This window comes from Vicia villosa, linkage group LG5 (assembly GCF_029867415.1).
Source record: "Vicia villosa cultivar HV-30 ecotype Madison, WI linkage group LG5, Vvil1.0, whole genome shotgun sequence".
NCBI classification, from domain to species: Eukaryota; Viridiplantae; Streptophyta; class Magnoliopsida; order Fabales; family Fabaceae; genus Vicia; species Vicia villosa.
The window spans coordinates 14261203-14333291 of NC_081184.1; the positions used below are offsets into that span (position 1 = coordinate 14261203).

The window sequence follows — 72089 nt, forward strand, 5'->3', positions numbered from 1 at the left end:
CAGGTGCTCAGCTAGAATGCTTCCTTTCACGGCTTTCTGTGCGTGATACTCAATGTCATATTCTGATAACAATATCTGCCAACGGGCAATTCTCCCGTTTAAGGCAGGCTTCTCAAAGATGTACTTGATTGGATCGATATGAGAGATCAAACAAGTAGTATGTCGAATCATGTACTGGCGGAGACGCTTGGCAGCCCAGGCCAAAGCACAACACGTCTTCTCGAGCATGGAGTAGCGGGATTCACAGTCAGTGAATTTCTTGCTTAGGTAGTAAATGGCATGCTCTTTTCTTCTCGTCTCGTCTTGCTGTCCAAGGACACAACCCATGGAATCTTCTAAGACGGTTAAGTACATTATCAAAGGTCTTCCTTCCACTGGAGGAGAAAAAATAGGTGGTTCGAGCAGATATTCCTTAATGCTGTCGAACGCTTTCTGACAATCGTCTGTCCAGACGCAACTTTGATTTTTCTGTAGAAGTTTGAAAATAGGAGCGCAAGTTGCAGTCATGAGATATATGAATCTCGAGATGTAATTCAGACGTCCAAGAAATCCTCTAACTTGTTTCTCGGTTCTGGGTGAAGGCATTTCTTGAATTGCCTTGACTTTGTCTGGATCTACTTCAATTCCTCGTTTGCTGACGATGAAACCAAGGAATTTTGCTGAGTAGACACCAAAGGTACACTTGTTGGGGTTCAGGCGAAGCTGAAACTTCCGTAAGCGTTGAAATAACTTTGTCAGATTCTGTATGTGATCTTCTTCATTTTCTGATTTGGCAATCATGTCATCCACATAGACTTCCACTTCTTTATGCATCATGTCGTGGAAAAGCGTAGTCATGGCCCTTTGATAAGTTGCCCCTGCGTTCTTTAGTCCAAAAGGCATAACACGATAGCAGAACGTGCCCCAGGGGGTGATGAAAGCTGTTTTCTCCATGTCTTCAGGTGCCATTTTGATTTGGTTGTATCCTGAAAATCCGTCCATGAATGAGAAAACTTTGGATTTTGCTGTACTGTCTACCAACATATCAATATGTGGTAAAGGAAAATCATCCTTAGGGCTAGCTTTGTTCAAGTCTCTGTAGTCGACGCACATGCGGACTTTTCCGTCTTTCTTAGGAACGGGAACAATGTTAGCTAACCACTGAGGGTATTCTGAAGTGACGAGGAAACCTGCGTTGATCTGCTTTTGAACTTCCTCTTTGATTTTCATGGCCATCTCCGGATGAGTTCTTCTTAATTTTTGCTTGACCGGAGGGTATTATGCTTTTAATGGCAAGTGATGCTCCACTATACTGGTATCCAACCCTGGCATATCTTGATAAGACCAAGCAAAGACATCTGAGAATTCTTTGAGCAGTTGTATCAAACTCTCTCTGATCTCTGAACTGAGTGAAGCTCCAATCTTAACCTCTTTTCTGTTTCCATCGGAACCAAGGTTAATGATCTCTAGAGGCTCATTGTATGGCTGAATGGCCTCTTCCTTTTGTTGAAGTAATCGTGAAATTTCCTTTGATATTTCTTCGTCTTCTTCTTCCTCTGCCTCGAATACAGGAAACTCAAAGCTTGGAGAAGTCATACGATCGCACGTTTCAACGGGGTATTTTATGATTAATCTGCATATGTGTGATAAGTTTTATTTAGACAACGAGGGAAGACTCGGTGTATGCAGTTAATGGAATTTTTTGATGTTTTTTAGGGGTGTTTTTTTAGGATTACCAAATTCCGAAAAAAAAGAAAAGGGAAAACTAAACGAAGGAACAGAATGACATTTTTATTTATTGACAGTCATTTCTTGAAACAAAGACCCTATAAAACAAAACTTTATTGCTTTGGGCGAAGCAAAGAGGGACATTTTCCTAAGAAATAGTAAAATGCAAAGCCCTATGAAACATCTCTTCACCCTGGGCTATGGTGAGAGGACAAAATAACGGTGAAAGTTCCTACTTAGGAGTGCGAACAACAGTTGTAACTTCAACAGCTGTCCAATAGTGGCGAACCCCATTATGCACTAGGTAATCTGGAACCTTAGGCTTAAGCTGGCCTGTGGTAGGTCTTGATTTACCAACCACTGTCTTTGCAACACTCAGACGATCTTCTTCTACTTCAGCAGACTGAGCGGTGTGAGCATACCCATTTCCAAGTGGAGTATGTCGGTTTTTCTTTTGAGGAAACTTCCAATCTTCTGAATGGAGAGACTCGTTGTCGGAGACACTTTCGAGATCATCCTCTTCTGTATTTTGGTCTTGCTCTTCTCCCAAGATGGCATTGACTAGATATGTGAACTCTAAATCAGTAGCCTCGGAAGGTGACTTGGGGATATAATCCTCAATGATGATTTCACCAGTCGATGATGATGAATAGCAAGGGTTATACATCTCTTTTGGCTGAGAGAGGTACTCAAAATCACTGTTCCATCCAGTTGGAACAATATCTTCAAGAGAGGTTTTTGAACTTTCAGGAGCGGGGTATTTCACCATGTAGTCGAATTTTCCGCTTGGTTCTCCTAATGTATCCTAGGTTTCTTCGGGGATAGGAGGAACTTCTTCTGACGAACCATGACTTCTGGTGGTGAAGCTATTTGTAACTTCGTCATTGCTTGGTCGAGTCTTACTTTCAGATCCTTTAGTCGGATAAGAGCAAAGTGGTTCAGACTCTGATAAGGAGATGTATCCTGCCTTGTTAAGATAGGATAGCCATTCCTCTTCATCGGTGTTTTCCGTACCGATGGTATTGACTGTTTGTTGAACAGGTTGAAGAAAACCTCCGCTGCGGAAAGTTTCTTGAATTGGAAGAACTACCTCAATTCCTGGAATAGTCTTTGATGATGTTGGAAAGAATCCAACTCCTGTTCTGTTCTTGTTGTTGGTAGGAATATTAATGTGCCCCCAACCTCTGGTAGTGCCATCCTTTACAACTTGGATCGCATCTCTGTAGGAAGAAATAGACGCTGCTTTCTCCTTTCCTTTGTCCAAGGAAAGTGCTTGGAATTTAGTTCCAACAACTTCTTTTGGTTCTATGTCGTAGAATGACGATAGGTTGCTGACAATCAAAGCTCGTTCTCCACATACGGTTACCAATTTGTCATTTCTTATGAATTTCAGTTTCTGATGAAGTGTTGATGTAATTGCCCCAGCCTCATGAATCCACGGGTGACCTAGCAAACAACTGTATTGTGCTGGGATATCCATAACTTGGAAAGTGATTTTGAACGTCTGAGGTCCAATAGTTATGGGAAGATCTACCTCTCCAAAAACTGACTTCCTTGATCCATCAAATGCTTTGACGATGACATAACTTTTTCTTAGAGGGTAATCTTCGAAAGATAATCTTGACAATGTTGATTTCGGCATGACGTTGAGAGAGGACCCATTGTTTATTAGGACTCCTGTGAGTGTATCACCCATGCAGCCAACTGAGATGTGAAGTGGAAGATTATGGTCCACTCCTTCTTCAGGAAGATCTTCGTCACAGAAACTTAGGCTAGTTCCCGCGGAGATGTTGGCAACAATGTTGTTGAATTGGCTTATTGTGACGCTAGGTTCTACAAAAGCTTGTTCCAAAACTTTCTGTAGAGCTTCCCTATGAGCTTCAGAACTCAATAGCAGGGAAAGAACAGAAATCCTAGACGGAGTATGTAGTAATTGATCTACAATGTTGTATTCACTCCTCTGGATTAACTTCAAGATCTCATCATTTTCTTTCGCTTGAACAGCATTGGTCGGATGATTGTCTTGCCTATGTGGTACTTCCTCCGAAGGTTTCTCCACATTTTCTGTTGTTCTGTTGAAGACTCGTCCACTTCTGGTGACTCGACTAACATCAGCAATGTTGACAACAGACGGTAATGGTATTTCCTTACCATTTTCAATGAATGTAGCATTGTACTTGTATGGTATAGCCTTGATGGACTCATACGGTACAGGACCTGGTAAGAAGATGACTAGCGTAGCAACTGTCGTCTTCCTGCTATCATACTTAACTTGCATTGGTTCAACTTGATTAATTTGAGGAGATACGGTAAAGACTTCGTCATCCTCTCTGTTGGCAAGAACAGTAATGGTATTGTCATCCATCAGCTTTTGAATGTCGTTGCGAACACGCAAACATCCTTATGAATTTCTTCGACAAATTCTGCATCTACTGTAAGCGTGGAAATCTGTTCCAAAGTAGGCAAGTCCATTTAAAGTTTTATGGAACCTGACTACCGATCCTTCAAGATCTTCAACTTTGTAGATTTTGTATTCTCCTGGACATCCTTGAACCATGTTGATGTCATGTTCAGTTCTGAATTGAATATGTTGATTCCATCCTAAGTCCATTTGTTCTTGTAATGCAGCTTGAACTACGGCACATCCCTGATTATTCTTTGGACAAATATCGCATGTGAAGTAGTTGTGAGGTGGTACATGGCCGTACCCAGCTTGTTTAGCGTGCATCTTGACAAGATTTTCCCCTATCTGACAAATGTCGTAGATTTGAATGAATTTATGGTGTTGATCTATCAGATTTACTGAAGCTCCTTTATGCTGCGGCAAAGGATTTGCTTGGACGTTTGGACTAGTATCTTTGAAGGATAGCATTCCGCTCTTCACTAATCGTTGGACGTCAATCTTGAAAGAGAAACAGTTCTCAATATTGTGACCTGGTGCCCCCTGATGATAGGGACAAGATTGGTCAGCCTTATACCATGGTGAGGAACTGTTTGTAGGATTTGGAGGATTCCTTGTCTGAATGAGTCCTTTTGCCAGTAATGTTGGAAATAATTCCGCATACGGCATTGGTACGGGATCAAAGGCAGGATACCTTGGAACCCGATTGTTGTTGAAATTTGGAGGTCGAACCTGCTGCTGAGGTTGCTGCGACCTTTGTTGAATTTGTTGTTGCGAGACCTGAGGTTGATAAGCTGGCGCTGAGTTAACAACCGAAGTTATTGTTGCAACTTGAGGTTGAAATTTCTTCTTGGTTTTGTGCAAGACATTGTTGACATCTTGATCCTTTTTCTTCTGGAAAGAACTTCCATACTTCCTTGGACCAATAGAAGATTCAGGTTCTTTGTTCAAGCGTCCTTCCCGAACTGCTTCCTCTAAACGTACACCCATGTTTACCATCTCGATAAAGTCACTTGGTGCACTTGCAACCATTCGTCCGTAGTAAAATGGACTCAAAGATTTGAGATAGATTTTGGTCATTTCTTTCTCTACAAGTGGTGGACAAATTTGAGCAGCAACTTCACGCCATCTCTGAGCGTATTCCTTGAAGCTTTCTTTATCCTTTTGAGTCATGGCCCGGAGTTGATCTCTGTCGGGAGACATATCCAGATTGTACTTATACTATTTGACGAAGGCCTCTCCGAGGTCTCGAAAAGTACGAATCTCTGAACTGTCCAAGTTCATGTACCATTTGAGTGCAACACCTGTCAGGCTGTCTTGAAAATAATGAATGAGTAATTGTTGATTATCAGTCTGAGTTGACATTCTTCGAGCGTACATTACGAGATGACTTTGTGGGCATGAATTCCCTTTGTACTTCTCGAAATCTGGTACTTTGAATTTGTGAGGAATCTTAACATTTGGAACCAGACAGAGGTCTGCAGCATTCTTTCCAAATAGATCTTGTCCTCGAAGAGTCTTGAGTTCCTTCTGCATTTGCAGATACTGTTCCTGGAACTCGTCCAATCTTTCATACACGCTAGCGTCCTCACTGGGAGCGTGATGATATACTTGTCCGCCCTGTGGAGGAAAAGTATGCATAATGGGCTGTGGAGAAGCCATGACAGCAGATCTTGGAATCTCAGCATTCTGTTGTGTGAAACCCATTGCCGTTGCTCTTGGAACTTCAATTTCCAGAGGTTTGTAACCCTCCGGCGGTTGCATCTCCATTGTAGCTCTTGGAACTTCAGAAACTGGGGGTATGTACCCTTCTGGAATAAAGTTATACGGCATGCCCCAAGGTCGGTTGGGTGGCATGGTATACTGAGGAATACGAGTAGAAACAATCTCGGAAACCACAGTCCTTTGTGGTTCTTCTGGCGTTGGTCGATTCTGTGCAAGTACCAGGGCTTCTGCCATACTATTGAGTCTTTCAACAGTACCCTTGAGAGTATTAATCTCTTCTCTGAGTTCTCCATTCTCTTGCTCAAAGTCTTCCATTCTTTTCTTGCGACTCGAACGAGTGTTGTATGGATGAGACAGCTTGAAAGTCTTGGTTCACCTCCTTCTCCTCCTCTCTTTCTGGAGAAAGGAAAGTGACTATTAGATCCGCGACAATTCTCGTGTCAGTGCGTACGACTAAAGCGATGTATGATATGCAATTAAGTTATTATTTTTCAAGGAAACACCATAATTACGTTATGAAACATCAAACTTTTATTAATTAAGCGAAAACGCCGTTTTTTACACACTTTGAAAATGGAAATACAGAGAAACTGAGAGAAAGGACTCTAAAACTTTGACGAAGAGCTGACTTCACGTTCTAACATCTTCTTCTGTTTCTTGAGCTGAGCGTTCTCTGACGTGAGCTGATCGATGATCCAGGAAGCAGGAGGGATATGATGAGAAAGTGACGTTTGTGACACTTGTCGATCGAGCACTTCAAGTAACTCATCCTTCCTTCTTAGGATGTTTTGAATCTCAACATTTTCCGTGTTGACGATTCGATACTTGTTCCTCCAAGCATTCCTTTCTTGGCATACCTTGTTTAATGCCGCTTGTAGTTTTTCAACATCGGTGGAGAAAAGGTATATTGGTTCCCTTAGGGGAATGGGTTCTTGATGCTGATATGGCATCCTGAGCTTGAATGCTCTGATGCGTACCCATTGAAGGTAAGGATCTAGGGAGATGCAAAGATGTTTTCCTAACAATCTTCTCCCCTTGCTGTGAACAAGACGCCAGGCTTGGACAATTTCCTTCTTCAGCATGTTGCCATGATCGTCGATGTTCTTGAAGAACAGACCCTCCAATTGGATGTTACTTGGTATATTTTTCATGGGATAGCCGCATTGACGACGGGCTAAAGCTGGATTGTAACTGATTCCTCCCTTAGTTCCAATAAGGGGTATGTTGGGAAAATTTCCGCAACTGAAGATGATCTTGGTTTCGTCGTTGTCAGGACTACACCAATCAATGTCCGTATGAGTGAGGGACATGATTTTCTATGACCAGTAAAGGCCATCCCTCATGTTCCAGAAAGTGCTAGACTTTGGCAGGTGCGAAACGAACCATTCGTATAACAACGGTACGCAGCATGTGATTAATCCTCCTCGCTGTAGGTTTCTTGAATGCACAGAGTGATAAGCATCCGCAAGCAAGGTTGGAACTGGATTTCCAATTAAGAAGATCTTAATTGCGTTGATGTCGACGAAATCGTTAATGTTAGGGAACAAAAACAATCCGTAGATAAGCAATGCCAAGATTTCCTCAAAAGCGCTCATATCTTGGATGCTGGCGAAGTACCGAGCTTGATCAAACAGGAATTTGGAGGGCAATCCTTGAATTCCTCATCTACTCACCATATGAGTTCTGATGTCGACTACGTTCAAAGGAGTAGTTGCAGCAATGATAATGTCGTCAGGATTCTTTTCCAAACCGGAGTACGGATCTTGCGCGTACACGGGTATTCCAATCAGACGAGAGTACTCCTCCAATGTAGGCATGAGCTGATAATCTGGAAAGGTGAAGCAGTGATACGTTGGATCCTAAAATTGTACCAAGGTGGGAAGGATCCCATCCACAATGTTGGTATTGAGCAAAGGCAGAAGTTTTCCATACTTCTCCTTGAAAGCCTGGGGGTTGACCACCAGTTTTCCGAGCTTTCCCAGCTCCTCGACCTGGGGAATCTTGAAGGTGTATTTCCTAGCTCTCTTTCTCCCATAATCCATGGTATAGATCCTTAAGTCCTTTCTCCGTTTCTCTCTTTCTCTGAAGTTCAAAACGTTCGTTATTTAGTTTCCTTGAAAAACGACTCGAAAAATACTCTTTTTGTTTTTAGTTGTTATTAATGAATGATGCATGAATGCATGAATGCACACACAAGAGTTTTTAAACAAACATGGCGTAGAAGGGTATAGTGGTCATGAAGTCAAAACGCAAACCTCGCCCCAATGGTAAACTAAGGATAAGGATTTTTGTACCTGTAGAACGGGTTCTAGGGGTCTCAGAGTTTTTGCTCAACCTTAAAGATACGTTGATTGGTATCTATAAGAGAGTTTTCTCTGAGTGTAGTATCTGCATGACAATTACTTTCGTAATCACCGCTCTACGTCCTAAAAAGGCTTTAAGTGGGGTTAATGTGTTTCTAGGTCCTCATGGTACAAATCAGTCTCGGAATGCAGTGGCGCAGTTAATCACAACCAGCCAGGCAAATCCCAAGAGTAGAATTGTGAACCAAGATTAGAGGGTCTTCACCGGGAAGACATCCTCCATCCTATCTTATGTTGCACTCAAATCCGGGTATAGGATTTCTCACCACAAGGGGGAATCAAGCCCTTTCCCGATACAGAATAAACAAAATAAACAAATATAAATGCAGCAAACACATGAAATGACACAGAGGTTAGGCAGGACCTCTCTTATTTGAGGGGGAATTTGGCATCCCTAATTCATCATTGGGGCTGGACCAGCAACAGGTCAACCATTGGTTTGGATGAAAAACCAAGGTTTTTAACACTTATATCCCCAGCAGAGTCTCCATTTTTACTGTGGTGTCATTTTTTTACCTCCCCGTTTCACTTGGGAGGACGGCACGCTAGACCCTTCACGCGAAATTTGGAAGGAGAATGCGCCCGTGGTGGGATGAATTTTATTTCAGTTCTTCCTACGATATCACACGAACTTTCTTATTTGTCCTACGAGTAGGAAAGGGGAAAAAAGATCTCAACTAAACCCTAGGAGTTTGCTAAGTGTGGGGATTCACCTAGACTAGAAATTCTGGAGTCCGGGAGGTCGGTTATACATAGGGAAGTGTTTAAACACCCTACATATCTGTAGTACTCTACAGGAAACTTCTCTGTGTCTAAATGTGTTTGTGCTGCTAATGATTATTGGGAAAGTTTCTCCTTTGTGTTAGGAGAAGGAATTGAATTGAATAGAAGAAAGACAGACAGACTGACTGACTATTTTTGGTATTTTATTAGCTCGCTGAGGTTCCTTGTGAACCTCATGCCTACATATCCCTAATGGAAGTCAGAGCTTAATGTAGTTCGGGGAACTAATTGATTATTAATTATTTTTGGGTGCCTTGCTTGAAGCTCAAGGTGGAAGCTTGAATTAAATCTCTGTTTACAGTAAAGAGACATGAAGTCATCTTTATAGAGAGGTATTTCTACTATTCCACCACAAACATTTTGAAAGAGTGATAGAATACCTGGATTCATTTCATTAAGAGAGTGACCTTACTTGTGTGTTTGCAAGTATGCTAGTATCTCTTGAATGAAAGAAAGATGCTCGTCCAAATTAGGGAAAGTGTACAAGTTTGGGGATGTGCCAGAGCATGTCTTTCAGAGTCCTAAATGGGAGACTTTGATTGAAATTGAAATGTGTAATGTTTGTTTGTTTGAATGTGGTGAGATAGAGGAAAGATCTCTCTATAGAGATAAGCTATGTCTATCTACTGTATAAAAGATTTGATTTTTTTTTAAACTGGCTTGTATGAGGCCCAAGCTTGAGGCTTTTTGATTGATTGATTGTTTATTGACTCTGGGAGAAAACTCCATTGGGGATTAATTACAAGGAATTTTGGTGTTCTGTACAAAGCCCAGAATTGAGGCTGACTCTACTTGGGGAGAATCTATTTTGATGGGTTTTATTTGGTGTTCTGTACAAAGCCCAGAATTGAGGCTGACTATAGCTAGGGAAAACATTATTTTCTGCCTTGTACAAAGCCCAAGGTTGTGGCGGACTCTTAAATAAACTGAGTATGGATGACTCTATGGGAAAAGATCCTAGATGTTAGGAATCTTTGACACATGAAATATGGTTTATCTGCCTTGTACAAAGCCCAAGGTTGTGGCTACTGAATAATGAATGACTCACTAGGGGAGACTCTATTATCTGCCTTGTACAATGCCCAAGGTTGAGGCTGACTATTTTTGTTGGATTTTTGACTCTATTGAAGGATTTATTTATTAAAAGACTGATTTTTGGAAGCTAACCCTTTCAAGGGATTTTGACTCAGCTGGTAGAATTGTCTGTTAAAAGACTGATTTTTGTCATGTTTTTGGAGGCTGACCCTTTCCAGGGGTTTTGACTCTTTTTGGGGAAATTATCTCCTAAGAGAATGAATCTTTGGTTTTTGAAGATGTGATTTTGGAGGCTAACCCTTTCCAGGGGTTTTTGTTAAGATGAAAGAATGATTTGGAGGCTAACCCTTTCCAGGGGTTTTTGTTAAAAATGAAAGAATGTGTGGAGGCTAACCCTTTCTAGGGGTTTTTGTTAAGATGAAAGAATGATTTGGAGGCTAACCCTTTCTAGGGGTTTTGGTTAAAATGAATGGCAGAAAGATTATCTAGTGGAGACTTCTTGTTTAAAGCCCAAGATGAAGGCTGACACTTGCTGAGGATAAGCAAAATATGGATCCTAGACTCTGCTAAGGAAGATTGATGAGGATAAGGGTGACAGAGACTGTCCATGTCTCTCATTCCAAAAGGTGTACTCAATGTAAAATTGAGACAAACTTAGCTTGTTTAAAGTCTGGTTTAAATTGGAAGAAACTCACCAGGGTATGTTAAAAGGTGACTAAAGACCTGTTCCTATGTTTATAAGAAACCTGATGGGTCCTTGTATACAAGCTCAAGAGGAAGCTGGAAATGCTTTTAAGAAGCCTGTGGGTCCTTGTACAAAGCCCAAGAGGAGGCTAATCGAGGGTCATCGAGGGTCCTTGTTATAGCACAAGAGAAAGCTATGTAGTTTTGAACTTATTTTGGCTCTAAGCAAATGGGTAAGAGGTTTCACCGGGAATAATTCCTCTTTGGGTGGATGTGTCCTATTTTTTTGGATTCTAAGGTTTTTGCCAAGATGTTTCACCGGGAATAATTCATCTTGGGGGTTTGAACTACAGATCTCTAATTAGGAAAGAGCCTTCACCGGGAAGACATTCTCAATCCTAGGTCATATTCCTATAATATATATATATAGTTTAACTGTCCTAGGGTTTACACTCAAACGTAGTTCTAAACTAATATATATAAGCACAGTTTATATTTGACAGTAATTTAAATAAAGACTGTAAATTGAAAGCTTGTAAAGCCTAACCTGGATGGAGTGGAGGCCTTTGAAGAAGTATGTACAAAACCTTACCAGTAATTGATGGATAACAGTTGAATATATATATGATAAACAGTTAAAGGTTTTTTTGAAAACAGAAGAAGTGAAGATGGACAAAGGTCACATAGGTATCTGAAGAGTTTCACCGGGAATAATGCCCTTCAAATACCAGAAGAATGTTTTGAAAACAGAAAGAAGATTTTGAAAATACAGTTTTGAAAACAAGCTAAGAAGAGAAGAAGGTGTTGGGACTTACACTCTATTAGAGGCCCACTTGAAAAATGATTTACTGTTTATGAGAAACAGTTGAAAATGATTGAAATGATATAAGGTTTTGTTGTTTGAAAACCTTAATCATCTGTTTGATCGGAGATTGAAAACAGTTTTGTAAATTGACAAAAGTCAACTTAATTAAGGCAAAGATGAAATCTATACCTAATTAAGACCTAAATAAATAAGGTTTTATCATAAAATTATTCACAAAGTAATTAGGTTAAAATAAAATGAAAATATATATTTTAAAGTGTTTAAGAAAACATTTAAAACATACTATTTTAAACCTAATTAAAATACATGAAATAAATAATATTTTTTATGATTTTTTTGGTTATTCATAAAATAGGTATATTAAATAACAAGTGTGTGAAAAATGAAGTGAAAATGAATTAATTTGATAGGTGAATTAATTGTGTGAAGTTTTCTGAGAAAAATGAAAGAAAATGGGTGTTAAAAAAATAGTTTGGCCCTTGGAGGATTTGAACCCACGCCCTCTAGGTCACACACTCAAAACAAACACCACTGAGCCAACGCGCGTGTGGTGATAGCAAACTGGCTTCAAGGCAATTCATATATTGCTCAAGTGTATAGGAGCAAAAAGAAAATAAAATCAAAAGGTCTGAGGCGAGGGGGATTCGAACCCCAGACCTTGGGCATGAGGAGACTAAGAGCGCATGTGAGGCCACTAGGGCAAACGATGAATTCGTTTGTAAAACACAAACCATTCAAAATAAAATAAACTTGGCCCTTAGATTTGAAATTTGCGCGCCACCACCATTGTCATCTTCTTCCTCAAGCTCCAACAATTTGAATTTCTGAACTCTCTCAATTCTCAACCATTTGCAACGATATAAAGACCAAACTTGCTCTAAATTCACTCACGATTCTAGATATGTAACTATTATGAATTTATATTAACTATATCTACTGAATTATCTAAAATACGTGAAGAACCCTAAAATTTGGAATTCAAATTAAATGACTATACTAAAGCATAAATGACTGATGATAGAGGGTTTTTAATCCTCTTATGATGCTGAATAGAATGGTGTTGAGTTTTAGCCAGAAAGATACACGGATCAAAGAGATGGAGTTGAGAAACTTACCTCTGAAAATGAAGGTCGTGAGGATATTAGAGAGCACCTGGGCTTATATGAATGATCCCAAAAGCTTCCTTGTGACTCAGTGATGCTAACTGGATGTTTATTGTAACTTCAATTCTCCTGAATTGCTCTATGGACCTCCCTCGATTTGAGCTTCAAGTTGTCATACCCCAAAATTTGCCTTCCATACTCCAGTTACAATAATTCAAAGTTCAAGATTCAATCCCAAAGCTTTGCTCAAACAATCCCAAGATCCACAGTCAACTGATCCAATCCTAAAGGCCAACTACAATCAAAGCATGATTCAAACCTATGATCATTGGTCAAACATCAAGTATAGAGGTGCATAATCATCATTTGATCAAAGAATGATCATGATTCCATTAATAGAAACTCAGAGATGAACAAATACAAAAAGGTTCAAATTAGGGTTTCTTAGGAGAAAGTCAACCCAACTTTGACTGGGCATAACTTTCACATGGAACATCAAAAATGCCCCACTCAAAGCCTATTTTGAAGGAAATTGGATTTCCTACAACTTTATCTCTCATAAGCCAGGGCTAGAAATGATTCATTTGAGAGATACAGTGCAAAAGATTACAGGTCATTTTCAGGCATCCTTCAGAAGCAGTTTTTTGTCAGAGAGGATATGATCAAGATAAAAGCTCCAAATGAAAAATATGTTCCAAAGTGGCTTGTAGAGGACACTTTGAGGTTTCTAAAAAGTATTAGAACTCCCTCATAGCTTAAAAATTGAGTGAGATATGCTTGATCAAAGTTAGGTGATTTTGGAAGGCCAAATATGAAAAAGGAGGGTTCAAATTGAGAAATCTTGCAAATGGGCCTATGTTTTTATGGTACAAACTTGATCCACAAGCCATTAGCTTGTTCAAAACAAAAGGGCACGAAATTTAGGGTTTTAGGGTTTTAGGGTTTGAAAAGAGGGCTTTCTGATTTAGAAGGAATTAGGGCTAATTATAGGGATAGAAGGATTTGTGACAATGAGATGGTCTGGTATGTGTTCTTACCTTTAGTTTTGGGGTTGTGGTTTAGTTTTGGTAATGTACAGGACCTGTAGCAATGGAGGACTGAGACCGTCGGTAAAGACTAGGCTAAAACGACGGTTGGAGGTCAGGGACGAAGGCGTGTCATTACGCCATTGCCTCGTTCAAATTTCGCGCTTTTTTTTCAGATAGCTGCGTTAGTTTTGTATTTGTTCATTTAGAAGCGTGTATTAAACAAAAGCGCTTCGTAGCTGGGTTGGTGGAGAGATGCGTATGGGAGTGGAGGGTCACAGGTTCGAACCCTCCCTCCAACATATTATTTTTCTGAGAATTACTTCTTGATCTGGTGCGCCTTAGCCTCAAACCTTCACCATGTACCCTCATGATCTAGCCCTTTGGCTCTTCCCCCAATCAGATCTGACGCCTCTAATCAAGTCTCTATACCATATACCCTATTAACAATCACATAGAATCAAAACCCTTATAAAACTTAATTAATTTTAATTATTTATCTGGTTTTAATTGAAATATCTTTTTTAATATATATTAATTATATAATTATTTTTTTAATAAAATAAATATATAATAATTATATTAAGAATTTTAATTTGTTGTTCGTGCCGATTAAATCGATTAATCGCTATGGTCAACAATGATTTTAATTAAAATACTATAAAATACAAATCAAATTATATTCGATTAAATGGTTGCAATTATCTTATTGATTGTGATGATTAATCCTCCCTTATTCTAAATCTAATTTGTTATTATTTGTAATCGTATTAATCGGTTATGAGGGGTAACAATACAAAATAAAATTCACAAAAATAATAAAACACATTAATTCATTATTAGTGATAATCGAATCAATCGATTTGAATTGGTAATGGTGCAAAACCCCTAATCTCTTAACTATGGTGATCAAACCTATTGATTATTGCGGTTAATTGTGCCAAATCAGGGTTGTACGCCCAAACACTTAAAATCTTTCAAAACCACAATACTAAACTATGGATTTTCATCCTCATCAATTAGACAATTCAAAAACGCTTTTCAAAGCACAAACAATTTCAAACACTTTCAATTCTAATTCTAAGGCGTACAACCCTCCCCGAACTACGTTGACTCTGATTCTCCATAAGGAGATACGTAGGCACTTGGCAACAAGGCGAGTCCCCTTCCCTAAAATCTCAATTTTCCCCCTATTCAATTCCTTAGCCATAAACCTTGATCTTTGAATATTAGCCTTTAGGAAAGGGTTGAGGGTGCCTAACACCTTCCCTCAACCTGATTATAATAACTTACCCTGAATCTCGTATCTGCGTAGGATTTCCTATTCGCCCTTCAGAATAGGTGGCGACTCTAAGTTATAAATTTTTAGGCAGGTTGCTACAGCTGGCGACTCTGCTGGGGACAACACTATTAGGTTAATTATTATGCTCCTAAGGCTTGCGTGGGTTTAGGTTTGTGGTTTGTGGTTTGTGGTTTAGGGTTTGTGGCGCGTTTTAGAGTTGGCAAATTTGCCACATTTAGGGTTTGGGGGAGGTTTATCTTTTAATAACATTAAATCATTTAATTATTTATCTGTTTTATGTTTGTTTATCTGCCTGAAAATATTTGCCTTTATTATTATATATTTGCTCTATTTTTATGTCGGTTAAACCTTAAGTGTGGGGGTTAACTTTGAGACCAAAAGGGGACATGAATCGCCTTACGAGTCTCACTGATAACTCCACTCGGAGTGGGTTAGGTATTTGGAAAGGTCCGAAACGAAGCTTGACTTTGTGGAGGGCTGGACTGGATACTTAGCTGATCTCTCCGGGAACCTACCCCAAAAATTCGAACCTCATGGATAAAATGAGTTGTTCCAAAATCCGAAGAGACGAAAAAGTCTCGGAGGCTACGAACGACCCCATGAGACCTTCTAGAACCCCCTATAAAAAGGTTGGCTCCCAAGAGCCGCTACGTCGAACCTATGAACCTGGATTTCTTGAAATATTATGATATGATTTGCATCTTTGCCTTATATGATTTGTTTTTGGTTTTTGTTTGTTGCTACATCTTTGTGTTTTCATGCATCATACATCATGGGCATTCTTGCATCATATTTTATTCAAAAAGGAAAGAAAAAAAATATCATACATATCATGCATGGCATGCACATCATTTTCATGGCATTAAGAGAAGATTTCTCTTTTATCTCCAGAACAAGGAACCATTGGGAAGGATAATCTAACATCCCGCCCATATTATCAAACAAGGTTTCAGCAGAAGAAGTCAATGGATCAACTTGAACAGAATCAAGCCGCCCTTTGTGAGGAAGTGGATCAACTAAAGGTTAGCATGGAAGAGGTTAAAGGAGGTATGGCTCAGATGCTAGAATTCATGAAGGCCCTCCTAGACAAATAAGACAAAGCAAAAGAGGTTCAGTCTGGGGATACCCTGGTTCAGCATGAGATCCCTAATGACGAAAACCCGCTGCTAGGGTTTGTTTCAGGCTTTGGCCCAGCTAAGGACAAATCTCAGGCCCGATCTGTCAGGAGAGCTATCCAGTTCCAAGAGAAAGGAGAGACCTCCCAAGAAGGATTTGTCCCCACTCCACAAACGAAAGGGGCAACCCGCACAGTTCGCATTCCTGCTGACAATGTCCCTAAGGACGAAGATTACCTGGATCTGCAATACGGAGTGCAAGAGGTGGACAATACAGAACAAGCACCTCAGACGCAACAGTCTAATCCCGACTCTAGGGAAGACTCCAAGGATAGTGAACAAATCAAGGCGCTGGAAGAGAGACTAAAAGTGGTAGAAGGATACGATGCCTTCGATGTGGATGCCTTCGAAATGAGTTTGGTCTCAGACTTGACTATCCCTCGCAAATTCAAGATTCCCGACTTCGAGAAATACAAAGGACTCACATGTCTGAGGAATCACTTGCGCATGTATGTGCGAAAAATGGCTGCCTACGCCCACGACCAAAAGCTAATGATACATTTCTTTCAAGAAAGCTTAAGCGGAGCGTCTATTGACTGGTACATGCAATTAGAGAAATCCTCTGTCCGAAGCTGGAATGATCTGGCCAACACCTTCTTAAAGCATTACAAGTACAACTTGGACATGGCACCCAATCGGATGCAATTACAAAACATGTCACAGAAGAAGGATGAATCATTCAAGGAGTATGCCCAAAGGTGGAGGGAAATGGCTTCTCGAGTCCAACCTCCCCTAATGGAAAAAGAACTGGTGGACATATTTATGAGCACCTTGCAAGGACCATACTACGACAAGATGGTCGGAAGCATATCTTCAGGGTTCTCGAACTTGGTAGTCATTGGTGAGAGGATTGAAGATGGAATCAAAAATGGGAAGATACAAGGGGAACCCTCAGGTTCCTATCATCCAAAGAAGTCATATGACGAAAAGAAGGAATCCAACACTGTGGGGGCAATCATGGGTAATCAGACCCCAGTATCACAGCAAAGGGATCAGCAAAAGCACCAGGGTGGCCAACGCACTTGGAGGTCCAAGCCAAAACGATCATTCACCCCATTGTACATGCCACTGTCTCAAGCTTTGCAACGTCTGCTCAGTCAGAACTTGGTAACTCTGCTACCTCCATACTCAGCTCCAGCTAACCCCGCTCCCGGGTACAAGCATCATGCTAGGTGCGCTTATCATTCAGATAGTCCTGGTCATGATACAGAGGATTGTGGGCCGTTGAAGCACAAGATCCAAGATTTGATTGAAGAAGGGCTCATTGAGTTCGAAGATCCTCGCAAGTCTAACACCATAAGTGGCTAGAAGGAGGATTTCTTAGACCATTAGTTTTGATTTCATTTGCAATTTCTTTCCGTTTGTTTAAACATTAGTCTTACGACATATGCTATGTACTTTTCAAAAAAATCATTAATGCATTGCTTACGTTTGTCTTGATTCATTCCTAGTGTTCTCACTATATTTAAAACTGTGTTTTTACTTGGTTTTCTTCTTTGTGATATTCAACTCTCGATCAAAGTCGTACACCTTTTGAGGGAGAATGACGAAAACGATACCATAATTTCATACACTATGCTTTCGAACAGACCGTGTTGACGATGTACAGGCATTTGTTCAATCCCTAAAATAATGGAGATATAAGGATGTTAATCCCTCGTCCCCCCTTTGAGCCCAAAGAAGTAGGAGTTTTCTTCATGCAAAATAAAACCCTTAATATATAACCTGGGGTAGGGTAGCTGCTCAGTTAACTTAATTATTCCAAACTGTTCCTTTGAACATAACCACCGATGGTTCTCCGTCATGATTAAGCCTGGCAGTCAATATCCGCAAAGAAAAAAGAGGAAGCAATGCAAAAGCCTGTTGAGTCAAAACCTATTAAAGAGACCCAGGCAACATTGGGGCATCCCGCTGACTGCAGTTTTAAAACAAACAGTTCAGGCAAAAGTTAGGGATAACAAAGTCGAAAAGAGGTCACTATGTACCTTCAACAAAAGAAAATATTACAAGAAAGGAGGATGACTGCCTTTGCAGATAAACCTTTGGTTTTTGAACCATCATAAATGCTAATGTCACAATTCCTAAATTCTTTTGGAGACTAAATGCATAGTTAACTGAGCGTAGGACTGGAGAACATCACGAAGATGGGGATGGGTTCAAATAAACTTTGAGCCTCTATCTGTTGTTTCTTTAAACCGTGAACCAGGCCACGTTACAACCCTTAAAAGTCCTAACTGAAGCATGGTTAGTTCGAAAGCATAGCGTTACCAAAGGTATCCCGACTCCTTAAGGTCTACTATAACTCTTGAGTTGATATCACTTTCTTACAAAAAAAAAACTTCGTTCCATTCAAAAAAAAAATGTTTTAAACTTTCAAGACAAACATATGCATTCGCATCTTATGAATTTCATTACAAAGTACACTTGTCTATATAGATTTAAATGTTAACATCAGGGAGAAGTTGCATAGGGCATGGCTAATGGCTAAAAATCCTACTGACTGACGAAGTAGCTTTAAAAACTCGTCAAAAGAAGAAACATCCCTTACACATGACTGGGATGGCTAATGTGTACACACGGCATAACTCGTCATTACCCCATTTACATGGGGCAATCTAATCAAGATCCATTGGAATCTCTCAAGGACGCTGAATAGCCCATGGGGAAAGCCCCTCACCTGGGGGCACGTTGCTAAGGTCACTCAGTATCAGATAGGGTCAATACCACTCTCACATCCTTTCCAGGAACCTTTATAGGACACTTCTCAATCTGTCCATATAGTCATCTCTAAGACATGTTCAAATACTTTTTACCCTTTCTAGGAGCCTTTTTCAGACAGTCTTTTAAAGACCCACCTTCTTATCCTTCATATTTTCAAACCCTTTCAGACAGTCTTCTCTAAGACATATCCCTCTCTAAGAACCTTTTCTAGGTAGTCTTCTGTAAGACATTTCTTAACTTTTTTCAGTTAGTCTTTTAAGACATATTCAAACCTCTCTTATGCTTTCAAGAACCTTGGCAAAACTTTGTCTAAAGTACAGAGTCTTCTCTAAGACAGTTCACCATCCTTTCTAGGGTGATCTTCTTCAAGATGTTTTTCCTAAGTTTTGTTTAAAGCCCCACATTCCTTAAAGCAGTCTCCATCCTCTATAGGAATATTTTGACCCTCTGCACAAATACATCCCTTTGACCTTTGTTTAAAGCGCAATCTTATTTAAGACAATTTCCCATTTCTTTCCAAGGACCTCTTCAGGTAATCTTATAGAAGACATCATCTCATTCTGAGTACTCAGCAAATCACTGTCCGTCAGGCGCAACCGAAATGCGTGACTCACTCTAAAAAGCATCTGCTTCATATTCAAACCAACACTTGGTATCAAGGAGACCTCTAAATTGGTCTAATCAAAGAACGATCATTCCTGATGAAGACCCTTGAATGGGGAACCCACGTTCAGAGGGTTTTCCTAAAACAGGGGCATATCTTTCAAGAATTCAAACACTGGGGCAATGCATATCAGGCAAGACATGGTGAAATTCGAGTTCCCTCGAAAGGTCCCTCCTTCAAATCAAGGGGCACATCTCTCAAAATTTCTGATATTCGGGAAGTCACACTAGCATCATATAAAGAGCATTGTTGCATATTTGATCTTCTCACGCCTGTACTATTCACATCCCGCAGTGTGGGATAGGCATACATGCATAATTCTCATTGAGAATCTCATTACATGACACATGCATCATGACACTGCATAAAACTAACACTACCTTTTCAGGTCACTTCATAATCAAAAGGATGTTATCATCCAAATTACAGTACAAGTACGATCGTATCAACGATTCAATCTTAACAGATACAATTCTAATACCTCATTCCAAGTCTTTCTTCAAAGGCAATCCATAAGCAATCTAAGAATTCCTCATCTTTCCAGGTAGTCTTGTCCAAGATAATTATCCTAACCTTTCTAGGTAGTTTTGTTTAAAACGTTTCATGTCTTTTAGAGGAACCTTTCTAGGTAGTTTTGTTAAAAAAAAATTCATGTCCTTTATAGGAACCTTTCTAGGTAGTTTTGTTTAAAACGTTTCATGACCTTTATAGGAACCTTTCTAGGTAGTTTTGTTTAAAACATGCCATATCCTTTATAGGAACCTTTATAGGTTATTTTGTTTAAAAAGTATCATGCCCTTTATAGGAATCTTTCTAGATAGTTTTGTTTAAAACATATCGCTCCCTTTATAGGAATCTTTCTAGATAGTTTTGTTTAAAACATATCGCTCCCTTTATAGGAATCTTTCTAGATAGTTTTATTTAAAATGTATTGTTCCCTTTATAGGAACCTCTATAGGTAAGTCTTGTCTAAGATATCCCGTATCCTATCTAAGATCCTTTCCAGGTGAGTCCTGTTCAAGACGTTTCATATCTTTTTAGCAGCCTTTCTAGGTGAGTTTTATTTAAGACACATCATGCCTTTCTAGTTAGCCTTCTAAAAAAAATGTTCATCCATTCTTTTCTAAGACACGCTTAGTTTCTTTTAAAGAACTCCTCAGTTAGTCTTCTCCAAGACATTCTTCCTAAGCATTGTACAAAGCCTAAGCTTCTTCGCATCAACCTTCGATATAACCTATTCAGGAACCTCTTCAGGTAGTCTTATGTAAGACATTACTTCACATCTCTTCAGATGCAATCAAATGATCAAGGTCAGAAAAGCATATGATTTAGACAAGTATCCTGCCAGACAAATGGGTGGCATCTATAAGCCCATCTCCCACAGAGCTCCTTCCCTACGCAAGCAAATTTCAGGGCATTTCAGTGTCCAATCATCTTCTACCTCTTCAGGTTCAAGAAGATTGAACAGGGGCAGCTGTCATACCCCAAAATTTGCCTTCCATACTCCAGTTACAATAATTCAAAGTTCAAGATTCAATCCCAAAGCTTTGCTCAAACAATCCCAAGATCCACAGTCAACTGATCCAATCCTAAAGGCCAACTACAATCAAAGCATGATTCAAACCTATGATCATTGGTCAAACATCAAGTATAGAGGTGCATAATCATCATTTGATCAAAGAATGATCATGATTCCATTAATAGAAACTCAGAGATGAACAAATACAAAAAGGTTCAAATTAGGGTTTCTTAGGAGAAAGTCAACCCAACTTTGACTGGGCATAACTTTCACATGGAACATCAAAAATGCCCCACTCAAAGCCTATTTTGAAGGAAATTGGATTTCCTACAACTTTATCTCTCACAAGCCAGGGCTAGAAATGATTCATTTGAGAGATACAGTGCAAACGATTACAGGTCATTTTCAGGCATCCTTCAGAAGCAGTTTTTTGTCAGAGAGGATATGATCAAGATAAAAGCTCCAAATGAAAAATATGTTCCAAAGTGGCTTGTAGAGGACACTTTGAGGTTTCTAAAAAGTATTAGAACTCCCTCATAGCTTAAAAATTGAGTGAGATATGCTTGATCAAAGTTAGGTGATTTTGGAAGGCCAAATATGAAAAAGGAGGGTTCAAATTGAGAAATCTTGCAAATGGGCCTATGTTTTTATGGTACAAACTTGATCCACAAGCCATTAGCTTGTTCAAAACAAAAGGGCACGAAATTTAGCATGATATTTAATTTAATTTGATTTTTTATCTTATTTTAATGATTTAATTAAGATAAAAATCAATTATTTTGATAAGAGAGATATATTGATTGTTTCCAGTCAATATTAATGACCAAATATATGATAATTTTCGTGCACAATCAAATTGGAAGAGATTAGTACAAGATTTGGCAAAAAAAGAAACTTGGGATTCAAAAATAAAATCAATTTCTCCAAACTTGCAACATTGGATTCAAGGGCTTTGGGCTTCTCTCTTTGACCTAAATTAGTTCTCCTATAAGTATACAAGTGAGAGCAATAGATTAGGGGTGGAGGATCTGGGCGCAAACACACCTGCAAGAACAAAAAAAAGTCATCTAAAATCCAAAATCGGTTTGAGAGGATTAAGGCATCTCAAGGAGTTTTAAAGATTGCCAAAGGTTCCCTGAAGGTTTCTGAAGCTATTGGGATCGCCACTCTGCTTCAACAACCCCAGAACAATCTCCATTAAGCCAAGGTTCGTTCTCGAATTTCTTTGATTCAGATGCATTGATTTACGGTGCATAATCATATGATTTGAATGTATATATGTGTTTATAATGATGTTCTGAACCTTTGTGATTGATCAATGTGAAGTTTGCGTGTCTGTGCCGTAATATGCCATGGTCGGATTTTAGGGTTTGAAAAGAGGGCTTTCTGATTTAGAAGGAATTAGGGCTAATTATAGGGATAGAAGGATTTGTGACAATGAGATGGTCTGGTATGTGTTCTTACCTTTAGTTTTGGGGTTGTGGTTTAGTTTTGGTGATGTACAGGACCTGTAGCAATGGAGGACTGAGACCGTCGGTAAAGACTAGGCTAAAACGACGGTTGGAGGTCAGGGACGAAGGCGTGTCATTACGCCATTGCCTCGTTCAAATTTCGCGCTTTTTTTTCAGATAGCTGCGTTAGTTTTGTATTTGTTCATTTAGAAGCGTGTATTAAACAAAAGCGCTTCGTAGCTGGGTCGGTGGAGAGATGCGTATAGGAGTGGAGGGTCACAGGTTCGAACCCTCCCTCCAACATATTATTTTTCTGAGAATTACTTCTGGATCTGGTGCGCCTTAGCCTCAAACCTTCACCATGTACCCTCATGATCTAGCCCTTTGGCTCTTCCCCCAATCAGATCTGACGCCTCTAATCAAGTCTCTATACCATATACCCTATTAACAATCACATAGAATCAAAACCCTTATAAAACTTAATTAATTTTAATTATTTATCTGGTTTTAATTGAAATATCTTTTTTAATATATATTAATTATATAATTATTTTTTTAATAAAATAAATATATAATAATTATATTAAGAATTTTAATTTGTTGTTCGTGCCGATTAAATCGATTAATCGCTATGGTCAACAATGATTTTAATTAAAATACTATAAAATACAAATCAAATTATATTCGATTAAATGGTTGCAATTATCTTATTGATTGTGATGATTAATCCTCCCTTATTCTAATTCTAATTTGTTATTATTTGTAATCGTATTAATCGGTTATGAGGGGTAACAATACAAAATAAAATTCACAAAAATAATAAAACACATTAATTCATTATTAGTGATAATCGAATCAATCGATTTGAATTGGTAATGGTGCAAAACCCCTAATCTCTTAACTATGGTGATCAAACCTATTGATCATTGCGGTTAATTGTGCCAAATCAGGGTTGTACGCCCAAACACTTAAAATCTTTCAAAACCACAATACTAAACTATGGATTTTCATCCTCATCAATTAGACAATTCAAAAACTCTTTTCAAAGCACAAACAATTTCAAACACTTTCAATTCTAATTCTAAGGCGTACAACCCTCCCCGAACTACGTTGACTCTGATTCTCCATAAGGAGATACGTAGGCACTTGGCAACAAGGCGAGTCCCCTTCCCTAAAATCTCAATTTTCCCCCTATTCAATTCCTTAGCCATAAACCTTGATCTTTGAATATTAGCCTTTAGGAAAGGGTTGAGGGTGCCTAACACCTTCCGTCAACCTGATTATAATAACTTACCCTGAATCTCGTATCTGCGTAGGGTTTCCTATTCGCCCTTCAGAATAGGTGGCGACTCTAAGTTATAAATTTTTAGGCAGGTTGCTACACAAGTGAACATGGAGAGTGATGATTCTTGAGTTACAGACGAGCTGCAGCCATCTGGATAGCTCCATTACCTCCTATGGAACGTGCCTGGATGCTTAACCTTGCTTGGAGCCTCCTGAATTGCTCTGTGGACCTCCAACTACAACAACTCCAAAGTGAGAGCAACAATGGCGTTCCTCCACTTACAGAAGTGATCCAGGTGCTTGGATCACCTCAAATGAACCTCCTTGAGATGTTAGAATGCTTACTTTCCAAAGATAAGCTCTGGTTTGAAGAAAACGATTCTTCTTGCCAAAGAACTTTGAAAAACAATAAGCATGAGAAGAGAAAGAGAAAGCAAGGAATATGGTTGCTTTGGTGTGTTTTTCTACTGAGGTATGCTCTCCTATTTATAGGCAAATGATTCAGTACTGATTGAGAGAGTGAGCTTGCTTAGTGAAGTGAATTTGGTTTCTTAGCCATGAAGAAATTTCAAAGAATATCCAAGTGTGATCATTGCATTTTCGAGCCAGCTCCCTATCCATTGATTCTATCTGATCTTAGGGAACATTTCAGATACAAAGTGAGCTCTAATTGGTTGGTGAGAAGATTCCTTGGGTGATTCATCAATTTGCCATAAATTCTCAAATGTAATCATTACATAATCACATGTTCTTGTTTTAGGAATCTTCCTCAATTATCATGGCATGGTGAAAATGAATGCATGGCATGTTTTCAGATGTGTTATGGGTCGTGTAGCATCCATAATTGAGGTCATGTGCACAAAATTGCAAAGTTCAAAAATGATGCATGACCTATAATTTCACTTCATGAGGCCAACTTTGAACAAGCATAACTCCTAGCTCAAAATGAATTTGGAGAAGGTTGAACACAATTTGGAAAGCCCTAAACATCTACTTCAAATCATTAGTTTGGAGTTTCTTCAGAATCCTTTGGCAAATTTGTGAAAAATGAGGCCAAAGTTGGAAGAAAACTAGGTTAAAACACTTAGAAAAATTTCTAAGTGTTTATGACCTAAAACTTCAAAATTTCCAAAACTCTTAAATGATTGATCTTTTGAAAAAAGTTCCAATGTAAGATGTTGTTTTATTTTGCAAGATCTACAACTTTCATGTTGGAAGTTTTTTGAGTTGTGTAGGTGAAATTTTGAGTTCCCACAATGCCCTCAAAAACCCTAATTCCCGACTTTTTGCTCCTTGAAGATTCTTCTTGAATTTCTTTGGTCAAATGACTTTAATATCCATATATTGATAATATCGATCCTTGAAAGTCATGGTTTGACCAAAAATCTTAAAAGTCAAAGGTGATCCCATACAGTTGACTTTTTCCAAATAAGGTGAGATTTGGACTTTTTGTGTAGAATCAAGATCTTCTCCTCAAATGAGTGATGTAAATGGGTTATATTGAGGTGGTAAAAGTTCTTGAATCATGTCTTGAGTTTTGGATCCATGCCTCTGATTAAAAGTCAACTATCCTGGTGAATTAGGCCAAAAACCCTAATTGTCGACCAGATGAAAATGATGACTGTAGACTTTGAATTGAGGTGTAATGTCCAGTGGATATTGTTATATGAGCTATTTGAAGATGATTGATGTCTTTGAATGATCCCCTGGGGCTTTTTAGGGTTTCCCAAAGGTGATCCCTGATTTTAGTCCTTGATAGGCTCAAAACCCTAGTCTGGTGACCTGAGTAAATCTGTATTCAGAGGATTGGGTATCTAATCAATCATAGGTGAGAAAATGAAGCTCTTGAGTCCTATGATTATGTTAGAGACTAATCCCTCTACTGATTGATCCTTTGCCTGAGTTTTCTTGTCTTTGAACATCCTTGATTAAATGCCAGATGAAGAAAAAAGACCTGCTTTGGGCACTAGTTTTGACCTGATGAAAATCCTGAAGGTATGTCATCTCAGGGGGGTCAAAAATTAGGGTATGACAATTACTGTCGTTCTATAGTTGTTTATTTTGAGTGAGAAAAAGTAGTTGAATTTGTTTTATGATTATAACTATGCTATTAAATCTAAACAATAATGTAAATGCAAATTCTGAAAGTTTGTTAACGATTAAAGAGATATGTTGAGCTTTAGGGTTCATCAACCTATTCCTATACAAGGTGTTAATTAAATCACAATTGAACAATCATTCGAATTATTATCTTCACTTATCCTCAAATATGATTCCATGCATGTCTGCAAATCAAATTAGATAAACTTTAACCGTTATGAGATTCGATCTCTCCAAATATCAATATCGGTAATAGTAATAAAGAACGGTAATTATGAAAACCCAATCACAATTCCATCTCTGCAAATTGGGATTGAATCAATATAGTAACCTAGGGCAAAAGTTAGAATCTTTTCTTTCGATCAAAGACTCCACAATGATTTAATATAAAAACAAGGTTTCTTATTGATAATAAATTCAAACAATTGCTCATAGGAATTAATCAATGGTATTGTATATTCATAGACTAATTACTACCTTAAACTCAACAAGAGGAATTTAGCTCTCCATAGACATGAAGAACACACAAGAATTTATGGAGGGATTCATCTTCTTCAAGGGAATATCTTCAATTGGCAAAGAATCCACCTTCAATTGTTGTTCTCTGCTTTGGAATAAGAATGCTCTCCTAATTTCGCTCACAAAAAGTCAGTCCTTTACTTTGAAGACTCGGGCTTCTATTTATAATTTTTGGGCCTACAACGTCGCGTCCGCGGCGCGGCAACGGGTTGGCGCGGCGCGGTCACAAACAGAGAGTTTGGCGCGGTGTTGTCTTGGACTCCCGCGGCGCGCCCTTGCTAAAACTTCTTCTTTTTGCTTTGCCTTTAATACTTCAGCTTTCTTTCCTCTTCATGTTCTTATAAAACTCCTTTTTAGCTCCAAACCTGCATCAATAGTACCCATAAGTGATTCGATTTGCTTCACAAATGAACTAAACTTATTCAGTTCAATTCTTATTAAAAACTTATGGATCTATCACAATTTGCATTAGTTTAGAACAGAATTTACTTGTATTTACACATGAATTTACCATTAATTCACTCCTAACAAACTCTCCCCAACTTAGAGATTTGTTTGTCCCTAAACAAATTACTTACCTCAATGAATACAATAAAACCTACCAACAATCATGCAACAAGTTTTTTCAAAAATATTTTTTTTCAAATGGTTCAATGCAGTGACTACTTCAGATACTCTTCATCTCCCTGCAAACTCAGAACATACATATGAAACAGATTTTGTTTGAAAATTACCTCCAGAAGTTCAAAACACTACACAACTGCAGTTGAATCAGCACTAATCACTCTCATCAAAAAGTATGATGAATAAAAGAGGGGTTAAACACTCATCCAAACAATTAAATCAACAATTATCCATATCATACGTTTCCCATATTGTTAGCATCAAGTCCTGTGGAGTCTGTGAATAAGAAGGTCTTTCCATGGTTGTGATGTGGTTTAGATTCAAAGAAAAGAAGGTAAACGAGGGTTGTTCCTATTCTAGGGAAGCATCCGAATCATAACTCCTTTCCTTTTCCTTGATACCTTAAACTTTTTCACCCATTCTTCTTTTTCACTCGTAGCTCGATGTTTCTCTCTTTTTTTTTCAACAACTGTTTACTTTTAAACGTTGTTCTTCTTTTGTTTCTCTCTTTTTTTTTTCAAGATACAAATTTCTTTCGTTCTTTGCAAGTCACTGCCTATACTTACTCTTCTTTTTTATTAAGACTCTCCCCAACTTGGAGATCAACCTGTATTTAGATTATATGAATGCTCCCCTACTTTCTACAAAACTTTTTATTGAGATCAAAACTCACCAGGTTTTTCCTTGGTGCATATGATGAAATTTACCTTGACCTCAGGCTCAAAGAATGGTTAGCAAAGGATCACACTCTCACAGAAGAAAATAAGTTTTAGGATGAAACCAGCTCAAAGAACTCTCAGATTAAAACAAGTGCCAAAATCACTTCCACATATTTCCACAAACGATGCGACAAAAGGTTTAGCATGATACAAACAAGTCAAAATAATCGATGGTCTCCTGCATATAGTAAACAATGGAAAGCTTTCCTCACAATGGTTAACGCTAAGCCGATCCAACTAAAATAGTGTACCATAAAGAACTTTTGATGAGTATTTACTAACAACCTTGGTTTCATGGACACATTCGGAGTTTGAGTTTGAAAATTCATACCTGATTTGTCACTTATTGAAAAAGTCAGTGAAAACCAATTTTGTTTGAAAATTCACTCACTACCACTTTTATACATGTTGCTCCTTTGTTGGTACTTTCATTGCTCTTCACTTGAGCTTTTCTTTGTGTTTTCAGGACTACTAACTCTAAGTTGATACAAATAAAAAAAACAACTTGCAATACTTAACATAAACTTTAATACCAAGAAGAAAAAACAAGTCATAGTGACCCTAAGGTTCATCAGAGTACAGGTCAGCCATTCATAGAATACTAGAAAAATCAACAATAAAACAAAAATTATCATCATATCAGTTATCAAACATAGAATCAATCTCGGCATCAATATCCGCATCCTCCTCTGCTTCATTCTCTTGTGTCTGGTTGTTAGTTTCAACACCTGCACTAACACCTGCACCCCCTACAGGAAAAGGGTTGGATTCCGACCAACCACAATATGTGAAATAGGTTTCCCGGGTCGGGAAAGTTCTCTCTTCAGGTGTAGCAGAAAGGTTCCTGTACTGCTGTTGCATCGCATCGTGCAGGAAGCTATGAGACCTCTTGTTAGCCTCAAACATGGCTGAATAATAGTAATGCGCAACCAGAGGGTCAAATGCAGATGCACTACTAGGTGGTGGTGTTGTAGATGCAGAAGGGCCAGCCTGAGACGCGGCAGCTGCCGCCTTTTGGTCCCTGTAAAATGGCTTTGCACAAAACCTGTTAATAAAAACATCATCAATAAAAGTGTTAATCACGTGATGCCCTTGCCCCGAGCACTCTACCCCTGCCTCCTTGCATAATCCCATAATTAGACCGGGAAGGGGAAGCACACATTTGGCATTAATGCCATGTTGTGTGTCACTCAATGCTGCTCGGCGCAATTCATTCGAAAGAATGAAGGCGACATCAACGGTATGCTCAGACATGATGACGGTCATAAAAAATGCCACATCTAAAGGAATGGTGGTCACATGCGTCCTTGGCCTGATATTGTACAAGATCACAGACAGAATTCCCCTCGCATGGATGTTCAGATCCTTCCCGTTGTAGTTGGTCGGATTTCCTTGCTTACTAAGTTCTGGTCCTCTTCCTGGGATGCATATTCTTTCAGACATCTGGTCCATAAGGTCGGCACAGTTAAGCACATTTTGCCTATAGAAACATTTCTTATCCTCTGCTAATTGGAGTGGTTCACCCAAGAATTCATTGATGGAATCTCTATCAAATGCCACGGTTTTTCCTCTCACAAATGATTGATATGTATAGGCCACCATTTCATCCATGGTTTTGATAGCATTAGCATAGAATTCCTTCACTATGTCGTAATAAATGATTGTGTGTGGTTGAAACACACGCTGCCAGTTTCTATGCTCCAGGTAATCCCACATAGTAGAGTAAGGACCTCCTCCTTGTCCCAAAGTGGTGACCAACTTCTCAGTTAAAATGGTTTGGGACCCCAAATCCTTGAATCTCTCTGCTTGAGCCCGACCCAAAAATCTCTCAGCCTGATCGGTCGAAGCACGTGCTCCCCTAGGACCAGAACTTGTTGTCTTGGTGCGTCCTCTTTTTGAAGGATTCATCTGCAGTTACTGGACAAACAACAACACACAGCATATATATTGTTAGGATCAGAAAAGAAAAAAACAAAATATGGAAATGATTAACCCAGTCGCGGCGCGACTGCAGTTACCCGCGGCGCGACTGCGGCGTAACTGCTAGGGTTTGCCTGTAATGGGTCTTTTTCTGAAGTTCCCAATCCCCTTAATCACATAATAAAGTATCAATGGAACACCAGATCATTGTCATCTACCCTAGGGTTTTCAAAATTTCCTTTATGTGTTCCTAATACCTAAAGTTTTAGGGTTGCCTTTGAATATATGTGGTGACTAACACAAGAATAAGGGAAGAGATACATACCTTCCTGCAGATTAAGGGAGAATGAACGAGAGTGAACGAGATTAGTGAGTGACAACTGCGAATTTGTGAGTTTCGCTCTGAGGAGTGGAGAGAGTTTTCAAAACAAAGAATGAGGGGGAAATTGAGTGGTTTCCAAATAAAAGCTATTTTTCGCATTGTCGCGGCACGCACCTTTACCACTGCGCCGCGCCAAACTCTCTGTTTGGCGTCGCGGCGCGCTCTTTATGCTCGCGGCGCGGCTTTGCGAATTTTTGCAGTTTTCTAAATTAACAAATTGTTACAACTTCCCCACATCAATTTTTGATTTGTACTCCTTCTCACTCTCATTGCACTGATTTGATGAGATGAATATAAAAATTAAAATAAAAACAAAAGAACTTACTCCGTTGGGTTGCCTCCCAACAAGTGCTTCGTTTAACGTCGCATGGCTCGACGGTCAAACACTTTTTATTAAGTGCTCAAAAGTGAGATTGTGCACACTTCTCTATCAAACTCTCCCCCAAGGTAGTTCTTTAACCGTTCTCCATTAACGGTCCAACTTTCTTTACTCTTACTATCCTCGATAGTAATGGCACCGTATGGTTTGACTTCCTTAATTACGAACGGTCCTGGCCACTTAGACTTTAACTTTCCTGGGAAGAGCTTGAGCCTAGAATTGAATAGTAATACAAGGTCTCCCACCTTGAACTCTTTCTTCTTGATTCTCTTATCATGGTACCTCTTCATATATTCCTTGTACATTTTATTAGACTCATATGCTAGGTACCTGAATTCCTCAAGCTCATGGATTTGATTCTTCCTTTTCTTATAAGCCAAACTATCATCTCTATTGAAGAATCGTAATGCCCATAATGCTTTGTGCTCCACCTCCACCGGGAGGTGACATGCCTTACCATAAACCATTTGGAACGGAGATGCACCAGTCGATGCTTTGTATGCTGTCCTATAGGCCCACAAGGCATCATCTATCCTTACCGACCAGTCTTTTCGGGATTCTGACAGAGTCTTCTCTAGAATATTCTTGATTGCTCTGTTTGAGATCTCTGCTTGTCCATTGGTTTGGGGATGATAAGGTGACGCTATCTTGTGGTTGAAATGATACTTGTCCAGCACTTTTGCTACCTGCTCGTTAACAAAGTGAGATCCACCATCGCTTATAATCACTCTAGGCATGCCAAAACGTGTGAATATGTTTCGATTTAAAAATTTTAGCACAGTTTTGGCATCCGCTTTTGGTGTGGCGATGGCTTCTACCCACTTGGAGACATAATCCACTGCAACTAGAATATATTCATTAGAAAAAGAAGGAAGAAATGGCTCCATGAAATCGATGCCCCAACAATCAAAAACTTCTACTTCAATAATGGTTTGAAGTGGCATCTCATCTCGTTTACTTATCCCACCAACTCTTTGACATTTATCACAATTCTTTGCATGATGGTGGGCGTCTTTGAAAATAGTAGGCCAGAAAAACCCGGATTGGAGAACTTTTGTTGCCGTCCTCCATCCGTTGAAATGTCCACCACTAGGCGAATTATGACAGTGCCACAAGATTTGTTGGGCTTCATCTTCAGTAACACATCTTCTTAAGATGCCATCCTTACCTATCTTGAACAAATATGGGTCGTCCCACACATAGTATTTTGCATCGGCTAACAACTTTTTCTTTTTGTTCCAATCAAAGTCCTCCGGTATCATACCGGTTGCTTTATAATTAGCAAGATCGGCGAGCCAAGGTCTTATTTGGAGTTGAAAAAGTTGTTCATTCGGGAACTCATCATTTATTTCAGCTTCTTGGTTGGTGACATTTACATTGACCAAACGGGATAAATGATCTGCTACCACATTTTCTGAACCTTTTTTATCCCGGATTTCTATGTCAAATTCTTGCAAAAGAAGGACCCAACGAATGAGTCTTTGCTTCGAATCCGGTTTAGTAAGCAGATATTTAATGACCGCATGGTCTGTGTAAATCACCACCTTTGACCCAATGAGATAAGATCTAAATTTTTCAAGGGCATACACTATAGCTAACAATTCTTTTTCTGTGGTGGCATAATTGACTTGAGCATCATTTAGCACCTTACTTGCATAGTGTATGACATGAAAAAATTTTCCTTTTCGCTGGCCTAATACCGCACCTATGGCATAATCGCTAGCATCACACATAAGTTCAAAATGGTTTTTCCAATCGGGTGCTACGATCACAGGTGTGGTGGCTAGCCGTTCTTTTAGGTCATTGAAAGCTTGTACACAAGATTTATCAAAATTAAAACATGTACCTTGGTTGAGTAAATTACTCAAAGGCTTGGCAATCTTTGAAAAATCTTTTACGAATCTTCTATAGAATCCTGCATGACCTAGAAAAGCTTCTTACTCCTTTGACATTTATTGGAGGTGGGAGTTTTGAAATTACCTCCACCTTGGCTTGGTCCACTTCAAGTCCTCTTGAAGATACTTTGTGTCCGAGTACAATTCCTTCAGTTACCATGAAATGACACTTCTCTCAATTCAAAATCAAATTGGTTTCGATACATCTTCCAAGTGCCACATCCAAATTATTCAAGCGTGTATCAAAAGTTTTACCAAATACTGAGAAGTCATCCATGAATACTTCAATACTTTTTTCAATGAGGTCAGAGAATATGGCTTGCATACAACGTTGGAAAGTAGCTGGAGCATTACATAATCCAAATGGCATCCTCCTATATGCGAAAATTCCAAATGGACATGTAAAAGCTGTCTTCTCATGATCTTCTGGGTTTACCACAATCTGATTGTACCCGGAATACCCATCTAGGAAGCAATAGTAATTCTGCCCCGATAACCTCTCAAGCATTTGATCCATGAATGGTAGAGGGAAGTGATCTTTTCTCGTAGCTTTGTTGAGTCTACGATAATCGATGCACATTCTCCACCCGGTTACAATTCTTATTGGTATAAGTTCATTCTTGTCATTCTGGATTACTGTCATGCCTCCCTTCTTTGGTACAACGTGTACTGGACTGACCCATGCACTATCAGAAATTGGGTAAATCATACCTGCTTCTAGAAGTTTGATCACCTCTTTCCTTACTACCTCTTTCATTGTTGGGTTTAGTCTTCTTTGCGGTTGAGCCACCGGTTTGAATTCTTCCTCTAACATGATCTTGTGCATGCAATATGCAGGACTTATACCTTTCAGATCCGCCAATACCCATCCAATTGCAGCTTTATTCTTTTGGAGAATTTGAATGAGTCTTGCTTCTTCTTTTGTAGTCAACTTAGAACTGATAACAACTGGTTTATTTCCCTCTTCATCTAGAAAGACATACTTCAAATGAGGTGGGAGTAGCTTTAATTCTATCTTTGACTCTTTAACTCCCTTTTTTAGCTCCAAATCTTCTACCTTGTCCTCTTTCGTGATCGTGTTGCCACCTTTCTCTAGTTCTTTTAAAACAACTCAATTTCTTTTTCTTCTTCTTGAGTAAGTACATTAAAAGATTCAACAAGAGATCTCTCCAAAGGGCTAGATAGATGAATTTGGTTTGCCACTTCAACTACACTCTCTTCAGAAACATCCATGCGAAAACAGTCATTCTTGTCTTTTGGTTGCTTCATGGCATCGAAGAGATTAAAGCATACCTCTTCATCTTGAACTCTTAACTTCATTATACCATCATCAATATCGATCATCATCCGGGTTGTTTTCATGAATGGTCTTCCAAGAATGATAGGTGACTCCTTATCTTCTTCCATGTCAATCACAACGAAATCTACCGGAAACAAAAATTTGTCAACTTTTACTAACATGTCTTGTGCAACTCCACAAGGAAGAGTGGTTGATTTATCTGCTAATTGTAAAGTCATTCTTGTTGACTTCATCTCAATATTTCCCAACCGCTTCACTATTGATAGAGGAATTAAATTGATGCTTGATCCTAAATTGATCAATCCATTCCCAATATTTTGATTGCCAATTGTAACCGGCAATGAGACTCTTCCAGGATCTCTTGCCTTTTGAGGAAGGCGTGATATTATAGCACTACATTGTGCATCAAGTATAACAACTTCTTCTTCTTCCGGTCTTTTCTTCTTTGTCTAAATATCTTTCATGAATTTCGCATATTTTGGCATTTGAGCAATTGCTTCGGAGAATGGAATATTAATTTGTAGTTGTTTAAAAATTTCCATAAACCTTGGATATTGCCTTGCATTGTCCTTCTTTGATGGAGCATGGGGGTATGGCAAATGTTGACTTGGTATTACGTTGCTTGCCATCTTTTCTCTACTACTATTTCTTTTTAGCTTTTCTTTCTTTTTAACTTCTTTATTCACATTTTCTTCTTCAGCATTAGTATCAATAATTTCATATTCTTCATCTTCTCCATCATGTTTTTCAGCTTTCTCCTCCGTATCATCTTCAACATCATTCTTTTCAACTTCATTATTACTTCCTTTTTGCCCAGTCCTTGTCACCACCGCTTTGCAATGCTCTTTTGGATTCTCTTGAGTGTTGGCTGAGAATGTTGCATTTGATTGATTAGCCGCAATCTGTTTAGCCAGTTGGCCCACCTGAGTTTCCAAATTCTTTATAGCTGCCTCTTGATTCTTGTGATTTGTCATTGACATTTGTATGACCTGATTCACGGTCTCTTCCAACTTAGATTGTCCTCCTTGTTGTTGTGGCGACGGTTGAGTGTAAGGTTGAAAGGCTTGTTGTTGATATCCTTGATTATGTGGCCTTTGTTGATAACTTTGATTGTTATTCCTTGGTGGATAACCTTGTTGATACAGAGGATTCTGATATTGATTCTGCCTTTGTCCTTGATTGTTGTTCATGTAATTCACTTCTTCTTCTAACACCGGTGGACAAAATCCTGTCTGATGCTCTCCCTTGCATAACTCACACTTCGCAACTTGATAAGAATTAGATACACCATTCAGCTCCTTGAGTTGTTGTGGTAGTTTAGACATTTGTTGTGTCAAAAGTTCCACTAGCGATGTTAGTAACTTATTTTGGGCCAGCAGAGCATCACTGTTATTCAATTCTAAAATTCCGGCTTTCTTATCTCTGACAGTTCGATCATGATTCCCTTGACGATCATTCAGAGCCATTCGCTCTATTATCTGAGTAGCTTCAGCAGGTGTCTTGGACATAAGTGAACCACCAGCTGTGGCATCCAAGAGTGTCTTGTTTGTAGGTGTGAGACCATTACGGAACATGTGGATTTGATCGACTTCTGCAAAACCGTGTCCTTTGCACTTTCTCAACATAGCTTTATACCTTTCCCATGCTTCATTCAATGATTCATTACTGCCTTGAGAGAATACGGCTATTGTTGTTTTTGCTTCAAAGAATCGGTTTTGAGAGTAAAACCTTTCTAAAAATTTTTCCTCTAAGGTGTTCCAGTCGGTCATCACTGTTTCGGGTTGATCCAAGTACCAATCTTTTGCCTTAGATAACAAAGAATGTGGGAACAACCTCTTGAATAGTGTCTTTTCATCAGCTTGAGCAACACTAGTCGTACCCGCTAACTCATAGAACCGAGTAAGATGCGTGTACGGATCTTCGTGGTCCAATCCGGCGAAAGGACCTGCACAAATCAATTGTATGATACCGGTCTTCAATTCTGTCGGTCGCCCGTTGGCGGCAGTTCTAGCGAACTGTGGGTTGAGTCGTGGACTATTTGCACATGGACCAGTAGCATCCATGTTGACAACAGTAGGTTGTATAATAACTTCCTATTCCTCTTCAGCGAATAGTTCGTGAAAGAAAAGTCCTTCTTGCGACTCGTCAATTGTTTCAAGTTGTTGTGACGATGTCGCGGTTGCGTTGTCTCTTGCTCTTGCTATGTTTGCTCTTCTTCGTGTTTTGCTGTTTAACCTCCTCGCGGTCCTTTCGATCTCGGGATCAAAAAGAAGTTGATCACTTGGGACTTTGCTGCGCATACACGAATTTCTGCAAAAACTAACAAACGAGTGAAACAACCAAGTTGATAAAATAGTAAAAACTCAAAATAAAACTATTGCAATGCGTGCAATATTGACACCAATCTCCGGAAACGGCGCCAATTTGTTGAAAGTATTTGTGGGTAAATATTTTCGGTATATATCGTATCCACAGAGATTGGTTTAATATTACTGTCGTTCTATAGTTGTTTATTTTGAGTGAGAAAAAGTAGTTGAATTTGTTTTATGATTATAACTATGCTATTAAATCTAAACAATAATGTAAATGCAAATTCTGAAAGTTTGTTAACGATTAAAGAGATATGTTGAGCTTTAGGGTTCATCAACCTATTCCTATACAAGGTGTTAATTAAATCACAATTGAACAATCATTCGAATTATTATCTTCACTTATCCTCAAATATGATTCCATGCATGTCTGCAAATCAAATTAGATAAACTTTAACCGTTATGAGATTCGATCTCTCCAAATATCAATATCGGTAATAGTAATAAAGAACGATAATTATGAAAACCCAATCACAATTCCATCTCTGCAAATTGGGATTGAATCAATATAGTAACCTAGGGCAAAAGTTAGAATCTTTTCTTTCGATCAAAGACTCCACAATGATTTAATATAAAAACAAGGTTTCTTATTGATAATAAATTCAAACAATTGTTCATAGGAATTAATCAATGGTATTGTATATTCATAGGATAATTACTACCTTAAACTCAACAAGAGGAATTTAGCTCTCCATAGATATGAAGAACACACAAGAATTTATGGAGGGATTCATCTTCTTCAAGGGAATATCTTCAATTGGCAAAGAATCCACCTTCAATTGTTGTTCTCTGTTTTGGAATCAGAATGCTCTCCTAATTTCGCTCACAAAAAGTCAGTCCTTTACTTTGAAGACTCGGGCTTCTATTTATAATTTTTTGGGCCAGAAACGTCGCGTCCGCGGCGCGGCGCGGTCACAAACAGAGAGTTTGGCGCGGCGCTGTCTTGGACTCCCGCGGCGCGCCCTTGCTAAAACTTCTTCTTTTTGCTTTGCCCTTAACACTTCAGCTTTCTTTCCTCTTCATGTTCTTATAAAACTCCTTTTCAGCTCCAAACCTGCATCAATAGTACCCATAAGTGATTCGATTTGCTTCACAAATGAACTAAACTTATTCAGTTCAATTCTTATTAAAAACCTATGGATCTATCACAATTTGCATTAGTTTAGAACAAAATTTACTTGTATTAACACATGAATTTACCATTAATTCACTCCTAACAGTAACCCACTTACTATAGTTCTAGTAAGTCATCGCAGTTGGTATACCCACTCACTATCATAGTTTCAGTAAGTTTATCGTAGATGGTATGACCCACTTACTATAGCTCTAGTAAGTCTTCGCAGTTGGTCGTACCTACTTACTATCGTAGTTTCTGTAACCCCAAAAGGATCACTTGCTATAGTTCTAGCAAGCTCACCTGCACCAATAGGAGTCACTTGCCCTGGCTCGGACAAGCTTACCTGCACCAATAGGAGTCACTTGCCCTGATTCGGACAAGCTTACCTGTACCAATAGGAGTCACTTGCCCTGGTTCGGACAAGCTTACCTGCACCAATAGGAGTCACTCGCCCTTGTTCGGACAAGCTTACCTGCACCAATAGGAGTCACTTGCCCTGGTTCAGACAAGCTTACCTGCACCAATAGGAGTCACTCGCCCTTGTTCGGACAAGCTTACCTGCACCAATAGGAGTCACTTGTCCTGATTCAGACAAGCTTATCTGCACCAATAAGAGTCACTCGCCCTGGTTCGGACAAGCTTACCTGCACCAATAGGAGTCACTTGCCCTAGTTCAGACAAGTTTACCTGCACCAATAGGAGTCACTTGCCCTGGTTCAGACAAGTTTACCTGCACCAATAGGAGTCACTTGCCTTGGTTCGGACAAGTTTACCTGCATAAAAAGAATCGTTTGCTATGGTTCTAGCACGTTTGCCTGCATGAAAAAGATTCACCTGCTTGGAGACTCACGACTCGAGGGTCGGAGAAAATAGTATTTCAAATATTCACGACTCGAGGGACGGAAAGGAAACGATATGTTTAGAAACTCACGACTCGAGGGACGGAAAGGAAACGATATGTTTAGAAACTCACGACTCGAGGGTCGGACATTCACGACTCGAGGGTCGGAAAACAAACCAATCACAACACGGGGGTTGGAAACTTACGACTCGAGGGTCGGAAAACAAACCAATCACAACACGAGGGTTGGAAACTCACGACTCGAGGGTCGGACATTGGGCTTATGTAGTATGTGAATGCATATGCTAATGCGTATGTATGTATGCTGATGCGATCCCAAGATTTTATCTTCTTACACCCATTGAACCTGTTTAACCCATGTTTGCCCCTATACGCTATGCTTATGCCAGCTTAGTAATGTTTATGTATGTGGATAATGCTTATGCTTATGTATATGTTGATTGATGTAACGAGTGGAACGAAATAATGTCTTCTATAAGACTACCTGAAAAGGTTTATGGAATGGATATGAAAATCTGTCTTAAAGAAGACTACCTGAAGAGGTTCTTAGAAAGGATAAAATTTGTCTTAAAGAAGACTACCTGAAACGGTTTTTTTTAACAAAGGATAAGGAATGTCTTAAAGAAGACTACCTGGAAAGGCTGAAAGATGTCTTAAAAAGACTACCTAAAAAGGTTCTTGGAAATGACAATGAATGTCTTAGAAAAGACTACCTAGAAAGGTTCTTAGAAAAAGAATGTCTTAAAGAAGACCACCTGGAGAGGTTCCTGGAAAGGATGACAATTTGTCTTAGATAAGACTGCCTGAAGAGGTTCCTAGAAAGGATCGTAAGAATTATCCTAAAGAAGACTACCTAAAAAAGGTGTGGTGTAATGTATCAACCAATGTATGTAATGCATGATTTATATGTATTTGCCTGATGCTCCAATGATAGGTTGTTGATAACCAAAGCATATATAGCTCGCTGGAGTTGTAGCTTTGTTTGATAAGGTGGGGTGTGATGCTAGCGCGACTTCCCAATCCCTGTTTTTTTTTATTTTTGAAGATCGTAGTTAGGAGAAAGATTTGTCGGATGTTGTAAAGTGTGAGAACGCCTTTTCCTTTTGTTGTGCGCCTTGCCCCGGTTTGACCCTTTGAATTACTCCACGCCTTTGAATTTTCAAAGTCCTCCATGTCTTTCACCTTTTGCAATTCGCATCTTTAACCTTTTCGAGGTTCTCCACACCTTTAACCTTTGGAGATTCTCCACACCTTATGGATTTGATATCCAATGCCCCAATGTTTAGTGGAAAAAGGTGCCTATGATTTCCAAGCCATGAAGGAAGTGCCCCGAGAAATAACCTCGTCGTATGTTTCGACGTTTAGATTGAAGGGTATGCCCTTGATCTCCAGGGTATGGAGGGTTATCCATAGTGTTCCATCCTTTTAGTTTAGATTCCTCCCACATTTGACATGCCCCTGATTGTTATTGCTTCGAGATGTGACCCAGGTCGATTGAACCTTAGGATGAATGCCCCTAGTTAATAGGATCTTTGATTGCATGTCCCTGTAATCCCTGAAATTTTGCCCATGTTTAGGAGAACCCTCTGGATGTGGTTCCCCCATTCAAGAGTCTTTATTAGAAATGATCGCCTTTGATTAAACCAATTTCGAGATCTCCTTGATGCTAAGTGTATATTCGTAGATGACGTTTGTATCCTTCGAGAAGTAATTCTAACGGAATGCGTACGTTAGTTTTGGAATCGAAGTTCGTTGTAAATTAGGACTGGATGATTAGAAATGAATGTTTAAAGAAGCGTAGTGATTAGAAATAGTTTTAACAAACCTAGGAGTCAGTATAACAAAATCCTGCTTAATATGCTTTCGTAGTTAACCTTGTCTCAATTAGGACTTTTGAATGTTGTAACTTGGCCTTGGTTCATGGTTTAAGAAACAATGGATATAAGGCTCAAAATTTATTTAGCCCACCCCTTTCTCCTTGATTTTCTTCAAATCCTAAAAATTCGCTTAATCCAATGAATGTGCTTTGTTTGCAAGAGAATCGTTTCAGTTTTGATGTTGAGCAGAAGCCTTAGTAGAGATCCAAGCACCGATGAAAAATGTTGTACAGATCCAAGCATTGATAGAGTCTCCATTTTAGGGTCAAATCTTGCTGTCAAACTAATCAGAATTTTGTCAAAAATTCTGCGATCTTCTATCGTATCACCATGCGACTTCATCTAATTCACCAACTCGGAGAGTCTGTTGAAGTGCTCCTTCAGGCTCTCGTTCTCCTTCATCCTTTCATTTTCATAATCTCTCTTAAGAGATTGAAGCTTCACCGTTTGCACCTTTAAGTCTCCTTTGAACTCTTGTTGTAGGATACTCCAGGCTTCTTTCGATGTTTTAGCTCTCATAATCCTTGGGAAGATGGATAGAGAGACCCCTCTTTGAATCATCCCGAGAACTCCAGCATCTGTGATCTTCTTCTTCTTCAACTCTTCAAGCCGTTGGCTTGATTCTTCAGCTTTTTCTTTTGATTTTTCAGCCTCCGTTGGTGCTGGTTCTTCATATCCGGTTTTGACATACTCTAGAACATCCAAAGATGTGAATAGAGTCTCCGTTTTAATAGCCCAAAAATCATAGTTCTCTCATTCAAATAGAGGAACTTTGACATTGATGTAAGTTGCGGAAGGGTTGTTTGTAAAAGCCATAACTTTTGTTGTTTTTGCTGCAGCTGCAAGGATCTGCAGCTCTGATACCACTCTGTTGGCGGTATTCTAGAGGTGGTATGTGATAAATTATGGTGTTGCAGTATTCTGCAGAGGAAAACTGGATTTAGTCACTTTTTGCACTATACTTCCACTGGTGGAAGATATGCTTTAAAACTGCACAGGACACTTTTCTCACTATACTTCCACTGGTGGAAGATATGCTTTAAAGCTGCTATTTTATTGAATTCACCACCAACTGCTATATCTTTCTTAGCATTACAAAGTTTTTATATAGGCTTGAATCAAAATTGACATAGAATACAATAGGATGATAATTAAGATGAGGACTCTTGGTTCTCTCAATCTTAATGTTACAACTCTAACATAACTCTAAATAAAGACAATAATTAGAATTTGATGGTTGCAATTCTATCATAATTCTTACTAAAGCCAGTGGTGGTTACAACACATTAATTTTAACACTCCCCCTTAATGTGTTGCTCTTTAACTCTCATTGCTTCTCTAAGTTGTTGAAATCTTCCTCTTGGTAGTGCTGTAGTAAAAATGTCTGCAAGTTGCTCTTGTGAACTGCAGAACACTAACTGCACATCGCCATCTTCGATCACACTTTGAATGAAGTGGTGCTTTATATTAATATGTCTTATTCGACTGTGGAAAACAGGATTCTTCGCCATGGCTATTGCTGATTTATTGTCACAGTGAAGCAGCAGACTTTCTTCTTGCTTTTCTCCGATATCTTCAAGTATTCTTCTCAACCACAATGATTGTTGTGTAGCCAAACCAGCTGCCAAATATTCTGCTTCAGCTGAAGATTGCGCTACAGTGTCTTGTTTCTTCGAACACCAAGAAATTACTCCTGAACCTAGGCTGAACACATAACCAGAAGTGTTTTTCATGTCATCAACACTTCCAACCCAATCACTGTCACAGTAGCCTTTAATTTTGAGTTTAAAACTCTTTTTAAACCTAATTCCATGCTCCATGGTTCCCATGACATACCTTAGAACTCTTTTTGCTGCTCCAAGGTGCAAGTGACTCGGTTTACTCATGAACCTTGAGAGCAAACTAGCAGCAAACATTAAATCGGGTCGTGTAGCTGTTAGATAAAACAAAATCCCAACCAAACTTCTATACATGCTTGCATCTACTAATCTTCCACCATCTTCCTTCTTTAATTTTTCATTCACCACTAAAGGAATATCAACAGGTTTGCAGCCATTCATACCAAACTTTTTCAAAATATTTTCAGCATATCTCCTTTGACAAATAAAAACTCCATATTCATCTTGGTGAACCTCAATACCAAAAAAATGATGCAGCAAGCCAAGATCACTCATCTCATATATTTTCATCATTTCTATTTTAAAATTTTCAACCATTTTCTTGTTGTTACCCGTATACACCAAATCATCAACATAAAGGGCAACAAGAAGGATATCATATATCTTTACCTTGATGCTTCATATACAAGGTATGCTCACTCTGACTTCTTTGAAATCCTTGTTGAATGAAGTAGCTGTCAATTTCACTATACCATGCTCTAGGGGCTTGTTTCAACCCATAGAGAGCTTTCTTCAACTTGTCCAGTGGCTGGGTCATTTCTTTGGGAGCTTATTGATAGTGGTACGATACTTACTGTCCTCCAAATTCAAGTAATTAGTTTTTTACAAAAACACTTTATTCTTAAATGACAAACTAAATTTCAATTATTATTTTTTTTTAAAAACACTTCAATCTTTCTTAAAATGAAATTATTAGTTTTTTTAAAAAAAACTTCAATCTTTCTTAAAATGAAATGACTAACCGAGTTATTTATACCTTAGTACAACCTTATTCTATTGGTTTACAATGAATTCCTCTATAATTTTTTTTTTTTGACAATTATCATTTATTAAATTTTAATTATAAAATAATTTTCATATAATCAATTAAAATTTATAATTAAATTTTAAATCAAATTTTATCCTCGATAATTATTTATTGTAACTCTTGTAATTTTATTTTAATTTATTTTAGTATAAATTTTAGAAATTATTTATATATTATAATTTAATATTTAAAAGTTCATCATACAATTAGCTCATTTATTATCATAATGTTATGATGAAATCAAATTCATTTTCAATTGTATTTTGATTTATAATTTTTCTGATCATATAAATAAACTTTTTACTAATTAAGCTTCGAAATTGGAGCAATTAAAGCATTTACAAGATTCTCATTCTTAATTCAATTAATTATATTTTGATTTTGAATTCTTTAATGATTTGCATATAACTTTTTATGGTTAAAAACAACTAAGACTTTATATTTTTGATATTGTCTCCGAGATTCTTTTTATTTTTGTGGGTAGTAAAACATCATTTTTTTTGTTAAGGGTCATTTTTTTGTTTGTCCTGGGCCTCTAAAAAGTCGGGACCGACCCTGATAGGAGGTCTTTTAAAAAAAGATAATTGAGAAGAAAAAAAAAAGAGTTGTTTAATTTTTAAGATTTTGTTTGATTAGAATGATAAATATCATCCATCCTTCATTTTTCTTTGAAATAATCCGCTAAAAGGGAAAAAAAAACTGCTCCATATATAATCACTTTGTGAATATTTCGTAATGAGAGAGAAAGTGCTCTGTTCTCTCTCCTAACTGTTTGTATCTTTGCAACCTCCGTTTCTTCGTGGTTTCTTTAGCTCGCTTTTTCTGGGGATCTTTGTTGTTATGGGTTCGGAATGGCAGGTTGTGAGGAGAAGGGGCCTTAGAAATCAAGTTAACTTCTGGGAGGTTTTTCCGAAGAATGGAAGGAAGATTGGAAGTGTGAAGCAAAATCTCTCGTCGGTTTACTTCTCTGAATTTCCAGATTCATCGTCTGCTGAAGACATCTTTGGCTTGTTTGGGTGCATTGGGAACATAGTTGAAGTGGTGATTTCTCCTAGGCGTAACAAGTACGGAAAAAGGTTTGGTTTTGCTAGGTTTGTGGAGGTGGAGGATTTGCAGAGATTGGCGATTAAGCTGGACAATGTCATGATTGAGGGGAAGAAAATACATGCAAACCCGCCCAGATTTGAACGCGGAGGTGGTTTTGAGGGTATAGGCAACAAGGGAGATGTGGTGAAGAAAGCTGTTTTTCATCAGAAGGGGGGCATGTTCAGGAGTGAGGCTGTGAGAACAGGTGGTTTGGTTCAGAGAAGTTCTGGTTGTAAATCTTTTGCCGAAGCGGTAGCTAACAATGGTGGCTATTCCTCTTCGGTTCCGGCTCCTCGTTTGGTGTTTTCGACGAAAGAGGATATGGTCTCAAGGTTTAAGAAGGCTTTTACAGGGGAAGTTATACACTTTGGATCTACCTATAATATGCAATCTACCTTTGAATTGGAAGGATATTTTCAAATCAAGGTATCTCCTTTGGGCCCTAATCTATGTTTGTTAGAAGGAGTGGAGGATGGTGAGATTGAGGACTTGATAAATGGCGGATCCAGTTGGTGGAAACAATGGTTTTCTTCAATAAGGCCATGGAAGGAGTCTGATATAGATAGGGAGATGGCTTTGTGGATCCGAGTACAGGGTATTCCGTGCCACGCTATGAACTATGATTTCTTTGAACTAGTGGGTAACTCTATTGGCTCTTTCATTTGTTCCGATGCTGTCTCTGAGATCCGTCTGGATGTGGTGAGGATCATGGAAGACAATCCAGGCTATTTCAAAAGAGAAGGAGAGAAGGGGAAGAATGCTCAGGTGGTTTGCTCTTCAAGTTCGGATGAGTGTTGGTCGGGAGAAGAGAGCAACGCAGGTGAAGAAGACTGCAGCGCCGGAGAAGATTGCAGTGCCGGTGTTGATTTGCCAGCAGAGTTATCTGGATCGGGGAGGTCGAAGGAAAATGACGAAGATGAACCGTTGGAAGATGGCGAAGTGGGCCAGATGCTTTATCCTCTGGTTAAAAACAATCCCTTTATCCTTCAGTCAGTTTCTCTTGAGAATTGTGAGGGACGTTTTGACAATGCAGTGGAAAATAGTAAACTTTTGACGTGTAACGATGGTAGTGGGGGAAGTTCAGCAGACCCTATATCCGCTTTTTCAGCCTCTATAGAGTCCAATGTGCCTAGTACGGAAGAGGTATTATATGCTAGCAGGTTAGGCCTCAGATCTTGTAGAAGGAAGAAGTTGAAAAGTGTAAAATTTAAAAAGTTTTCTGAACTGGTGGGGCCCTCATATAATAAAAAAGTCAAAATTAAAAATAGGAATAAAGAGGAGGATTCTGGAGGTAATCCGAATAATGCTGTTTCCAGTAGTAGTTCAAAGGGGTTTCAAGGAGGAGATAGTAATGGGAGCATTTTTTATGGCTGCCAGTCTGAGAATTCAAATATTTTGAGGAGTAATTTTAGGATTCAGAATTTCTTGAATTCATACACAGGGGATAAATTACTCTTGGCTATTTCCAATCTGGGTGTGGTGGTGGAGGAAACAAAGTTGGATTATAAAAAAAAGTTAGAGGAAATGGAGTTAAAGGATAGAATTAGAAAAGAAGGAGGGAAGGTGTCTAATTTCAAGTTTTGATGATTGTAGGTTCGTTGAATATTAGAGGGGGAGGTAGTAGAATAAAGAGGAGAAGAATTAGTCACATTATTAATAAGGGATTGGCGGATGTCTTTCTTATTCAAGAAACTAAGTTGAGTTCGGTCTCCGATTTATTGGCTAGGAGTTTTTGGAGGTTTGAAGACATAGGCTTTTCTTTCTCGAGTTCTATCGGCTTGTCGGGCGGTCTTCTTATTCTTTGGAAAGAAAGTAGTGTGAAGGTTTTATGTAGCTTCCAAGGAGTGGGTTATTTGGGAGTCAAACTAAAGTGGCATGATTCGGTTTACTATGTGTTCAATGTCTATTCTTCTTGTTCTTTGGAAGCAAAGAGAGTTCTTTGGCGGGAGCTTTTGAGGTTAAAGAATAAGTTTGTGGACGGTGAATGGTTGATTGGAGGGGATTTCAACGCGGTAAAGAATCGGGAGGAAAGAGTTGGGAGGTCTATGGTGGGTAGTAATTCCGAATGGAGGGAGTTCTCTAGATTCATTGATGATAGCGGTCTTGTGGATGTGCCTTCTAAAGGTAAGAAGTTCTCTTGGTTTAGTGGTGATGGCAAATCTAAAAGTAGAATAGATAGATTTTTGGTGGCGGATAATATTATTCGAGATTGGGGTGTGGTGGGGCAATTTATCGGAATGAGAGACATCTCGGATCATTGTCCTATTTGGTTGGTGTTAGATCGAGCTAATTGGGGTCCTAAAATTTTTTGTTGCAACAAGGAGTGGTTCTCTAACAAGGACTTTCTTCCTTTTGTGGAGAAGGAGTGGAAAGATATTATAGTGGAGGGGCGTGGAGATTTCATTCTTAAGGAGAAACTTCGGATTCTTAAAGGTAGACTTCGGTGGTGGAATAAAATGGTTTTTGGGAAGATAGATTTGGAAATTGAGGAGGGGGTAAGGAGAATGAATGAGGGGTTGGATGAAGAAGATGAAGAGATGGTAGGAGTGGAAAATATCAAGAAGGCTAGTAGCCTTTTTTGGTTGAATTTAAAGATTAAGGAAAATATGCTTATTCAAAAATCAAAGTTAAGGTGGCTTAATGAAGGAGATGCAAATAGTAGGTATTTCCATAGTGTTATGAAAGAAAGAAGGAGGAGAAATCATATTGGTCCTATCAACTCTAATAGTGGCTTGTTGGAAACGGTGGAAGAGGTGACGGAAGAAGTTCGAAATTTCTTTAAATTGAAGTTTGTCGAACCGGAGGTGTCGAGGCCGGTGTTAGATGGGATAGCTTTTAAGGGGTTGGGCATGGCGGAGAGAGATTTTCTCGAGAAGCCTTTCTCGGAGGAGGAGATTAGAGAGGCGGTTTGGAGTTGTGATGGATCGAAGAGCCCGGGTCCGGATGGGTATTCTTTTTATTTTATTAAGAAATGTTGGTCTTTCTTTAAAGATGATTTTGTAAAGTGTTTGGAGGATTTTTTTAGAGGGGCTCATCTTTCCAAATCTATTATTTCCTCTTTTTTGACTTTGGTTCCTAAAGTTGCTAATCCTTTAGGATTGGATGATTATAGACCAATTTGCTTGGTTGGGTGCATCTACAAAATTATCTCTAAAATCTTGGCTTGTAGGTTGAAGAAGGTGTTAGATCCTATTATCTCCAATTGTCAAAGTGCTTTTGTTCCGGGTAGGCAACTTTTAGATGGTGTTTTGGTGGCCAATGAAGTGATGGATTTTGCTCAAAAGGAAGGTAAACCTTGTCTTCTATTTAAAGTTGATTTTGAAAAGGCTTACGATAAAGTCAATTGGAACTTCCTTAGATACATGTTTAGAAGAATGGGGTTTGGTTCCCTTTGGTTGCGGTGGATGGAGGCTTTAGTGTTCACTAGTGACATGTCGGTGTTGGTTAATGGTAGTCCTACAAAGGAGTTTGTAGTGGAGAGGGGCTTAAGACAAGGAGATCCTCTTTCTCCTTTTCTTTTTGTTATTGTAGCGGAAGGTCTTAAGGGTTTGGTTAATAAAGCGGTGGAAAATGGAGATTTTATGGCCTTCAATATTAACGGGAAGTGCAATATTGATATTCTTCAATTTGCGGATGACACTTTGTTGGTAGGCGACGGAAGTTGGAATCATATTCGGGCTATTAAAGCGGTTTTGAGAGGTTTTGAACTTGTTTCGGGTCTCGGAATAAATTATCACAAAAGCAAATTAATTGGTATTAATGTAAATCCTAATTTTTTGGATATTGCTTCTTCTTTTCTTTCTTGTAGGACGGAAGACAAAGGTTTTCTCTTTCTCGGTATTCCTATAGGATCTAATCCTAGGAGGATTGCTTCGTGGAGTAGTCTTGTGTCTAAAATAAAGAAAAGATTGTCTTCATGGAAGGAGAGGTGGCTTAGTTTTGGAGGTAGGATCACTCTTCTCAAATCCGTTTTAAGTAGCCTAGCCATATTCACTTTATCTTTTTACAAAGCCCCGGTCAAAATAATTAAGGAAATTACAAGGATTCAAAGTAATTTTCTTTGGGGTGGTGTAAAGGAGAGTAGAAAGATTCATTGGGTGAGTTGGAAGGATGTTTGTCTTCCGATAGAAAAAGGGGGGCTTGGATTAAGAAGGTTGGGGGAGTTTAATTCGGCGCTTCTTAATAAGTGGCGGTGGAGAATTCTATCGGAAGAAAATGCTTTGTGGTATCTTACCTTGAAGGCTCGGTATGGAGATATTAATTTGAAAGTCATTCTAGGTGAAAAAGGTGGAAATTCTAAGTATTCTAAATCGGTTTGGTGGATGGACATCCTATCTTTAATTCAAGAGGATTCTAAAGATGGTTTTGTCAACAAATCTTCTTTTATTATTGGTAATGGATATGCAACTTCTTTTTGGTCCGCTTCTTGGTTGCCTTGTGGTAGATTGAAGGATGTTTATCCGCACCTTTTTTCTTTGTCTCTTTTGAAGGAAGCATCGGTGGGAAGTATGGGCGGGTGGTGTTCGGGTGAGTGGGAATGGGGAGATTTTGGAATTCCTAATACCAATTCTAATCCTCTTCTTGAAGATTTATATTCTCTACGGAATCGTCTTCAAACGATCTCTCCTAATGTGGATTCTAAAGATAAAGTATTGTGGAAGGAGGGGGAGGAGCAAGCTTTTTCGGTGAAAGATTGTTATCTTTTTCTTAGTTCACCTTGCATTCCTTATGGTCCGGTTAACGTTCATGACAAGGCTTTTGTCGAAATTTGGAAGATGTTAATTCCTCATAACATTAAAGCTTTCGGGTGGAGATGTTTTATTGAGAGGCTTCCAACAAGAGACTTGCTCTCCCATCGAGGTATTATTAATAATAATGGTGATGTTTCTTGTGTATTTTGTAGTTTATCTCCCGAATCTTCGTCCCATTCTTTGTTGCATTGTCATGTTACCGGTTTGATTTGGAAGGAAGTGGCGGATTGGATTGAATTTGTGGATTATAAAGGAGGAAGTTTCTTAGAGAGCTTTACTAAGTGGTGTTATTTTTGCAAAAGTAAGGGGGTTAAAAAGGGTAAAGAGGGTAGCATTTGGTTGGCAATTGTTTGGAGCTTGTGGATTCTTAGGAATAGCATTATTTTTAAAGAGGAAGGTTGGGATGTTTTGGAAGTGGTTGGTAATATTAAAGCCATGGTTTGGAGGTGGTCTTTCATAGGAAATATTACACATACCAATTGTAACTTTTATGAGTTTTGTAAAAACCCTCTATTTTACATTTCGTAGGTTTCATTTGGTGTGTAATTTTTCTTCTCCGATTTGTATCATCGGCTCCTTTTGTAACCGGGTTTGAGAATTTCTATTCTCTTTTCAATGAAACTTGCTTACAAAAAAAAAAAAAAATCCGCTAAAAGGAATTTTGAAACTGCTTGTCTGCAATTTTAATTTAAACTGAAAATATATGCAAACTACACTATCTCTGAAAGAGGTCTGAATGATACATCCATAGGAAAGACACAAACTGTTTCAATATTAGTTCCAAACAGAACCAATCCACAATACAGTCAACACAACATCATTACTAAAAAATAAAAGTACTAAATCATATATAGTTAATAATTTGTATTGCACCTCTTTGATGAATAAAACTAAACATAACATTAATCCATAGGACTGTTAAAGTAAAATATAATAATCAATAAAACATGAATTTCTTCTCTAAACTTAGCACTCTATTTCTAATTTAATCTTAAAACAAAATATGTAAATTGTAATCATTCAAAAGCCCATTGATTTTCGCGACGAATTTCCTCCTCTTCCTCCTTAGTGAAGTCATTCTTAATGTTGAAAGTCTTGCGAATCTCCTCCGGTGTCTTACCCTTTATCATGTCCGCCACAGTTTTACATGTAAGATCCAACAGACTCTTGATGTCCAAGTAGTTTGCAGCCAAGATGAGATCAAAGAGTGTCTGTTGATCAACCTTGACAAATTCAGCATCCCAGTTCTTGATTTCATCCTCGTCAACCGATCTTCCATCAGAATTCGCAGCATCCACGTGCTTATTGCAGTATTCAATCACCTTGGCCAAAATCTTGCTTGTTACATTTGGAAGAGGGATTCCGGTTTCATCAGCACAATCATCCTCAATCATATGCTTGATAGTTTGTGATTCCAACGCCACTGCTTCGTCTATTACAAAAATATCACCATCACTACTCTTGAGATTGATCTTCTTTGCTGATGTTGATGCCATGACTGTATTCTGTTTTCTTAGCTTTTTCTATAGAGATAAAACCCTAACCCTAAAACCTTAACCCTCTTTAGAGCTAGAAAATTGAGAGTGAGCTGAGTTTAGAAAAACAAAGGGTCTGAGTAGTATTTATAGGACAAATAGAGGTTCAATCGTACCTAACAAATTTTATTTATGGATTCAAATTTGATTTGATTTGATTTTTGAATAAAAAAGATTTATTTTTTTCAAAATATTTAAAAGAATTGCTACCCCGTAGATATTTGCTTTTCTGTTACATAGTTAACAAATAAATAAGAAATGCTAAATAATTAATCTAAAAGTAATGAAACAAATTCAATTTATAACTTTTATGAAAATTCTCAGACATTATTAGATAATTTACTTTAATTTTGTTAAAAAAATCAAGAATAGCGAAATAATTAATATTAGATATGTCATATTTAAATATACTATATTTAATCTATATAATAAGACTATCATTGCAAATCATATTTTTTTAAAAGTAATTAATATTACCATTTTAAAATTTTGAATAATAATTTTTAAATATTTTAAGTTCTATAAATTAATTATTAATTTAATAATTCAATGTAAAACTTATTTTTTAATATTTAAATTAGATTTTACCTAAATAATTAATTATTTAATTATATTTATTATAACTTATTGATTTCTAACCTAATTCAAATTCAAAATATAATTTTTACTATAAAAAATAGATATAATTAGTTTTATAATAAATTTATCTTCGCTTATAACTATGTTCTAGTAAGAAGGCTATTAAGAATGAAATGCCATCCGAAAATCTTGACCTTTCCGAGAACCTTCGCTTTTCATATGTTATTAATCACCTAAATTTTATCATTGTCCAACAAAGTTCCATCAAGCCTCACAGCGTACAAACTTTGATAAAAGTTCCTCATTGTTATCCTGATTATGCCACTAGATAACCGAATCACTGCATTCTACACAGGAGAAGAATTAGCAAGAAAAAACAGCTCATTCCACTCATCTGATAGAGCCCCCAAAAAGTCCCCAGAATCCATACCTTCCAATGACCATTCTCCCATAATCCTAAATCTACCACATTCTATTCCTTCGACGAACACCCCTCAAACAGATTCAGAAACAGACCTATAAGAGTAAAATTACCTGCTCAGCAGTGATTCCAAAAATCAAACATATGGCCAAACCCAAATTTGTATGATAAGGAGCTAAAAACCAAGATTGACCAATTAATTTACTCCTGCACACCTCCCTCACGTCTCGCCACCACAACAAAAAAAATTAACCTTATTCACCGCCACCTCATCCTAAAGACAATTCATTCCCTCACCATACTTGAATTCCAAAAGATCAGACCAAATTGCGTCTCGCTCCGGCATGCACCTCCAACCCTATTTGTAATGTAGACAATTCTAAAATTGATAACAAGTGAGCACTGAAGAGAACGGCCACCAATCCTCCATAAATCATCCTTCCACCTGAATGATTAAATTGATCTACTAGTTGGGAACAAGCAAACAAAAAACTATTGGTTAGAAACTAAACAACACATTTATTAAGAGAAAAATAATAGAGTTTGTATTTATTATCATCAAAGTTGTTGGTAGTTGATTAATTGATAGTTTGTATAAGATTGTTTTAGAAAATTGTTTAGAAAGAAGACAATGTCATTGATTTTTTGGATGGTCAATTTCAAAGTTCTGATTTCCTATTTATAGGCTTTAGTCACTAACCTCTCGATAGTGATGAATGTTTATACATTATTTTAGTTCTTTCTAGATGTTTCATGATAGTTTAGTATCATGATTGTTCGAGGTTCTTCTATCATTTCCTTACACTTATAGTTTTAGGTTCTTCTACCATATAAATTATAGTTCTAGGCTCTTTTACCATTTTTTTCCACTTTATATTTAAGAATATTTTAAAAATTTATAGCAATTTCAACACTCCTCCTTAATGCAAATTTCTGTGACTCCAAGTGTAACATGTAGCTCTTAAAATTTTGATCTCGGCAACGCCTTCGTGAATATGTTTACAATTTGATCTTCTATCACTACAACGCGGAAGGGCTTTAAAAGCGCTTATTTTGGGCTACTAAAGCGCTGCCAAAGCCTGCGCTGCCGTAGGTAACGAAGGCGCTTTTGAAAGCGCTCTAGTAGCCACCCCTATAAGAGCGCTTTTTCCAGAAAAGCACACTGGTAGCCCCTCCTATAAGAGCGCTTTTCTGGAAAAAGAGCTCTGGTAGCTCCCCTATAAGAGCGCTTTTCCAAAAGCGCTTTCGTAGGTTGCATTTTTTTATTTTTTATGCTTTTTTTTAAACTTAGGCATCGCTTTTAGTAATAAAGCGCTTTAGTAGGTGGCCCTTTAAGAGCGTTTTTTAGAAGCGTTGTCGTTGCTAAATGAGGTATTTTAAAGTGCAACCTGTAATTTAAGCCTCCCAGTTCGACTAGTAATATTTTCGACCTGTAATATATTTTCAACCAGTAATATTTTCGACCTCTAATATATTTTCAACCTGTAATATTTTTGACCTGTAATATATTTTCGAAGATATATTTTCAACCATAGGTAGGACAATATATATACTAAGATAATACCATTATAATATCCAAAATTATATATATACATCATTATAGTTCCTGTCAAACAAACTAAATCATGTAAAGTATGATATATATACAGAAAGTTTCACATGTAACTAACTCATGTCAAACAAACTAAATCAGTAACATCAACAATATTATACTTCAAATATTGGCAACAGTATGAACAAAGTTAGTAACCATCCTAGAGTACTATAATATTTTACTTCAAAAGTTTGATCGTTTCCCGGCCTGGTCCTGCAAAGTATGAACAGAGCAACACGGTCAATTAAAGGCTCAACAACAACAAAAACAAACATGAACCAACATCCACCAAAGAAACTCAAACACAAAGTCATTATCAAAATAATGTATTCATAAAACTGTTCACACAATAATGCATTCATACCTACATGAATAGCTGATGAATATAAAACTGACACAAATCCTCTTTGATTTCTTCCAACTTAAGTCTCGTGTAAGAAGCAGCATAGAAGTCGTCAAAGTACTACAGAACAAAAACATAATATGAATGATTTAGTTAAATGTAATAAATTATAAGAAATTATCTTAAGTTATAAATTCATACCGTGTTTGGAATCTCTAATTGATTCGCTTGAATGATTTCTTTCATAAACCTCAAAACATAGTATCCGCAATCTGAACTGTTTCGCTGTATCGGACACTACATAGAAAAACAAATAAGATTTTATAGTTGTCTTGTTTTATCAAGTAGCCTAAATATTATAAGCAAAATTGTGAAAATTAATGTACCTGCACTTTGATCCAAGTAATGTTGTTTGATTTAGTCCGGGATACGTGTGCGTCTCGTTGACTTCGGAACACTTGTATTGATCTAACAAAAATATAAAAGCATATATTTAGATCAATCTCACAAATAATTAAATATATAAATATACATGAATATTTAGAACAATCTCACTTACTTATCAATCATTGTCTTCATAGCTGAATAATTGGTCCACTCACCATCTACCGAATTCAGAAAATATACCACTTCTCTTATAGGGTTGATAGGAAGCAACAACCAGTGTGCTCTTATAGGGTTTGATCTCTTTCATTGCTTCAGCTTCTCTAATACTTGATTGTTGTGTGTTTAGTTTTGCTGTGACTTGTGATGCACAAGATTTTTCGCCATTGTGTTTGCTGATTTGTTGTCGCAGTTGATTTTAGTAAGCTCATCTTGTTTTTCTCCCATGTCTTCAAGTATTCTACAAAGTCATATAGTTTGACTCGTTGCTTCAACAACTTCCACGTACTCTGCTTCTGCAGTGGATTGTGCAACTGTAGTTTGCTTCTTCGATGACCAAGATAAATTCCTAATCATATTGAGAAAGTATAGTCAAAAGTGCTCGTCATGTCACCTTTCGAACCTGCCCAATCACTATCATAGTAGCCAAGTAATCTTGGGTTAGTTTTGGTAGTGATCCATATACCGAACTCTTTTGTTCCTTGTAGATACCTCAAAAAGTGTATTTAACTTGGATTTTGAATGAATTTCGATAGAAGACTTGTAACATACATTATGTCTGGTCGTGTAGCTGTTGAATATGAAAGGCTTCCAATTAGACTTCTTTATCCAGATGCATTAAGTTTTGGTGTTTCATCATTCTTCTATTGTTTCTCATTTATTATGAGTGAAATATCAACATATTTGCAATTGTGCATCTTAAATTTCTTAAGTCTTCTATGTATTTCTTTTGCAAGATGAATATTGTAACACCCTAATTTTTCCTAAATAATATTTAAATAAACATCACAGTAATTTTAAAACTTCACCCAACTAGAATGTCACAATCATACAAACAAAAACTTGCTCATGGTATAGTAATATGTAACACATACTCCCTCCATCGCAAAATATAAGAGAGAGAAAAAACACACTTATTAAGAAAAGTATAAACATAATCATTTAACTTGCGGGTTTAATGAAATAAAGTGCTTAGAAAGATATAAAAATAAATCTGATTGGTTGTTAGTTATAGAAAATATGAGAGAGAATCTAAACCAAATGCACATGCTCAGCTAATCGTTTCCGGTGAGAATCAGCTGGAACTACTCGTCCAGTCCGTAGCTGGGAAGACTCTGCCTCAGTAACCTGGCCTAGCTCGAGTTGCAGCTCTATCTGTGGTCATGCCTACAATGGTATCGTCCTTTCCCCTGATCTTCATTGTAAAATGAAAAAAATAACAAATCAGTGAACTACTGCCAATTTCAAATTTTCCTTCATATCACCAAAAATTCTGAAATTTCCTATACAATTTTCAATATTTAACTATCGGAAATTGTAAAATTCACAATAAAATTCCAATTTTTTGAACTACCGAAAATTCTAAAATTTCCGGTATCATGCTATGAATAAATACTGAAATTTCTGAAATTCACGATAAAAGTACTGGAATTTCTGAAATTTTTGCTAAAAATCTAAAGGATTGTACCGCAAATTTTGAAATTTTTGGTGAAAACCTTACTTTTCGCAGGATTTTCGGTAAAAGTGTGAAATTTCCGATATCGCTATATAGATTTTAGAATTTGCAAAATTTGAGTGGATTTTGAAAACTAGTTAAAAATTTCACAAAATTAATAGTCAATTGATTGAGCTTATGGAGATGCCATGTCTAAATGGCGTAGCACATTAAATCGTCGGTACTAGTACTATATACTAGTCGTAATAAAGACTATTTTGAAACCTCATTATTTATTCAGATGTTAATGTATATAGGTCTGATTGAGCTTATTTATTCTTAAACATTCACCTTCTTTTATTACTATTTTGAATCTTTTTTAAATTGCATAGGTCTGATTGTAGAGATCGGAGCTACTAAGATTCGTACTATGATGATTGAATTCGGAATCATAATAGCCCTACATTCTTTCGGTCTCTGCATTGAACTTGAATCATTCAATGATAACAATATACACAATATGCGAAAGAGAAAATGATAGAATCTGAAAATATACACAAACTATTCAATATTAATTCCAAATAGAACCAATGCACAAAACAATCCACACAACATGGATATAAATATCAGAGAAACATTAAATCAGACTGAAAAATATAAATATAATTCTGAAAGAAAAACAAATACTAAGCATATATATGAAAGCTTATCACTCTATGTCTAATGAAATCTTCAAAGTAAATATGTAATCATTCAAAAGCCCATTGATTTTCGAGGCGAACTGCTTCCTCTTCCTCTTTTGTGAAGTCATTCTCAATATTAAACATCTTGCGGATCTCCTCAATACTCTTATCGACCATCATGTCTGCAGTAGCCTGGCATGTAAGATCTAACAGACTCTTGATGTCCAAATAGTTTGCAGCCAATATGAGTTCAAACAGTGTGACTTGATCAACCTTGACGAATTCAGCATCCCAAGCCTTGAGACCATTATCTTTAGCAGGTTTTTCTTCAGAATTTTCTTCAGAATTCTTAGCCTCAACATGCTTCTTGCAGTACTCAATCACCGTTGCCAGAATCTTGCTGGTCACATTTGGGAGAGGGATTCCGGTTTCATCGGCGCAATCATCCTCGATCATATGCTTGATCATTTGTGATTCCAACGCTACTGCTTCGTCCACTTCAAAAATATCACCATCACGACTCTTGAGATTGATCTTCTTTGTTGATGCCATGATTGAACTTTGATTCTCACTACAAGAAACAAGCTCCCTAGCTGCATAATATAGTGACGTGATTATCACGTGTTAGAATAATGGCTGTTGCGACGTGATAATCACGTCACTACATATTATATTAATAAAGTATTACAAGTTACATATTAAATGGGTGTGTCAGCATATTTAATTTAAAAAAAAAAATAGTGGCATTATCATCACGTCGCTACTTGAAAAAATAAAATAAAATAAAAATGGGCGGTGGATTTCAAATGGGGGGAGTTTAAAAATTTTGAAATTCAAACTAGAGACATGATATTCACGTCGCTAATAAAGTAGCCTGACTCAGTCAGACATTGTGCAGTCTGTTGTTGACCGTTGGCTGACTAGCGACGTGTATTCCACGTGTGAAACTAGCGACGTGAAATACACGCCTCTGATTGGCAGACATTTGCAGCGTTTTGCAGAGCAGGTGACCGTTGGCAAACTAGCGACGTGATTTGCATTTGGCAAATTAGCGACGTTGCAAGCATGTCGCTACATTTATTATATGTTTCCCAGACCAGCTTCGTTCCTCACCATTATCTCTCATAACTCTTCTTCATTCTCTCAAACTCACCATCTCTCAAACCCATTTTCATTTCTCTTCTTCATTTTTCTTCTTCATTTCTCTTCAACTCTTCTTCCCCAATCTCTTCCCCAATTTAATTTCAATTGCAAGGTATATTTCAAAACCATTTTAATTTCTTATTTCATTTTATAAAATATGTTATGCTCTAATTTTGTTCTTAACAAAAATCTGTTTTTTGTAGGTATTATTTGTGTTTGAAGGAGCTTCCAAGGAAACATTAGAAGAAATAATAGAGGAAGATAGAGGTATTTTTAGCATTTATATTTTATTTAATGTGTTATTAGGTATAGTTTTTGTATTTGTAGGTATAATTTATTCTGTTATACACTTTAATGTTTTATTAAATCTAGTATATATTTTATTGAAATCTGTTATATATAATTTTTAGATATTATATTAAATCTGTTATATCTATTATGTATAATTTTTATAATAAAATCCGTTATATCTATTAAATCTGTTATATATAATTTTATTGAAAAAAAATTATTAGTTTTAATAAGATAATATACATGCATGTTATATCTATTATATATATATTTTATTGAAAAAAAGAATATTAGTTTTAATAAAAACAGATTATATATAGATATTTATATTATTAGAAACATATTATAAATGTTATTAAAAATAAGTTTAAAAAAGTATATGTAAAAAACAGAATGTAAATATGTATAAAAAGTGAAATGTTTTTAAATGTTATAAATGTTATACTAGATTTTAAACATATTATAAATGTTATTAAAAATAAGTTTAAAAAATTATATATAAAAAACAGAATATAAAAAATTATATATAAAAAACAGAATATAGATATATATTATTAAAAACAGATTTTTAAAAAATTATAAATAAAAAACAGAATATTATATGTATAAAAAGTATTTATATTAAAAAAGTGAAATGTAAAAGGTATTATTTGTGTTTAAATAAAAAATAGAATATTTTATTTGTTACTTTTTTTTTGTTAAAAAGTATTTATATTTAAAAAGTGAAATGTTTTTTAAATAAAAGGTATTTATATTTAAATAAAAAATAGAATATTTATTTGTTACTTTTTTTTTGTTAAAAAGTATTTATATTTAAAAAGTGAAATGTTTTTTATAATAATTTTTTATAGTTTTTTTATAGTAAATAATAAATTTGATTGATAATTATTAAAAATATATAAAAATAAATATGTATTAAAAAATTTGATTGATAAACAGATATGTTTTTTATAATAATTTTTTATGTTGAAATATTTTTAAAATTGTGTTATATATAATTTTACTTTAAAAATTGTCTATATGTATTAAAAAATTGATGTAGAAAACACCATTGTATAGAAAAAAACAATGTGATGTAGTATTTTTTTTAATATAACTTCTTTTAAAATGATATTGTTTTAAAATTTGTTTAGTTACATGATGTGATGTAGTAGGTTGAATGATTTAATATAGTTAAATTATAATTATAGTTACTAAAAAGATAATGATTGAATATGTGCAGTATGGAATATTATTTGTACTATCGTAGTTGGATGTACGATAGATTGTATCCAGGAAGAAGTGGACTTAAACCCAATTTTATAGAAGGAGTTAATGGGTTTATAAAGTGGGCGTTTGCTCAGGAATGTTGTCGAAGCGAAGGGGGAGTTAGGTGCCCTTGTCTTAAATGTGACTGTAGATGTATAATTAGTGACCCAGAGGAAGTAGAACGTCATTTGTATAGAAGAGGTTTCATTGAAAATTATTGGGTTTGGACGTCTAATGGTGAACAACTGCCGATGAATGTGCCAGAGACTAGCAATACGCATGCTTCAAGCAGTCGTCCGACTATGGAATACGAGGAAAATTTTAATCTGATTGGTGACATGGTTGAGGATGCTTTCGGTGTGAACGTGACCTATGATCAACCTGAAGATTTTGATGGGGAAGAGTTGCCGAATGAGGAAGCACAAAGATTTTATCAGTTGTTGAATGAGATGAATATACCGTTGTTTGAGGGGTCGTCAGATTCAAAGTTATCAATGTGTGTGAGATTATTGGCTGCCAAGGCAAATTGGAATGTCCCTGATAGGTGTTTGGAATTCTTCATAAAAATGATGTTGGACTCAACTGCAACGAAAGACAACTTGCCTAAAACTTTTTATGAAGCAAAGAAGTTAGTGTCGAGGTTGGGTTTAAGTGCAAGAAAAATTGATTGTTGCACTAATGGTTGCATGTTGTTTTATGACAATGAGTTTGGTACTAATGATGGATTGTTGGAGGAATGTAAGTTCTGTGAAAGTCCAAGATATCAAGTCCAAAGTAAAGCCATTAACCGTCAACAAACACGTGTAGCAGTGAGGTCCATGTTTTATCTCCCGATTATACCAAGGTTAAAAAGAATGTTTGCTTCAATGCATAGTGCAAGTCATATGACGTGGCATCATACAAACAAAACAATTCCAGGCACTATGCGACATCCATCTGATGGCGAGGCATGGAAGCACTTTGATCGGATGCATCCTGATTTTGCCGCAGAACCTAGAAATGTCAGGCTGGGATTATGCTCTGATGGATTTACTCCGTATGTCCAAGGGTCGGGAACTGCATATTCTTGTTGGCCAGTTATTGTAACCCCTTACAACCTCCCTCCCGAGATGTGCATGACAAAACCATACATGTTTCTGACATGTATCATTCCAGGCCCGTCGAGTCCAAAAGCTGGAATTGATGTCTACTTACAACCTTTAATTGATGATTTGAAAAGGTTGTGGATTGGAGAATGCACTTATGATATATCCCGTAAACAAAATTTTACTTTGCGAGCTGCCTTAATGTGGACAATTAATGACTTTCCAGCATATGGCATGTTGTCTGGTTGGGGTACGCATGGAAAAATGGGTTGTCCGCATTGCATGGAACACACTAAGGCTTTTACGTTGGATAAAGGGAAAAAGAGCTCATGGTTTGACTGTCACCGCCGATTTCTACCAAGAAATCATACCTATAGAAAAAACAAGACGGATTTCAAAAAAGACGAAGTGGTAAGAGATCATCCTCCACCTCGATTGTCACCAGGTGCTGTATGGGAACAAGTTTGTGATTTTCCAAAATTCACAGATATTGGTAAAGCATTTAGAATTCCAGGATACGGGGTCGACCATAATTGGACAAAAAGAAGTATATTTTGGGACCTCCCATATTGGAAAGATAACTTGTTGTGCCATAATCTTGATGTTATGCATATTGAGAAGAATTTTTTTGATAATGTATTTAACACAGTGATGAATGTTAAAGACAAAACAAAAGATAATGAGAAGGCTAGACAAGACATGGAAAAGTGGTGTAATCGAAAAGAGTTGGAGTTGAAGCGTCAACCGAATGGAAATTTTTTAAAACCCAAGGCTTGTTACACTCTGACTTCACAAGAAGCTAAAGCGGTTTGTCAATGGTTAAAGGAATTGAGGATGCCTGATGGGTATTCTTCAAATTTAGCAAGGTGTGCCTATGCTAACACTGGGAAGTTGCATGGTATGAAAAGTCATGATTGCCACATTTTTATGGAACAATTGCTACCAATTGCGTTTGGCTCTCTACCCAAACATGTGATTAACCCACTAACATAAATTAGTCATTTCTTTAGAGATATGTGTGCTTCAACTTTAAGAGTGGACGACATCATTAAGTTGGACCAAAATATTCCAGTCATTCTCTGTAAGTTGGAACAAATATTTCCGCCTGGTTTTTTTGACTCCATGGAACATCTACCTGTGCATCTTGCATATGAAGATTATCTTGGAGGACCTGTTCATTATAGGTGGATGTATCCCTTTGAAAGGTTTATGGGTGATTCTAAGCGGTCAGTGAAAAATAAAGCTAGGGTTGAAGGGTCAATATGTGCACATTACTTGCATCGGGAGACAACACATTTTTGCAGTCATTATTTCAACAACTTGGTGTTAACTCCAAGAATCATAAGGAATCCGGTAAATGTTAATGAGAGAAGTCAATTCACATTATCAGTCTTCGGGCTTCCAGGCCGTCCATCTGGAAAGAAGGTTGTTCATTGGTTGACCCAACAAGAAATGCAATCTGCACATGTTCATGTCTTGATCAACTGCGTTGAAGTTAAACCATATCTTGAGTAAGTATACCCAACTATTTTATTTTATTTATAGTGTGAAAATAACCTTGAAACTTATAGTGTTTTTTTTAGGGAATTCAACAACTTCTATTTGCAAAGTACCGGTGTACAATCAACATCCAGTGTCATTCATGATCAATTTCCAATATGGTTCAAACATAGATTGTCAGGCATTGTTACACCGGCTCCAGAAATACTCCATTTGAGAAGTTTATCTGAAGGCCCTAATCGAAGCGCAAACGAATGGCACACGTATTTCGTGAACGGATATAAATTTCACACTGAGACTTGGACTGAAGGGAAAAAAACAAAAAACAGTGGTGTATTTGTAAAAGGAGTTACTGATGGGGGTGAAGATGACTTCTATGGCTTTGTTAAACATATCTACGAGTTGGAATACAATTACTTGGACTCCGAAAATAAAGTTGTCTTATTTTATTGTGAATGGTATGATCCAACTAGAGGCACAAAAATAGACAAGACATATGGTACTGTTGAGATTCAAATGGGCCGAAGGTACAAACAGTATGACCCTTTCATAATGTCACATGTTGTTAGGCAAGTTTATTATGTTCCTTATCCTTCATTTGTGCCACGTAAACGAGGCTGTTGTGTTGTAATTAAAACAAAACCATTGGCCCATATTGAAAGTGGCGATCTAGTGGAAGATCTTCCTTTCCAAGTTGATGAAGTTGGACCAATTAATGAGGTGATTGCAGTTGAACAAATTACAAGTTTGTCTGTTACAACAGTTGAGGGGTATGAAGTTGAGGCGTCTATATTGTTGGTTGAAGATAATATCGACGGAGAGCATGATGAGAATGTCACATCAGATGACGAGAATGATATGGATGAAGAGCATGATGATAATGATAATGATGTATATTAATGAGAACATGTGTTTGTAATTATACTAATGAACCATCCATTGAATGTTTTAATGAAGATATATATATTAATGAAAATGTGTGGTTTGAATATTTATATATTTGATTAATTGTGTATTCTATATAAATAGGTAAAATGCGACCCCAATCTGAGAAGACTAAAGGTAAACGTCCGAGGGTAGTGGTATGCGGGGCACTTCAGACGCCAGTATCTTCCCGCCCACAGACTCAGCCAGACCGCATGTCTTTGGCCAGCACTCAGCCTCTTATGCCATTACTCTCCTCTCCATCTTTTATTAGCCCACCCAGTTATTCATTTCAGCATACTGGGGGACCTAGCTATCCATTCCAGCGGACTGGGGGACCTAGCTTTCCATTCCAGCAGACTGGGAGACCTAGCTTTCCATTCCAGCAGACTGGGGGAGCTAGCTATTCGTACCAGCAGAGTGCTGGACCTAGCTTTCCACCACAGGCCCCCCCAGGTTTCCAGTAGACAGGGGGATCTCGCACCACACATCCGACACAGGTGCCCCCATCCTTCCAGCAGACAGGGGGATCACGTACCTCACCTATACCTCCAGGCGGGGATGATCATGTGGAGGTAGATCAGGATGATATTGAGCAGGATGAGGATGATGTTTTGTTGGATGGCGATAATCTTCAGGGGGACGATAATCCGGATGAGATTCAAATCGTCGATGGCAGATATTATATTACGCCTGTTGGACATAAGTAAGTATCTTATTTAAAATTTTTTAATTAATATAAATTTTTTATTAATATAAATTTATATTTAACGCATGCTAATTCAAATTATTGTTGTTTAGTTTTACTCCGAGTCGGACAGCTGCAAAGTGTGTGAGCTATGTGATTCAGCAAATGTATAAAGATGCTTGGACGAGATTTGGAGAAGTTCCAAATAAGGATGATTGGTTTCAAAAATTTAAGGTATAATTAATTTGTTTTTGAATTATTATTTATTAAAAAAAAATATTATAATTTTCTAACTGTTTATCTTAATGTCAACAGGAAAAGTGCACATGGGATGTTTTGAGCGAGAAGGCTGTTAAGAAAGTCTTTTTTACTAGGGCATCAAAAAGACTTTCTGACACCTTACGACGTGTTAGAAAGCGTTGGGAACGTGATAGTAGTTATCCCGCTTGGGTGGGCAAAGACACTCTTGATAAACTTCTGGTCTATTGGGATTCACCTCAATTTAAAGCTAAATCTGAAAGTGGCAAAAAAATGAGGGCATCTGAAAAAGGTGGGCACGTTAATGCTGGTGGAAGTATAAGCACCTACGAACATATGCGACGCATGGTAATTACTACCACTTATATATTGAAGTTATGTTTTGATTAATTATTATATATGTATTTAAATAAAGTTCATTTTATTATTTAGGAAAAGAGGTTGGGGAGAAAACCACTCATGGTTGAGTTAGTTAAGGAGACTCGGACGAAAAAGTCGGGAGAGTATGTTGATGAGCGTACACGGCAAGCTTTGGTAAGTTATTCAATTTACATTATGAATATTTTTTTTATTTTAATGACAACTTTGTGACGTGTATTTCATGTGGCAACTAAGAAGTTGCAGCATGATTTACATGTGGCAACTGAGGTTGTGGCATGAGAATCACGTGACAACTGATTTTTATTTTATTTAAGTTAATTTAATTTAAGTTTTATATTTAATATTTTTATTGTATGTGTAGGAGGATTATCAAGAAAGGCTTGTACAATTTTTGGTCACTAATCCGAAATTTACTCCTAGCGAAGGACAACCGCTTCATCCAGATGTTGATTTTTATATTTGGAATGAAGTCATTGGCGGAAAAGGTCGTAATGGATGTTTTTTTGGTGGTGGAAGTATGGCGGGATGCTTGAGAAGTGGTGATAGAAATTTATTTGAAAGAGTAAGAGATGGGGAAGGAACGTCACGCCCAGCACAATTGTCCCCACAAATGATGGAAACAATAAGACAATTGGCGATAAGTGAGGCGAGACGCGAGTCAGAGCAACGTGAGATGGCGTTAAAAGCCCAATTAGAGGAGCAACAACGGCAAATAGAGGCAATGACGAAGAGGCAAGCGGAGATGGAGGGGCAACAAAGCCTAATAGAGAGAATGGCCAAGAGGCAAGCGGAGATGGAGGAGCAAATGCGGCTATTTATGCAATTCCAGGGAAGCGGTAATCAAATGTTTGGTGGAAACGTTGGAGTTGGTGGTGCCTCGACAAATCAACAAGATAATGATGAAGATTTAAACCTTGATGATTTTCCCGATCCAGGAGATACTTAATTATTATGTAATATTAATTATATTTTAGTTTTAGTTTTAATTTTAATTTTAATTTTAATGTATGAAACATATTAAATTTTAATTGATGTATGATGAATTTTAATTTATATTTTGTTTATTACTTATATTTTAAATTTTATTATATTATTCAATAAATATATTTTATTAATATTAATATTCAAATTATTTATTAATTATATTTTATATTTTATTATATTAATTATAATTCATTATTAATAATAAAAACCTTTTTTAATAATAATAATTAAAAATTTTTTATTAAAAAGAATTATGCTTTGTGGCTTGATAAACATGTCACTATATTTGTGACATGCTTACCACGTCGCTAGATGCATATTAAAAAAAAAAAAGTTTGTTTTGTAGTGGCATGTTTCCCACGTCACTAATCAGTGTCATGAAAAACACGCCACAAACTTTCTCCGTTTCTTGTGCCATCCCTGCAAACCTGCAGCATGTCTGCTGTGCCAGAAGTATGAGTTGGATTGTGTGTAGGATATAGCGACGTGAATTACATGTCACTGAATAGTGACGTGAATGCCATGACACTACAAGTTTACCACCTCTCCCCCTGCGACGTTTTCTTTCACGTCGCAAATTATGTGTGGTGACGTGATGTTCCTTTTTGTGGCGTGGGAATCACGTCGCTGGAGAGAACATTTTTTGTAGTGTCTTGAATACTATTGAAAAGCCCTAACCCTTGGAAGATATTAACTTGTGAACAGCTTGACAGTATTTATATTGCAACTAGGGTTGGACTTAGCGTAGCCAACAAGTATAATTTATTGTTTTTTTCCTTCTTTATTTATGGATTTTATTTGATTTTGAATCAAAAAGATTTGTTACTTTTTAATTAAAAATATTTAAAAGATTTGTTATCCTTATAACGCGTAAATAATGGAAATTGATTTTTAACCTTTTTTTTTTTCGTTACATACTATAAGTGGAAATATTAATTTTTATTCTATTTTATCATTTTGTTTTAAAAATAAGTTTTCTCAAATAAATTTAAATACAAATTATATTTAATATATCATCTCTTATTTCTTCATAACTAATTGTATTAGAGAAGTATGAAGCCATCCATGATAGAAGAAGATCCATGGTAGAAGAAGCACAAAGATAAGAGTGTTGAACCTAGCATTTTTCTAGCATTCCAAATGCTATTTATAATGTAGACAATACTAGAATCGATGACAAGTGAGCACTTAGGAGAACGGCCACCAATCCTCCATAAATGATCCTTCCACCACAATGATTAAATTCATCTACTAGTTGGGAACAAACAAACAAACAAGAAAACTAATGGTTAGAAACAAACAAACAAATTTCTTTAAAAGAAAAATAATAGTTGGTATATTTTTTTAATAGGCAAGATATCTATTAAAACTGAGCTAAAAAGGCTAATCGAACAAAAGTACAACGCGGAAAACTTCTACCTCCCAAAACAACGGAAAAGATGAGTGTTCCAATTGAAGAAATTATAACCAGATAACAATGGATCGCAAGAGGATAACCATATCCAAGATAAAAAAAAAATAGCTGACATAACATTATCATAAGAGAGATATATGTTCTTAAAAATAGTTAATAAAAGATAGTTTGAGAAAATTGTTTAGAAAGAAGACAATGTCATTGATTTCTTGGATGATCAATTTCAAAGTACCGATTGTCTATTTATAGGTTTAAGTCACCAACCTCTCAATAGTGGGAAATGTTTCTATATTATTTTAGTTCTTTTTAGATGTTTCATGATAGATTAGTATCATGATTGTTCTAGGTTCTTCTATCATTTCTTTATACTTATAGTTCTAGATACTTCTACCATACAAATTATAGTTCTGAACTCTTCTACCATTTTTATACGCATTATATTTAAGAATATTTTTGAAATTTATAGGAATTTCAACACTCCTCCTTGATGCAAATTTCTGGGACTCCAAGTGTAGCACGTAGCTCTTAAAATTTTGGTCTCATCAAAGCCTTTGTTATTATGTCAACAATTTGATCTTCTATCCTGCAGTAGTCAAGTTTGATCTCTTTAGTTTCTTCAGCTTCTCTGATACTTGATTGTTGTGTGGTTTGTTTCGTTGTGATGCACTAGATTTTTTGCCATTGCGATTGCTGATTTGGTGTTGCAGTTTATTTTGGTAAGCTCTCTTGTTTTTCTCCCGTGCCTTTAAGTACTCTACAAAGTCATATAGCTTGACTCGTTGCTTCAACAACTTCCACGTACTCTGCTTCTGCAGTGGATTGTGCAACCGCATTTTGCTTCTTCGATGCCCAAGAGAAAATTCCTAATAATATTGAGAAAATATAGTCAAAAGTGCTCTTCATGTCATCTTTCGAACCTGCCCAATCACTGTTGTCATACCCCAAAATTTACCTTCCATATTCCAGTTACAATAATTCAAAGTGCAAGATTTAGTCCCAAAGATTACTCATTCAAAAGTCCAGATGATCCACAGTCAACTGGTTTGACCTAAAAGTCAACCATAATCAGAGCATAGTCAAAGCCTCCCAATTTTGGTCAACATCAAGTATGTGAAGTATAACCATCATTTGATCAAAGATTGATCATGATTCCATTAATAGAAACTCAGAGATGAACAAATACAAAAAGGTTCAAATTAGGGTTTCTTAGGAGAAAGTCAACCCAACTTTGACTGGGCATAACTTTCACATGGAACATCAAAAATTCCCCACTCAAAGCCTATGTTGAAGGAAATTGGATTATCTACAAATTTGTCTCTCACAAGCCAGGGCTAGAAATGATTCATTTGAGAGATACAGTGCAAAAGATTACAGGTCCTTTTCAGGCATCCTCCAAAAGCAGTTTTTTGTCAAAGAGGATATGATCAAGATAAAAGCCCCAAATGAAAAATATGTTCCAAAGTGGCTTGTAGAGGACCTCTTGAGGTTTCCAAAAAGTATTAGAACTCCCTCATAGCTTAAAAATTGAGTGAGATATGATCGATCAAAGTCGGGTGATTTTTGAGGACCAAATGTGAAAAAAAGAAGTTTCAAATTGAGAAATTTTACAAATGGGCCTATGTTTTACAACTCAAACTTGATCCACAAGTTACCCAAACCCCATGCCTAAATTTTACTTTCTATTTAATTAATATATAATTTTATTTCATTTTTTAATGATTTAAAATAAGTTAATTAAAAGAAAATCAAATATTTTGTTGGAAAATATATTTTGGTGATTTCCAATTAATATTAATGACAAAATATATGGCAATTTTGTGACAATTGGATTGAGAAAGAATAAGTGAGGTTTTGGCCAAAATAGAAAGATTATATTTAAAGAAAAATTCAATTTCCACAAACTTGGAAAGATTTGATTCAAAGACCTTGGGCATGATTTCTTAACCTAATTTGGTCCTCCTATAAGTACTAAACACGAGCCATAGGATTAGGGGACGATTTTTCTGGGCAGAGGTACACATTCAAGAACAACAAAAATCTCTAAGAAGCTTGAGTTCGGTTTCGATAAATCAAGGTGTTTCAACAAGATTTGAAGGTTCCAATAGCTTCCTCAGGAGATTTAGAACGTGCCTGGATCATTGCTCTGCATCAAAACCCCCAGAATCACCTCCGATTGACCAAGGTAAGTCGCTCTGAACGTTGGATCGATTGGCATGATTTGTGCATTCTCACGTTAAATTGTTTATGTGTTATCGTTCATATGCTTGTTGTTCACGTTTCTGGAATGTTAATTGGATTATTGTGCACTCTGGGTTGATCGGCCATTGGAGGCCGTTCAAGCTTTTTAGGGTTCAGATTGGGTTTTTCTTATAAAGGTTAAATTAAGGCTAATTAAGGGTACAACCTGGTTCGCGTGGTTGGGACGAAGGAAATGGTAAGGTCGCGAAGGATTTATATCCTTGCATAAGCTATTCGCTATTTTCCAGGTCTCTTTTTGCTACGAACAAAATGCGTCTATTTCGTAGCTAACTGTTTCAGAAAATTGCAGCCCCATTAGGGACGATGACGAGGTGGCGCGGTACCATTGGGCCGTTTGAATTTGCGCGCCTGTTTTTGGTTAGCTGGCAATGTTTAATATGTTATCTTTATCTTCCAGACTGTAAACAACCAATTGAGTTGGTTGGAGTGGTATGGTGTGTGTGTAGTAATCCCAGGGTTCAGGGTTCGATCCCTGGCCCTTACAATATTTTTACAAGATTTCCTCTTGTCATCCCATGCGCCTCTGACTGCATGCCTTACCATACACCTTCAAAATCTGAACCCTAGGATATACCTTCAGCCAGATCTAACGCACCTGATTCAAGTCCCTATACCATATACCTTACTAACAACCACACATAAGCATAACCTCTAATAATCTTAAATAATTTTGATTATTTGTTTTGTTTTAATTAAAATATCTTTTAATATATTAATTACATAATAATTATTTTTTAAAAAAAAAAAATTATTATATGATATTTATATTAAAAGTCCTAATTTGTTGTTCGCGCCGATTAAATCGATTAATCGCTATGGGCAGTGATAATTTTAATTAAAATATTATTTAAATAAATTACAAATCAAATCATATTCGATTAAATGGTTGCAATTATCTTATTGATTGTGATGATTAATCCTCCCTTGTTCTAAATTTAATTTGTTATTATTTGTAATCGAATCAATCGGTTATGAGGGGTAACAATACAAAGCAAAATGCATAAAAAATAATAAAGTACAATAATCCATTATTAGTGATAATCGAATCAATCGATTTGAATTGGTAATGGTACAAAACCCCTAATCTTTTGACTATGGTGATCAAACCTATTGATCATTGCGGTTAATTGTGCCAAATCAGGGTTGTACGCCCAGAACGTATAAAACAACTTCAAAACATTTTTTCAAACCTCAAACTCCAAATACAGATTTTTATCTACGACAGGCTATTTAAAGCCTTCAAACCTTCAAATCAAATTTCAAACCTTAAGGGCGTACAACCCATCCCCCGAACTACGTTGACTCTGATTCTCCCTAAGGAGATACGTAGGCACTTGGCAACAAGGCGAGTCCCCCTCCCTAAAATCTCAATTTTTCCCCTACTCAATATTTTAGCCATAAACCTTCACCTTAGATTCAAAGCCAATAGGAAAGGGTTGAGGGTGCCTAACACCTTCCCTCGACCTGAATATAGTATCTTACCCTGATCTCTTAATTGAATAGGTTTCCTGTTCGCCTTGGTAGAATAGGTGGCGACTCTAAGTTATAATTTTTAGGCAGGTTGCTACAGCTGGCGACTCTGCTGGGGATTACACTATTAGGTTAATTATTATGCTCCTAAGGCTTGAGTGGGTTTAGGTTTGTGGGTTGTGGTTTGTGGTTTAGGGTTTGTGGCGCATTTTAGGGTTGGCAAATTGCCACATTTAGGGTTTGGGGGGAGGTTTATCTTTTAATAACATTAAATCATTTAATTATTTATCTGTTTTATGTTTGTTTATCTGCCTGAAAATATTTGCCTTTATTATTATATATTTGCTCTATTTTTATGTCGGTTAAACCTTAAGTGTGGGGGTTAACTTTGAGACCAAAAGGGGACATGAATCGCCTTACGAGTCTCACTGATAACTCCACTCGGAGTGGGTTAGGTATTTGGAAAGGTCCGAAACGAAGCTTGACTTTGTGGAGGGTTGGACTGGATACTTAGCTGATCTCTCCGAGAACCTACCCCAAAAATTCGAACCTCATGGATAAAATGAGTTGTTCTAAAATCCGAAGAGACAAAAAGTCTCGGAGGCTACGAACGACCCCATGAGACCTTCTAGAACCCCCCTATAAAAAGGTTGGCTCCCAAGAGCCGCTACGTCGAACCTATGAACCTAGGACTTTTGTGCTGCTGTGCTCTTTATATGTTTGCAATTTATATACTTCGAATATCTATGCGTTTCTATTTTGCAGGTATCCCCACGTGGTCCCTAGCCTGTAGGGACTCTAATTTCTAAAAGACCATGTCTTTCCCACGAAGGACATCACCATCTATGCATCCCCTAGCCTGTGGGGATTTTATTTTTATATCCTTGTATTCTTACAACTACGCGTCCTTCCCATGAAGGACGTTTCCATTAACGCGCGTCAATTGGCCTCTCGATGGCCATGCGATCTAGTGACTGTCTCGAACGGTCACCTCGTGCCTACACCTACGCACTCCCTAGCCTATAGGGATTTTCTTTCACACCCGTGTGTTTTCACAACGACGCGTCCTTCCACGAAGGACAACTTCATTAGCATGCGTTCGATTGGCCTCTCGATGGCTATGAGATCTAGTGACTGTCCTGAACGGTCACTCCATGCTTATTCCCGCGCACCCTCTAATTTGTAGGGTTTGGATCTCCATTTACACATCACATCCCTAGCCTGTAGGGATTGCTCTTCGTCCATATCGTCCTTAGATAGGTTGTGTTCCGCATAGAGAACCTTCCCACGAGGGACAAATTCATTGGTACATGTTGATTGGCCTCTCGATGGCCATGAGATTTAGTGACTGTCTTGAACGGTCACTAGCCGCTATCTTCTGCATACTCTCGAATCCAAGGGATTTCCCTTAGCATGTCATAACATTTACCCTGCAAAGATTCCAAGAGGGTCTAATGTCGCCTCTAAGGCTATCCCTAGGATCATATGTTACACGTCTGCATTGCATACACGGAGTTACAATACAAGGAGTCCCGCATACCCATGCATTCGCATTTTCATGCAGTCATACATTTGCATCTACATTTGCATTTCTATCTTCACCCGCGTCCATACTTACCGTGCTAGCCGGTTTCCCGAAATTCCTGAAGAAGACCAAAGAGGATCATAAACTATGGAGAAAGGAGGAATAAGCCTAAGAAAAAAGGGATGCCTTTCATCATGCCAGCCGCATGTCCACGCCTTTCCGTAACGGGTTTGTAAATACAATAAAGGTTGTCATCGAGCAAGGATTAGTTCAACAAAAAAGTTCCCTCATAGATACACTCAAGATGTATCTAGTTATAAAGGGGTTCATCTTAGAACATATCAAACTTTCGAGGACGCTCTACGATAACCTGGGGGCAAGGATTAGTCCAACTGGGGCAATATCCTGAACAAAGAGGCATAACTACGATGGAGGGAATTCGACATATGTCAGCCCCACACCAAGAAAAAAGGGTCATAGGTGATACTATCCTTAGGAAAAGCAAAAGAGGTTCAGTCTGGGGATACCCTGGTTCAGCATGAGATCCCTAATGACGAAAACCCGCTGCTAGGGTTTGTTTCAGGCTTTGGCCCAGCTAAGGACAAATCTCAGGCCCGATCTGTCAGGAGAGCTATCCAGTTCCAAGAGAAAGGAGAGACCTCCCAAGAAGGATTTGTCCCCACTCCACAAACGAAAGGGGCAACCCGCACAGTTCGCATTCCTGCTGACAATGTCCCTAAGGACGAAGATTACCTGGATCTGCAATACGGAGTGCAAGAGGTGGACAATACAGACCAAGCACCTCAGACGCAACAGTCTAATCCCGACTCTAGGGAAGACTCCAAGGATAGTGAACAAATCAAGGCGCTGGAAGAGAGACTAAAAGTGGTAGAAGGATACGATGCCTTCGATGTGGATGCCTTCGAAATGAGTTTGGTCTCAGACTTGACTATCCCTCGCAAATTCAAGATTCCCGACTTCGAGAAATACAAAGGACTCACATGTCCGAGGAATCACTTGCGCATGTATGTGCGAAAAATGGCTGCCTACGCCCACGATCAAAAGCTAATGATACATTTCTTTCAAGAAAGCTTAAGCGGAGCGTCTATTGACTGGTACATGCAATTAGAGAAATCCTCTGTCCGAAGCTGGAATGATCTGGCTAACACCTTCTTAAAGCATTACAAGTACAACATGGACATGGAACCCAATCGGATGCAATTACAAAACCTGTCACAAAAGAAGGATGAATCATTCAAGGAGTATGCCCAAAGGTGGAGGGAAATGGCTTCTCGAGTCCAACCTCCCCTAATGGAAAAAGAACTGGTGGACATATTTATGAGCACCTTGC

At 37.5% G+C, this 72089-nt stretch overlaps 4 protein-coding genes across 5 annotated transcripts; 1 reads left to right on the forward strand and 3 right to left on the reverse strand.

Moving 5' to 3' along the window:
* Positions 1-32482: 32482 nt before the first annotated feature.
* Positions 32483-35073, reverse strand: LOC131604259 (uncharacterized). Its single transcript, XM_058876709.1, has 6 exons — positions 34866-35073; positions 34154-34376; positions 33763-34000; positions 33451-33621; positions 32769-33289; positions 32483-32681 (listed from the first exon to the last, which is right to left on the reverse strand). Exons 1-6 carry the CDS (start codon positions 35071-35073, stop codon positions 32483-32485), a joined length of 1560 nt encoding a protein of 519 aa, XP_058732692.1.
* An 8305-nt stretch (positions 35074-43378) lies between these two features.
* On the forward strand, positions 43379-45208 carry LOC131604260 (uncharacterized). Its single transcript, XM_058876711.1, has one exon. It carries the CDS (start codon positions 43379-43381, stop codon positions 45206-45208), a length of 1830 nt encoding a protein of 609 aa, XP_058732694.1.
* A 4183-nt stretch (positions 45209-49391) lies between these two features.
* On the reverse strand, positions 49392-49871 carry LOC131606314 (SKP1-like protein 1A). Of its 2 annotated transcripts, XM_058878562.1 has the most exons (2): positions 49498-49871; positions 49392-49416 (listed from the first exon to the last, which is right to left on the reverse strand). In XM_058878562.1, exons 1-2 carry the CDS (start codon positions 49869-49871, stop codon positions 49392-49394), a joined length of 399 nt encoding a protein of 132 aa, XP_058734545.1. The 2 variants fall into 2 exon arrangements, with proteins under 2 accessions (XP_058734545.1, XP_058734544.1); XM_058878561.1 differs by having other exon boundaries at positions 49392-49871.
* A 5622-nt stretch (positions 49872-55493) lies between these two features.
* LOC131606315 (SKP1-like protein 1A) lies at positions 55494-56123 on the reverse strand. Its single transcript, XM_058878563.1, has one exon. The coding sequence runs from the start codon at positions 56118-56120 to the stop codon at positions 55635-55637; it is 486 nt and encodes a 161-aa protein (XP_058734546.1). The 5' UTR covers positions 56121-56123; the 3' UTR covers positions 55494-55634.
* Between the last annotated feature and the right edge of the window lie 15966 nt (positions 56124-72089).

What these genes read in the sequence shown, in the direction of transcription:
- LOC131604259 (XM_058876709.1), bottom strand. Translation starts at nt 35,073, where the DNA reads ATGGCTCTGAATGATCGTCAAGGGAATCATGATCGAACTGTCAGAGAT. An exon ending in GAGTTGCACAAGACATGTTA is followed by an intron (nt 33,622 to 33,762) that starts GTAAAAGTTGAC and finishes GGTATAATGAAG; the next exon opens with TTAAGAGTTCAAGATGAAGA. An exon ending in TACTATTGCTTCCTAGATGG is followed by an intron (nt 32,682 to 32,768) that starts GTATTCCGGGTA and finishes TTTCGCATATAG; the next exon opens with GAGGATGCCATTTGGATTAT.
- LOC131604260 (XM_058876711.1), top strand. Translation starts at nt 43,379, where the DNA reads ATGGGTTCGGAATGGCAGGTTGTGAGGAGAAGGGGCCTTAGAAATCAA.
- LOC131606314 (XM_058878561.1), bottom strand. Translation starts at nt 49,871, where the DNA reads ATGGCATCAACATCAGCAAAGAAGATCAATCTCAAGAGTAGTGATGGT.
- LOC131606315 (XM_058878563.1), bottom strand. Translation starts at nt 56,120, where the DNA reads ATGGCATCAACAAAGAAGATCAATCTCAAGAGTCGTGATGGTGATATT.